The sequence below is a fragment of the Notolepis coatsorum genome, assembly GCF_963971535.1.
Source record: "Notolepis coatsorum genome assembly, chromosome: 2".
NCBI classification, from domain to species: Eukaryota; Metazoa; Chordata; class Actinopteri; order Aulopiformes; family Paralepididae; genus Notolepis; species Notolepis coatsorum.
The window spans coordinates 204,324,420-204,396,508 of NC_140166.1; the positions used below are offsets into that span (position 1 = coordinate 204,324,420).

Consider the following 72,089-nt stretch of genomic DNA (forward strand, 5'->3'; position numbering starts at 1 on the left):
GACTAACTGAAATATGCCACAAAAAAAAGGAAAATGGACATAGACGTTTTTTAATCAAAGGGCAGCAGAGACAAGTGATACAGGGACACAGGTAAGGTCTTACAATGGCTTAGTGATTATAACAGTGCAGTTCAGCATTCAGTAACCCATACTTTTTGTGAATGTGTTTTTGATACTACATTCTGTTGAACACACACCTCAAAACCGTACCTAAGGAAAATTGGCTCAATTGCAAGAAAAATAATAGACAGTTATGATATTACATTCTGCATAATTCGTATGCAAAATATTGTGGTTCCCTGCTTTAGTCTGTTGACACATTTCTATACAAAAAATGCTTGTGTAGTCCTGTGTCATACCTAAATGTCATATAACTGAATTGTATAGAAACAACTCACCAAAAGTGACTATTGCACAACTGATTTGACAAAAAATATCTCCAAGGGGGGGAAACCCCCCCTACCCCCCCTCCTCGCCATACCTTGGCTTTTACTGAAACGACGCCACGTCTCAAAATAACACACATTCAAACATAAAATCATTGTACAATCAGAATAAAACAATACTTCCATGCACAAGCGACAACACCAAAACAAAGAAAAATAATGACAGTACAGGCAGTTGGTGACACGTATCGTTATGTTTTATCTATATAACTCAGTTTATTCTGTATCCTATGGGACATGTATCATTATGTTTTATCTACAGTATATCACTCAGTTTAATCTGTATCCTATGGAACATATACTGTATCATTATGTTTTATCTATATCACTGTTTAATCTGTATCCTATGGGACATGTATCATTATGTTTTATCTACAGTATATCACTCAGTTTAATTGACTGTATAAATACTACTTGTATTATCTTCCTGTATATTTTTGGACTGTATATTTTAGAATGTATATAGTTCAGAATGTATATCTATGACTGTGTATTCTTATTTTTGACTACCTAAATGTTTATTGTGAGCGATCTGTGGTGCTGAATTTCCCTTGGGATTAATAAAGTACTTCTATTCTATTCTATTGACAGTTATGTCATAGCCTTACTACTGTAATAGTGTCTATATCCTATGAAGTGATTAAAATGGTCATGATTCCAGAGACGTAGTTTGTGTAATACATTTTATACACATCCAAAAAGAAGGCAGGGTTAGGTTAGTGACTGAAAACACATTGTGCACGCAATGAAAATGTGTTATTTTATATGTTCTTCACATAAAATGAGCCAAGGGCCCAAGGCCAATGAGTCTCAGTTAAAAGAAATGTAAACTATTCTCATCATCATCATATCATTTATCTTTTAGTAACCGTTGACAACGGGTCCCACAGACCCGGACACCACACAAGAGTTAAAACAAATTTCAACCATGAACCACGACTTGAAGCCTCTATATCAGACGTGTCAAACTCATGGGCCAAATATGAATTTGCTTATCAATCAATTTTGGCCCACTGCCCTGTGATACAAATTGAATTTACATAAACTCACAACTGCTGCACGGTAATACAAATGTCTCAACTTTTCCAAGCGTCTGTACCGTGTTTTCAGTCACTAACCTAACCCTGCTTTCTTGGGCCATCTGGGGGGGCCTTCAGTTGTACCTCGTGTTTTTTACTTTCGCTTTTAAGTCGTCAGTCATCCGTTTTCACTTGACTTTGGCGCGTATTATTCGGTTGCATCCAATTTTACGTTATCAAGTGAATTATTGCTAATTCAGCAAACCTACTCTGAAATCATAACCGTGGAAATAATTGCTTTTGCGCGAGATAAGTGAAAGTGCCAATAGGGAGAGATGCAGAGGTGAGAGATGTGTGTTGTGGCGTGTTGTGCGTGTTACTGTGAGTGTTGTGTGTGTTATGTGTGTTGTTTGTGTTGTGTATGTTATGTGTGTTGCATGTGATGTGTGAATGTGTGTTGTGTGTGTTGTGAGTGTTGCGTGTGAATGTGTGTTGTGTTTGTTGTGTATGTTATGCATGTTGTGTGTGTGTTATGTGTGTTGTGTGTGAATGTGTGTGAATGTGTGTGTTGTGTGTTATGTGTGTGTTGTGTGTTATGCATGTGTTATGTGTGTTATGTGTGTTATGTGTGTTGTGTGTTACGTGTGAATGTGTGGCTCCACTTACAGGTCCAGGACCGGTTTAACCTAGAATTGATAATCTTACAAACTCATGAGTGAATAATTAATTGAAACCTATATATGTATGATTAGCTTGCAAATTCATCATTATTTTAATTAATTTCACCTACTCTGAAATCAAAGCCGTGGAAATAATTGGTTTTGTGCAAGACCGGTGAGAGCGAAGAGATGTTTGCTGTGCGTGTGTGATCTGTGTGTGATCTACTTTGTTCTCCAATGTCATTTAAATCTGTAAAAAATCTATAATAAAAGGCAATATCCATAAATTACAGCACCTTACCCACCTTTTAAACATAATAGCCTTAATAGCATAATAGCATTCATTGAGGCACCAGAGAATGAATGGAAGTGCCATTACAATGACATAATTTAGCTGACCAATTAAGCTAATGACCTCTGGAATTGCCTCAGGCGTGCAAAATCATCAGTGTCCCTCATTTCAGACCCCCTGGTTATTTAATTTGACACCCATGCTCTATATGAAGAGCTGGCATGGCTAATGAGGACTGTTAGCCACAGGCTAATCCTTGCTAGATGTTTCAGTGTTCTTTGCCATCTGCCCTCCATCTCTACGACGAGAGGACACCAATCCATGGTTAGGACACCAATCCACTGGGACCGGTCCAGCACATTGTCTGATTTTGTTCAATTGTGGTGACTTTCATGAGTTTATGAGGTGTTTAAAGGGGCACTTTAAACTACTTTCAATCTCATCTACTTTCAATAACTGTCAAACTTAATGAACGTGTGCAAAACTGTTTTTGGGTTTTTGTGCGTGCGTGAGACTATGTGCAAAATGTATCAGCATTCAAGTGCCCCTTTTCTTTCCAGATACATTGGAAGCCTCTGGTAGTGGTGAACTGGCAAAAGATAACTACCAAATTTGACAGTGATGGTAAAACATTCATGAAAAACAATTTGTGACTGCATTTTTGTACCAAGACGAGAATGCCTTGTGACTCGCATGTCAAAGAAACTGGTATTGTCCTTTATGTTTCTGTTATCCGTCCAATCCATGTCTCACTTTTTCTCTGCATATTGAGCAGCACTCTGGAACCACATCCTCTGCACCTCGTCCTTACCCAGCTCCCAAAGCTGACAGAGAAGGCGCTTGCCTGTCTTCGCGGTGGTCATCAAGTACTCCTCGTTCTCAGGCTGTTGGGACAAAGTGTGTCGAGCCAGAACCAGGGACTGGCTGAACCGACACGCCACCAGTGTGTAGAGGGCGTCCCTCTCCGCCTCGTTGAGGGGAATGACGCTCTCCCAGCCCGCCAGGACGGGTCCGGCCACCTCGATGGGCCTGGGGTTCTCGATCATCATGTACATGATGACGATAGCTAGTTCATAGATATAATAGCCGCTACTCATGTCCCCGAAATCGAGGATGCCAGAGATTCTGTAGCTAGTTGTCTCATCGGGTTGAACCAGTATATTGAGGTCGTTAAAGTCCCCATGGTTGATGCCTAAGTAAAGAGATACATGTTAAGGTTTACTCACTAGACTTAAGGTTTGCACACTAGACCTAATGTTTGCACACTAGACCTAATGCTTGCACACTAGACTTAATGTTTGCACACTAGACTTAATGTTTGTACACTAGACTTAATGTTTGCACACTAGACTTAAAGGGGAACTATTTTACTATTTCTTTCACTATTTGGGCACTTTTACACAATTCCTGTGAGTCTATGGAACACCTCTGTAATATATATATTTTTTTTATTCATTGTTTTGTATTTCTAATCAAGTCCTCAAAAACAGCATTTTTCTACCTCAAGATCTCGAGCTGTTTTGAGCCTGGGCTGCAGGGCGGCTCCTAAACCACTGCGGAGCGTCGTGTTCGCCTGAACATTAACATGCAGCAGTGACTATATGACATCACATATAGGCACATTTTCAAACGACTCAGTTCAGTGAGGGTGAATATTGTGAGAGGAGAATTGGAAGAATGCGCCAATATGAGAATTTTGAGACATAGATCATTAATATAAGTTCACATAGCTAGGAAACAATGCTAAACACTCAAAAAGGCCATTTATAAGATAGTTCCCCTTTAATGTTTGCACACTAGACTTAATGTTTGTACACTAGACTTAACCTGTTCCACCCCACGGGGACGGTACCGACCCCTTTTGACATTATTATCATATATTAATATTTTTATAAAGATGCAAAATAATTTGTGATTTTAAAATCAACCGTTTTCAAGTATTATCATCACTACTATGTCACAAATACATGTAGAATGTAAAACGTTAGGTTGGCAATAGTTTAGCAATAGGTTAAAAGTGTATTTATATCATTTTAAGTTTTTATTTTCCAATCGTTTTTTGACCCGGAACCGGATATGGAAATGTTGAACCATGGGAATTGGAATCTTTTTGCGGCCATTTTGAAGAGGACATCGCTAGCTATCGTTCAGTGGCGTCTCTACAATTCGTAGCCGCATTTCTGCAGACCCCTCTCTGATTGGTTGAGGCCATTTCTGCAGACCCCTCTCTGATTGGCCGAGCGAGCGCATGAGCCGCGACAAGCTCCTCTAGCCAGGAGTCGAAACTCCGTTAAGCTCCAGAGAGAGAGGCTGAAAACCCACAGTTGTTGCCCGACGGATGGGAGCCGAATCCCGGATCCGAGTTTTCTGATGAATAGCCCCAAAACATGGAGGTCGCGAACGCAATTTATACGCATGGAAGTATTGATTACGCCATAACGAATCATTAAACAAATATACCGTTAACTGGAATATGTTGTGTGTGCCTTTACACATATGTTGGATAGGATTAATTGGTTTGTCATTAACCAATAATAAACTTTCTGAATATGATTTGGGAGGGTTATAATAGAAGAAAGACAGTGTAAACAATATAAAGTTATGTGAATAAACCGCGAAATAATAAATAATTCCTTAGTCAATAGAAGTCTCTCTGATACTTTCTGAATATGATTTGGGAGGGTTATAATAGAAGAAAGACAGTGTAAACAATATAACGTTATGTGAATAAACCGCGAAATAATAAATAATTCCTTAGTCAATAGAAGTCTCTCTGATACTTTCTGAATATGATTTGGGAGGGTTATAATAGAAGAAAGACAGTGTAAACAATATAACGTTATGTGAATAAACCGCGAAATAACTGCGAAATAACAACGTTATGTTATATAATGTTACAATGTACAGTTTCTAACAGCTGGCTGTGTTGTGAAATGTGCATAACGTTATGAATAAACCGCGAAGTCACGCGAAATAAATAACGTTATACGCGAATCTGGTAGTACATTTCTGCTTATCTTCTTGATATGATAACATTACATCCGCCTTTTACGGCGTGACGAGCTAAACCAATCAGAGAGGGGCTTCGCTCAACCAATCAGAGAGGGGTCTGCAGAAATGGAGCTCAACCAATCAGAGAGGGGTCTGCAGAAATGCGGCTACGAATTGTAGAGACGCCGTTCAGTGTTGGAATTTCTCCGTTCTACACTTCCTGTGGTCCACTATGGTGCTTCAAAGTTCAGCGTTCTGAATGAATCATATCAATAATTGTTATGATTCGCGATAATAAGCTACAAAAGGTAACGTTTTTGACAAATATTGAAACGCAGTCAGTTTCTCCACACTATTGTAATCATGTAGGAAGAATTAGATCTGAAATTAGTTACAAAATGGTTATACTGTGGGGGAAATAAAATAGTACAGTCGTTTACAGTAAATATCAGTATCTGTTATTATGCAAGCCTGGTGATACTATATCCAAATTGAACTTGGCCATTTGAAAGATACTATATGTATATATATATATAAATGTGCGAATTGGCTATAATAAGGTAATGTATAAGCATATATTCTATATTCTATAATAATATTTCAAATTGCATTGGTCCGGATGGGAGAATTCAGTACTGTATATACAAAACCTTCAATTTGATCATCTTCCCTTTATTAATTTCCTTAGATCTTTTGTACACATGATCTCAAGAGGGTACTGAATGAGCTCAGTGGCAGTTTTTTAAGTTTGGTCATTATTATCATGGTTTTATTCACTGTCAAAGATGAAAAGAAAAATCATAATTCATATTTTCTTTTGTTTCATCACAATTTAAGCAAGCCTAGTAATAGACACAATATTTCTGACACTGAGAATACATTCATTGAGGTCCATAGATGTTCCTAGATACCAAGAATATGCAAATAGCCCTTGTAGAAGTGGAGCAATATTCCATTTACCTAGGTATACATTTTATGCAGATTTTCACCTGGGGTGGAACAGGTTTGCACACTAGACTTAATATTTGCACACTAGACCTAATGTTTGCACACATGTTTGCTCCTCCTTGCAGGCACCTAATAACAGGCATTCCATAGTCAACTCAAATAATAAGGCCAGTGTCATTTTATTTATTCTTTGTTATTGTCAACATACTGTAGCTTAGGAAAAGAAAAAAGCCTACAAAAATGAGAATTTCTCCTACAAACACATATGGTCCATCTAGCCAAAACCAGATTATAGCTCATATCCAGAAGTCATAGAACTCCATTGTTGTCAAAAAAAAGTCACAGAGCCATGTTTTTGCTTTGGTCAGCATCATTCATCGCTGCATGGGCATTGTACTTTTTCCTTGCTCTGGGGCTATGCTATTCTCTTTAGCCTTTTTGAAGTACACTTTGTAATAACTACAATGCCCCTGTTTTTCACAATAATATATTATTATTGAAAGCTGGAACTATGTGTTTACATGAGGAAATGCATTGTAGGTTTGGTCATTTCACAGGCTATGTTGACAATGAGAAGAAAAAAACACCGGCCTTATCCTTAAAGGTATCTATGAAGGAGAGAAGCATCTCACGAGGAAACAGTATACTTACACTGGCGAAAGTCAGAGTGTTTAGGGATCACATAGGTCTTGTACTGTTCCATGACCCCCTTCACCACCTCCTGGATAGGTTCTCCATCCATTAGGTGGAGGTAGGGCTCCAGGAGAGGAACGCTGGACAGGTTCCAGATAAAGTTCTCTCTCTCCAGTTCAGCAAGATTCGGATGGTCCATCTGGTCAAAGCAATGAGTGAATATTAGTTGAGGGATGGTCACCATCCTTTACGTATTGTCATTGGAATTCCAGCACCCATGATTTGGCACCCTGTTCAATTAAAATGTTCAAAAGCTCTGATTGTCACTTCACTTGTGTCTACAATAATGAACATTCCTTGATTGAAGAAAGAACATAGGCCTAAACAAGGAATGAGCCCCAGTAGGTAGGTTTGGTGTCTTTTTTTAGCACTGGACAGCAGCGTGGCTACATGGGTAGAGCTCTGGACTCATGATCACCGGTTCGAGCCCCGGTCAAGGCCATTGTCACAAAGTGGTATTGTTGTCCAGTAGGGAGCACTCTCTCCTCTGGACTTGGCAGTAACAATGCCCCTGTTACGGTGATAGGGACACCGTACATCTGCGAGTATTGTCCTTCAGATTAGACGTTAAACCAGGGTGAATTTGGTCATTAAAGAATCCAGGGCGCCTATCGCAAAGAGTAGGGGGTTCCCCGACTTTCCTGGCCAAATTCCCAATCATCAACTTAATTGGCTGATATCAATCCCTGTCTCCTGAGCCTTTCAGCCATTGTGTAGTAGTGTGATGTGTGCCTGGTGCCAGTGTATGGTAGCCATTGAGCCTGCGTAGCCCAAGGTTGGATGCTACACAGTGGTGGTGAAGGAGGCAATTTCCACCCTACATTGTAAAAAAGCACTTTGAGTCTGTCTAGAAAAAACCGATATGTCTGAGAATATATTACATCATTTGCTTTTCTCATACAGTTATACCTTATTATTGCCGTTCTTCACTGTTTTCGTCTGCCATGTTTCTTTGCTCTTGCCTCTCACATACTGTGATCGACAACCACAGCAGCCAGTGACATGCGAGCCTTTCTCCGAGAGCTTCCCTGATTGGTTGGAAGCCTGAGCCACGCAATAGATTTCATAGCATGGTATCGGGGCTATGGTGCTTACTGAATCTGTCTCACATCATCCTATTTATCAGTCACCACGTGCATTGCCTACGCTCGATTCAGGTTGGGACGAGGCCCAGCGTGAAGACTCTGCAACTAATTCTGAAGCCGAGCCAATGCTTGAGGCATGCAGGTTTTCTCTTATAGATGGTTAAAACGTTTGCCTGCATGTTGTGGTGTGGATTAACACTGTAGATTAACACTTTCTGTCTGAAGCTTCTCGTGTGGAGTAACACTTTGTCTGAAGTTTCTCATGTAGATTAACACTTTCTGTCTGACGCTTCTTGTGTGGATTAAAACTTTTTTTCTTGGTTCACTCGGAAACCGGGCCTGAACTCTGGCCACGGGACTCAGTGAGTAAGCTAATGGCACTACATAAATTATTTTGCAGCAAGTATTTCATACCACTTAATGTCCAAAAAGATCCAAATGATCCCATTAAGTAATCCTTTCATGACTTGACACTTTAAGTAACAGGCTGGGCTTATATAGCAGAAAATTGTGACTGTAATCACCAAGACATTGAAATGATCTCAGAAACGCTTGGGAATAAACTATTCACCCACAGCCAGCGGCCGCCAGGCTGATGTGAGACGCCTACTGTAGATGATTGACAAGAGACCAAACCCTGCTGCTTCTGGCGTGCGTAATGATGTGCATAAAGACATCCTTGGCGCTAGCAGTGACTGATTGATTTGGTCAGTGGACAGCATTTCTACAGTGACTTTAACCAACTTCTTCTTATGCTCAACCTCTCGTGACCTTACATCACCAAAACAACCGAGACTGGAGAGCAGGACTCGGCGAGCGATCTGGATCACAGCACCATTTGGTGTCGTTCATAGCAAGGAAAGATTATAGTTTTCTCTCACCATGAGGCCCCCGGTCTCACACAGCACTGCCAATCGAGCCAAATCACAAGAGCACTCTTGATTTGGTCGAAGGGCGGTATTTCTACAGGAGCGAGTTAAACCACGTCTCCAACTTTGTTACACTTTGCATTGTCGACAAGTCAACAGCATGGCACCCAGGAAACATTGACGTGTACGGTAGTTATATATGATTAGCTACGCACAACAAAAATAAGGAGATGGCACACAGATACAAATATAATCATAATGGTTGATTAATATACCGTATGCTCATCTCTAAAAAGCACCAGGTGCTTTTTGAAGTTAAGGTGAGACACCCCAGGTGAATAGGCAAAAGAAATATTTGAATAGATATCACTATGAAACTTTCCCAGTTTGTTATGTACCTAATAACTTAGAAAAAATGTATTGCAAGTTTTCTGAGATCTTATGTTTATATATGCAAAATAGGCATTACCTCATTAAATATGCACTAATTTGCATATGACGTTTGGGTATAAATACCAACATTGGATGATGCCAGATTTTTTTAAATAGTTTCATTATGTTGACACATAACAGTGAACTTTTTACAGAAGGGATTGTGGATATGTCTTTTTATCATCCCATGAATCAGGAAATGCTGACTACAGTCATAAAAAAATCTATTTTCGCCATGTTTTTTGGTCTAAATGTACTATAAATCAGGCTATGAATGATAGATCAACAAACCCCTCTGTAAAAAGATGCAGGGTATATATAGGAAGAAATGTGGAAAGTATGGTGTGTGTAGGTGCTATGGAATGGTACATGTCTACCAGTGGAGGTTTCTCTATGACAACACGTGAAATACAAATTCACTCATAATTCATAATTATTATTAATTTACATATACCTATATATATATATTTTTTTTTTATTATTATTATTTTTTTTTATTATAAATGTTTTCCTCTGTAAAAAAAATGCCAGTGAATTTTTTTTTCTCCAAAAATTGCCAAAATTGACCGCTCTGAGCAGGCCTGCACTGCAGTAATTATTCATGCAGAATATCTGCACAGGTTGACCAGGGTTAAATAAATAATAAATAATAGCCAATCAAAATAGGCTATTAATGTCATCTAAGCACGGTCTGTGCAGTTAAACTCTTGCCATTGAATGGATAACAAGGCTGTCAATCATTCAATCCACCAATCAGCTAATGGTTTCTCTTTTGCTGCTCTGCGGCTCTGCAGCTAGCATGATTGACAGCCTTGTGGCCCAATCAGATAATGGTTTCTCTTGTGCTGTACTGCGGCTCTGCAGCGAGCTTGTTTTCAAAATAATTTGTATCTCAGTTTAAGAAGATAACTTGTTGGAGCTAACATAGCTAAATGGCTACCACTGCAGCTATCAGGCCCAGGGTGGAGTGTTTTGTTATTGTTCATGAACTTATTGTGCATCGTTTGATGATATATATATACACCTGCGATAAAAGCTAAACGTGACAACAACAACGTCATCGCCTCGCGGGCACTTTGAATTCTCTAGTACTGTAGATAGCGTTGCAATGGAGGAAGGAGATATCGTCGACTAGCTTGCTTGCTAGCTAACGTTACGCAAGTCTTGTGAATGTCTAAACAGGGCTGATGGCATTTATGAAGATGATATCAATAACAACAATGCCTCTCCATGGCCCTATCTGGAATGAATGAATGGAAAAGATGACGTTGTGGGATGCATGCAGCAGGCACGGCGCATACTAAGGTAGGGACAATAATAATGTTGTTGTCTAAACTGCCGCCGTGCAGTTGTAACGTTATGCAAGTCTTGTGAATGTCTAAACAAACGGCATTGTTTGATTGATTGATTGAAAACTTTATTAATGACGCAATGAAGCATATAGCACTAGTTAGAGGGGAAATTCGGATTCCTCTCGGATTCATTCATTGAGCAGAACTGCAATTCGCTCAGCTGCAGAAACGTTGAGGAGACAATACCCACAGGACTTGGAGGAGAACTTTGTTTTCACTGTCTGTCTATTGTCTACACATTCTGCCGTGAATTGAATTGAATTGAATTGTAAAACTTTATTAACAGATTGCAGAATGGGTACAGTACAGTACGGCTCAATACATACAATTTGTTAAGGGGATGCAGACCAGAGAAAGACTTTCGTCTTGTTTACATCAGGGTCCCCCATTTTCAATTCATCATGACATATATGACATACAGATAGACAGTACTGCTACATCTATACATTTATGACATGTACCAGACTTGCAAATACAGTACTGTTTGTGATATAAAAATAGTCCAGAAAAGGGAGTATATACATTTGACGTAGAAACTGTACATTGGAGGAGGTTGGGTAGGGGGGGGGGACTGTACATTGGAGGAGGTTGGGTAGGGGGGGGACTGTACATTGGAGGTGGGGGTGGGGGACATACACTGTACAAACAAAACTGTACATTGGAATATTGACAACCATACTTGGTCATTTACTGTACATTGAGGGGTTTGTGTTAGGACATTTACAGGGGCCAGTCATAGCATACTGTGTTATTTTTTGATGGGCCCGAGCCATACTGTACATGGTCTGCTTGGTTTGATCAGGGGCCGCCGAGCCACTGTATACTGTACATGGTCTGCTTGGTTTGATCGGGCCGCCGAGCCACTGTATACTGTACATGGTCTGCTTGGTTTGATTTAGGGGAGTGGTCTGCCCTGCGGGGGGGCCCCGACATATTGCGCAACGCCACTGCATACCATTGACTCAGAATGGTCTGTTTTATTGAAATCGTCACAGCAGTATAGTTTGTTTATACTTCAGAAGGATGATATTTAAACATGGTCCCCAAAATGAATGGAAGCGAATGAGGAGCCTGACACCTGGGAGGAATGGGGGTGTTGCAGCGTTGGGGATGTTTAAAAAATATTATTTAATATATAATATAATAATTTGTGCTTCACCTAAAAATTTGGTTAGCAGCCTCTACTGATGTCTACCCTTGCGTGTAAGAAAAACGCATAAAACACATTTTTGGGAAAACACCTTCAAAGTTCTGTATTGTAAAATGCCATACTTTTTTTTTGAAACAGCTATTTACAAACACAATACCTAATCAAACCATTAGTAATTGAAAAACCTAAACACATGCCTGATAACTGAATAATAATAATAATGATGTTATTGAACTGAACTGAACAGAACTACACTAAGGGCTTGTGTCCATAGCGGACGTTTTTTTCAAGGCGGACCGCTTTGAAAAGCAAAAAAAAATTATGCTCAGAGCGTTTTCCTGAGTCTCGCGACTGCCGCGGCTCCACCACTTGCTCGATGTTGATTGGTCGGTCGAAAAAAGTTACCTTGATGAGCCCGCTCCTCTCCAAAAGTTGAACTAGTTTCAACTGTATGCGCTGGGAGCGCTCCGCCCAAAAATGCTGCGCCGAGAGCGCTAAAACGCGAGGCGCGGCGCTGGGAAAAGGAGCGCGCCTAAGACAAAATATATTGCAAGTTTTCAGAATTGTATGTTTATATATGCAAATGAGGCACTTCCCCATTAACACATTGGGGACGAACAACGGATATATACGTGTTTCGATTCCACCCGTTGTGGACAGAAGCACGGATATATCCGTGGCAAGTTGTTTGGCTTTTATTCCATTTTAATAACCTATTCAAGGTCGCCGAGCTGCACTGCAGATGTACCCTACTCTTTGAATTCGCCAAAGTGCAATACCGGCCAGATCCTGAACGACCACATCAAACAAGAGGTGGACGCGGGCAAATACTGCGGCATGGTCATGCTGGACCTACAAAAGGCCTTCGACACGTCAATCACTCCATTCTGATTGACAAGCTAAAAGCAATTGGTTTTGATAGTCTATCAGTGAGCTGGATGCAATCATACCTTGAGGGGAGGGAACCAGATTTTTACCAAACGGTACCCTATCCCCCCCCCTCACAGTGAGCTGTGGTGTTCCACAAGGAAGCATACTAGGACCGCTACTAGGCCTGCCGCGATAAGCAATAAATCGATTAATTGCCGCGATAATTAAAATGAATGCAATGATTTTGACGGGCGCGATTAATTGCTATTTGCGCGTTTGTTTTAATGAGGCGGACCCAGTGCCCCTTGTCAGTCACTGTCCGTGTTGGGAGGCGGGCCGCTGGCTTTACTACAGAGCACAGCACAGGAGCTCCGTGGGGCTAACGTTACCCCTCATTGTGTCTATTCTACTAGCATTAACGTTACTCATACAAACAGAGTAAACACAGTTTTCAATCAATCAATCAATAACAACATTAACGAGACCCTCGTTGTGTCTATTCTGCTAACGCTAACGTTACCTCTCATTGTGTCTATTCTACAAGTGTTAACGTTAGCTAGGCTGTCTATGCTAACGTTAACGTTAGCATTAGGCTAACAAGCTGTAACGTTACCAGTCGCGTCTATTTGCTAACGTTAGCATTAGGTAATAACCGGTTTAAAATGGATGGTGATTACCTCACGTTGTGTCTATTCTACTAGCATTAACGTTACTCATACAAACAATCAATAGCGAGTTATATTGATCACGCTATGTACGATAGCCATGCTAAAACGCTAGCACAACATTAGCACCTAACCTAACAACAAGCCTTAACAAGTCAGCAATCTTTTTGCGAGACTAAACTCTCCGCTCGGTGGCAAATTGTGTTGATGTCGGTTTTGTTTAATCAATAAATGAGGCAGAATACACAGTGACTGTATCCTTTGTTTATTGCACTTGTGCCTGCTGCAAACATAATGATTATGAAATCCTAGAGACGCGTCTCTATTCTGACCAATCAGTGGTCTGCAGTGTTTCACGTGACTTTTCTGGTACCCAAAGTACCTGATAATCACAACAATACTTCCGGTCCGGTCGGTGGGCTTCAAAATAAAAGTCTAAAACACAGGAAAAGACGGAGCGGTGGGCTTCAAAATAAAAGTTTTGGGAAATAAATTTCCCCTTAACGCTTATCGCGATATTTTCGGGGGCAATTAATCGCCCAGCAAAATGTGTTATCGTGGCAGGCCTAACCGCTACTGTTCCTAATTTATGCAAATGACATGTCATCATCTTGTGACTGCAACTTGTTCCTGTTTGCGGACGACTCAGCCCTGCTGGTCTCCGACAAGAACAAGTTACAGGTTGAAAAAACCCTCAGCTCGGAACTAGGCAGAATCTGCATATGGCCCGCTGATAACAAACTATCATTACACATGGGCAAAACAGAGTCCATTCTCTTCGGTTCAAATAACAAACTCAGCAAGACCGACGGCTTCTCAGTTACAGTGGGTGACAATATTGTCACAAGGAAAGATGAAATTACCTACCTGGGTTCCATCCTAGAGGCTAATCTCTCCTGTGACAAAATGGCATCCAATGTAATAAAAAAAATCAATCAACAAACTCGATTCTTGTACCGGATCTCCTCTCTGGTAAACAGGAATACCCTGAAGACTCTGGCAGGAGCACTCATTCAAGGGTACTACAACTATGCTTGCACCTCATGGTACCAAAGCACCTCAAAGGCGCTAAAAACTAAATTACAAACATCTCAAAACAAACTGGTCAGACTACTGCTTGACCTTACTCCTAAAACCCACCTCACCCCTGCCCACTTTGACAACCTAGGACGGCTTAGAGTAGACGACAGAGTACAGCAACTTGCAATGGGCCTGGTCTACAAGATACACTACACCAGGGTTAGAAATTAACATTTTTTTTCAAGGGCTTTTTTTGCCCCCCTTAATTGCTTTTCGGGGGCTTTTTTTGTATTTCGGGGGCACAACATTTTTATAATGAAAATTAACATAAAGATTATAAAACATTCTTGACACTTTTTTTTACAGTCTTCGTCCCTATGTTTGATAACGTAATGTTAATGTCTCCATATATAGGGCTCTACGCTAACCTTTTTCCCAAGGAGCACATGTGCTCCTAAATAAAATGTTAATAAATAAAATCTAAATACAAATTTAGGAGCACACAGAAATTTAGGAGCACAGTGACAATTGTTCAAGTAACACACACACGCACACGATGTGTGACATCATGGCTTGGTTTCATGTTTTGAGGTACCTTCAATTATCTGTAAATAATACATACATACTCTATCTAAATAGATTAAATATTATTGTCCCTGAGTGAGGGCAAGTTGTGTTGTTGTCTTGATATAATAACCGGTTGCCTCTGGATCAATGAATGTCTAATATTGAATAATATTATTAGATATTTTATTTTTAACATCCCTAATTCCAACAGTCAAGAGGCTTGTTTCAAATTGATGAAAAACCCCACACACGCAACGTTTGTGAGTATAGGCTCTGGCCAGATCGATCAATGAAATACGTTGCGCGCTCAGCGCTGTGGAATGAAGGAAATGCGCATCGGGATCGGATTTGGATGTTATTCTTTTGGAGTTGTGTTACAAATGGAACGGTCTTTCCCCGCCGAACACAAGTTACTTAACGTTACACAGGTCGCGCTATGCAGATGCTTAGCTTGCTAACGTTAAGATAGCAGTGTAATGCTTGATGAGAGCAGAGCGCTCTCTCTGTGTTGCATCCTCTCAAGTGCCTGTAACACGCAGCGGGCCCCGCCTCCCTCCTCCTTGGAACAAACATTCCACCCAAAAACTGAATTTCAGTCCAGTTTCAATCTGAACTATTAACAGCGGAGCTGTTTTGTAATCTTCACAATCACTCGTCTGTCTCGCACACTGCAAGTAAATGATTTTTCCGGTTTGCACACACACATATTATTAGGGGCAATACGAGGGAAATGCTCGCACTGTAGAGCATATATATAATTATATATATAATTAGTAAACTGTCAGGGGCTTTTTTTGCCCCCCTTAACTGAGTTTCGAGGGCATTTGGTCAATTTTCGAGGGCATTTTGCCCCAAGCCCCCGTTAATTTCGAACCCTGCACTACACGACCAAGGTACCCATGTACATGTCAAAATACTTCCCAAAGGTCAGTGAATACCACGATCACAACACCAGAGGGAGCTCCACAAATCATGTTAAACCCAGATTCGGCTCAAACAAGGCACTAAACACGTTTCGCAATTATGCCACATCAATGTGGAACGCCCTACCCAAAGCTGTAAAGGAATGTGAATGAATCACTACCCACTTTCAAAACCACTCTCGAAACACCTACGGGAGACTGCAATTCGAAACTGGCCCCTGTAAATGTCCTAACCCAACCCCCTCCAATGTACAGTAATTTACCTAGTATGGTTGTCAATATTCCAATGTACAGTTTTGCTTGTTTGTACAGTGTTCCCCCCCCCCCCCCCCCCCCCAACCCCCTCAAATGTAAATTACCTAGTATGGTTGTCAATATCCCAATGTACAGTTTTGCTTGTACAGTTGTACAGTGTTTCCCCCCCCCCCAACCCCTCCCTACCAAACCCCCCCCACACAACCCCACCCAACCTCCTCCAATGTACAGTTTTCACGTCAAATGTATATACTCCCTTTTCTGGACTCTTTTTGTATCACAAACAGTACTGTATTTGCAAATCTGGGATGTCATAAATGTATAGCAGTACTGTCTATCTGTATGTCATATATGTCCTGATGAATTGAAAATGGGGGACCCTTTCGAATCCAGCTCACAGCTCCGGCGTTGTCACCAGCTTGGCTGGCCGTTCACACTAATACAATTGGCTGTATTAGAGGGTGGGAAAGCTGGCGGGGTGGGTCCGGGTCGTTGTAAACAGCGACTCCTACAGTTCGGTCGGGGCGCCTGCTCAGGGCGGATAGGATCTAAGGGGGGTAGTGTGATCCTTCCACACGTTACACCCTCTCAGTGAGAGTCCGCGCTGCCAGGTGAAAAGAAGCGGTTGATTGGCTAGACGTGTGTCGGAGGAAGCACGTGATAGCCTCCACTCTCCCAGACCGACTGTGGGGGGTAAGTGCGCAGCGACTAGGAAGGGGATTGGGAATTGGCATAACGACTAACATTGGGATGGGAGAAAATCGGAGGAAAAAGGAGGGGGGAAAAGATAAAAAAATAAATAAAATGGGGGACCCTGATGTAAACAAGACGAAAGTCTTTCTCTGGTCTGCATCCCCTTAACAATTGTGTGTATTGAGCTGTACTGTATCCATTCTGCAATCTGTTAATAAAGTTTTCAATCAATCAATCAATCAATTCAATCAATCAATCCTCTTAGGGGCGCTGTCGCGATAATGCAGTGTGCCCTGTAGCTGAACGGAGCATTCTTTTTTTCTTTTCTTTTTTAAACTTAAATTTTTATTAACATTTATAGACAAACAACACTTACACAAAAATGGAACCCACAATACAACATTGTTAAACAGACATAAATAATAAAGTACAAAAAATATAATACAATTGTAATACCCAAAAAAATAAAAAATAAAATCAGAAAATGCTAACTAAGTCAAAAGTGTGTGACATGGGTTCAGAGACCCTCCTTGAACCTCTTTCCTCCTTTACCCTTCGCCCTCTTGTGATGCATTTGGTTCTTCCTCTGTGATGTCGTTTTCGTTCCCCTTGTAATCCTCCCACTTTCCCCATCTTTCTCCAAATTTCTCTTCCTGTAACCTCAGCATGTGTGTTATCCTCTCCATATCCTGTATCTCCTCCACTATTCCTACCCATTGTGCTATTGTCGGTGGGTCTTCTTTGTACCACAGTCTTGTTATTGCTTTTCTGGCCGCTATCAACATTATCTTTATTAAATATTTGTCCCCCCCTTGTATTCCCTCGTGTGTCAGGTCTCCTAAGTAAAGCACCAGTCCTGTTTGTGGTAACCCGTATCCTAATATTCTGATCATTGCCTCCCCTATCTCCTCCCAATACCCCTTCAGCTTCTGACATCCCCAGAATATGTGTTTGTGATTTGCCCCCTCCTTCCCACACATCCTCCAGCATGCTCTTTGTGTTGGTGCATATTTTCCCTTCAGCTCTGGGGTTATAAAGAATCTGATTATGTTTTTCCATCCAAACTCTTTCCATATCCTCGATCCTGTTGTTGAATGTTGCACCTCTCATATGTTCCCCCATTCCTTCCCTGTTATTCCTATCTCTAGTTCTCTCTCCCATTTCTCCCTTATATAATCGGTCGTGTGTCCCTTGCTGGTCATTATAGCCCGGTACAGTGCTAATATTACCCTTCCTTTCCCTCCTTCGTATGCCCTTACTATCATCCTAATTATTCCATTCTGTTCTTCTTCCTTGTCCCCTCTTATTTCTTTATTATAGTAATCTCTAATCTGTAGATATCTGAAGTGGTCCCTGTTTTCTAGTCCAAAGTTCTCCTTTAATTTTTGTAGTGTTTGCATTTCCCCCTTCTCTATCATTTTGCATATCGCTGTTGCCCCCCCCCCCCCTCTCCCACCTCCTGAATCCATGGTCCAGCCTCCCTGGTTTGAATCTCTTGTCATGTGCTATCCATCTCAGAACCCCTGACTGCTTCTCTAATTTGTGTGTTTTTACTACTCTGTTCCATATGGTCAAGGTGCATTTGGTGATAGGATCTAACAGTCCCTCTTTTTCTTTGAACAGTTCCCTATCTCCCACCAGAGCTTGTACCTTGTATCCCTCCCCTTCTTTTTCAATGTCTTTCCATCTTGCCTCATATTTGTCGTTACACCAGCACGTCACTGCTCTCAGTTGCGCTGCATAATAATAATCTTGTAGGCTGGGTACTGCCATCCCTCCCTCTTCCTTTGGTAGTTGTAGTGTTTTATATCTGACCCGTGGTCTTCTCCCCGCCCATATGAACCTCGATATCAGTCTGTCCCACTCCCTGAATTGATTCTGTGGTATTTGTATCGGTAGTGATTGGAACAGGTACAGTAACCTTGCTAGTATGTTCATTTTAATGACCTCTATTCTTGAATTGAAGTCCAAGGGCATTACTGTCCATCTCTCCAAGTCTCTCTTGATGTTCTGATTTATCTGTGTATAGTTCGCCTCAAACAGTTTCCCCACCCCTCTCGTGATGTTCACCCCTAAGTATTTAATCTTGTCCATGTCCCATCTTATCCCGTACTGTTCCCTAATTTCCGTCGTTGGGGTATAGTTCCATGCTAAGGTCTGTGTCTTTGTCACGTTTAGTTTGTATCCTGAGTAGTGGCCATATTCCTTCAGTAGATCCATCAGTTCCGGGAAGCTCTTGTCTGGTTGCCTCATGTATACTATCACGTCGTCCGCAAATAGGCCTAGTTTATATTCCGTTCCCTTTATCCTTACTCCCTTAATGTCCTCGGTCTGTCTGATCAGTTGTGCCAGTGGTTCTATGAAAACGGCAAAGAGCGTTGGTGAGAGACAACATCCCTGTCTGGTAGCCCTCTCTAATCTGATTCTATCCGTCAGGCTGCCATTCACCTTAACCCTCGCTGTCGGTTCTTGATATAGCGCCTTGATCATCTTCATCGCCCTCCCGTTCAGTCCGAACCTCATCAATGTTTTATATAAAAATGTCCAGCTCACACTGTCGAATGCTTTTTCTGCATCTAGGCTAATCAGTACCGCGCTACCACCTTGTTTTTGTATCTCCTCTACTATGTGTAATGTCTTTCTCACGTTGTCCTGTGTCTGTCTCCCTTTAATAAATCCAGTTTGATCTTCATCTATAATGTCTGGCATAAACGTCTCAAATCTCTTTGATATTATCGATGTATACATCTTGTAATCCACGTTGAGTATGGACACAGGTCTGAAACTACTACATAATTCTCCATCCTTCCCTTCCTTCGGTATCGTGGTGATTATGGCTTCCTTCCACGAGGGGGGCATTTTGCCCTCTTCCATCGTGTGTCTGAACGCCGCCCCTAACATGGGTGCTAATTCCGTTCTAAATGTCTTGTAGAATTCCGATGGGAGATTTGTTGTTTTTAGCTCTACTAATTGCCTCTTCCAGTTCTCGTTCCGTAATTATTTTATTTAATTCTTCATTCTGTTCTTTCCCTATCGATGGTAACTCTAGCTTCTCCAGATATGGTTCTATTTCCTCTTCTCCCGCTGCTTTTGGCTGTGTGTATAGTTTCTCATAGTATTCTCTAAATGTCCTCTCTATTTCAGCTGGGTCTCTCAATATTTCATTAGTCTTTGTATCCCTTATTGTGTGTATCGTGTTCAACTTCTGTTGCGTCCTAATTCTCCTAGCCAACAGTCTGGTCGCTTTTGGTCCCCCTTCATAGTACGTTTGTTTCATGAACCTCGCTTTCTTTTCTATTTCCGTCAATAATTCCCTATTTATCCTGGCCTTTACTTCTTTGATTTCTCCGAGCGTTTCCTGTTCTTTTGATATTTGGTGTCTCCCCTCTAGCTTCTTCAGCTTCCCTATCAGATTGTGATATGTCTCCGTTCTGGCCTTCTTCAGCATTGCTGTCTTCTCCATCAATTTCCCCCTTATCACCACCTTCAGTGTGTCCCATAGAATGTTCGGATCTACCGCCCGTTGTCATTTTCTTCCTTATACCTGGCTATCTCCTCCTTGATCTGACTCACCACCCCCTTGTTATTTAATATTCCTACATTTAGTCTCCAGATCGTGTTCCTCCGTCTCCCTTCTAGATCTACTGTCAGATATATGGCACTGTGATCCGATATGTCCGCTACTCCTATTCTGCTCTCCCGTACCCTGTAACTGTCCCCCGTCGTCATCAAAAAGTAGTCTATTCTCGCATATGTCACGTGCGGGTGTGAGTAATGTGTGTATTCCCTGTCCATGGTGTGCATCCCCCTCCAAACATCTGTAATTCCCATTTCCGTCATCTGAATATTCATATATCTACTGATTGGTGCCCGTCCTTTTCTAGTACTCGTGGTGTCTAGGTCGTGATTCAGTACTACATTAAAATCTCCCGCGCATATCAATATCCCTTCTAGTTCCATCACTATCATATCAAAAATGGTCTCATATAAATCCCTCTCACTCTCTGGGGGTGCATAAACATTCACTAACGTAATCATTTGACCCTCCATTTTTCCCTTCACCAGAACAAACCTTCCCTCCTTGTCTCTTACTTCCTTGATCAATTCAAATTTGACTGTGTTTTTGATTAACGTGATTACTCCTCTCCTCAGGTTCCGTTTAAAGGAACTATAGTATGCATTTTCATATCCAAATCTCTTCAGTTTCTCATGATCCTGTGCTACCAAATGTGTCTCCTGCAGAAAAATCACTTCCATCTCACTTTTTTTACATTTCAACATCACTTTGCCCCTCTTTATCGTATTATTCATTCCATTAACGTTTAACGACATCATTTTTATACCTTTAACCATTGTCATCTTTCTTCTTCTTTCGTCTGTCAGTCCCCCCCATGTCACATTCATTCCCCCCTCCGGTTGTAGCCTCCGCTCTCTTCACCGAATAGATATATTGATTAACATAAATAAAAAACATAAACTTTACATAAAGTGCTCCCAAGGCGTTCGGGGGGTCCCTGTGTCCCCCCCTGTCCCCTGCTGGTGGGTGAGGAGTAATTGTCAAGACTTTTGGTTTATTTAATATAAGGATCAGATGTGTAAAGGGGTCTAAATAAGTTAACAGGTGTTTGTGATTGGGACTGAGCATGCGCAGTTCGCGCAGCTGCCTTTCAAATGGTGGCGGGCTGTCACTTCTCACTATAGCACTGACAGGATCACATCGCCCATTGGTAAGTGGACTTTATTAAGGGATTGCAATGTTAACTTGGTTGTGTCACATATGTACAATGTAATGTATCACGTTGGCTGCTGGCTGCTAATGCAGCCTGCGGATAATATTTGCATAGTGCACGGTGTTAGTGATGCTGGCTGAATGAATGAACGTTGTGTCTGAATGTTTGCCGCTGGCTTGTGGCTAGGCTAACGCTCCTCGCCGAGGGTGCGGGGCTGGGCTGGTGTCTTGGTGGCTTTCCCGGTTTGTCACGGTGAGATTCATGTGGGGAACTTTGGTGTGTATGTGTGTGCTTTGATGAAGGAGAACTGCTATCTTGTCCGTTGTGTGTGTGGGTCGCGCTGTGTCTGAGGAGCTCAGTGGCTCACGTTGTGGAGGAGGAAGTAAACATTGCCATGCATTCTGGGAAATGGAGTCATTCTAGTTCTCCCTCCTTTCACCCACAATTAAAGGGGACATGACATGCTGGTTTGATAAAGTGTAATGTATATTTATAAATAATATAAATATAATTATATATATAATATAATATATAAAATGAATAGTGTATGTATATTTGATAGTGGTATTGATATATTAATATGTATATTGATATTAATATTAATTGGTTGATTGATTGATTGGTATTGATATTAATATATATTGTATATTAATATTATGATTAATGTGTGTGCACTGCATTTGTTCTGTTTCACAGGTTTTTGACCTATGGTAAGCCTGTGGTCAACTGTGGGAATTATAAAGGTTGTATTGTGGAGAAAACATCTCAACTAGTTTGTTTAAATAAACAAACTCTAATGACTAACCATTGAGTCATCCATTGTGTGGTGCCTGTCAGCCCTTTCGGAGGGATTAAAATAGAACATTCTTGAAAGATCCGAACAGTCAAAAACCAAGTGACGCAGCCAAAAACCAATTGACGCAGTCAAAAACCATGGTTCAGTTATAAACCAGGAAAGGTTTTAAGTCATAAACCAATGTGACAACCAAACCACTGGTCCAACCAAGAAACCATTGGTTCATCATAAACCAAGGCCGGATGACCTTGAAGCAAGGACCAAAATAATTAATTAAAGAGGCTGCTTAACTCATCTGACTGTTAGCTAACAGCCCGTCCATACTGCCCCCTGTACATCTGCTAAACCTGCTAGCCGAAGACAAAGAGCTAAAGCCAATAAAAGGGAACAGTCGGAAAACGAGACTATTAAGCCCAGTTGGGAGAAAAGCTCAGAAGTCAACAACGGTCAAAGAAGGAAAAGTTAGCAAGATGGCAGCGACAGAGGAGGAGCTGGAGAAGCTGAAGCAGAGGCGTTCAGCAGCCCAGACCGCTTTTTCCAAAAAAGCCAACCATCTCACCAGGAGGGCTCACGCACTAAATGAAAGTGAACTGAGAGGTGCATGGTCGAACTTCAAAATGGAGCATGCCAGAGTCGCAGATGCTGGTTCTGATTATGGCACGGCCCTGAGAGAAGCGGACGATGAAGAGACCACAAAGAAGGCGGTGCAAGTCGACGAAAAAATGGCAGAATGCGACCGTACGTTTGATGGAATTAATGACATCGTCGTAAAGAGCTTCTGGACCAGGTTTGCTGAAAGGGACATTGCTACCCTCTCTAAATGGGCTGAAGCAGCATTGGACGAGGCCGAGGCAACTGACCTTAAGAAGATGACTAGGAGGGAGCGCGAACGGAAGATTGAACTGGTGAATAAAATGCTGAATCGGGAGATTGGTGAGCTCTACAAAGCTGTGAGTGAGTGGACAGACCTGATTCCAGTAACTAATTTAATGGAGTCAAGGGACCGTAGCAAGGAGCTAAAGCTACGACATGAGACACTGTGGGAGGAATGGTCGCGGCGAGACTGGGACCAGCCCGACAACGACGACGGCCTGCGAGAACAGGTAAAGCCTGAAGGCAAAGAGCACAGCGATAAACAAGCAGCAACGATCGGTGCTCACCCAGACCCTGACCAGTTCTCCCCTGTAGTCACTCAAACCCCTGTAGTCACTCAAACCCCTGTAGGCGGCGTCCAGCCTAGCTTGCCCAGCATGGCCCCCAGTCTCAACTATGGTGCACTTCTGAATGCCATGAGTACACCCTATGACATCTTCCACGCACCGCAAGGTGGTTCCGGCACATACCCCGGTGCTTACAACTCCAGGCCCCTGACCACTCTAAACTTCTCCCTCAAACCGTGGGTCTTGACAGGCCAAAGTGGGAGGTCTGGAACTGTGGACAGCTCCAGTAACCCAAAGACAACTGTGTCTGCACCCAAGACTCTGGTGTTATCCAACCAGATGCGGGATGAAGAAAGCAAAGCACTGGGAGTTGGCTACGAACCAGAGACTGACAAGCTTCGCATAATGACGTCCATCAATTTCTCGAGAAAGCGAGGCAAGATGAGTACTGGACTCGATCTGCGCCAAGAGGAAGTGAGAAGTAACACTCCAAACCCCTTGACCCGTCGAGTAATGCTAAGCCAGGCCGCTGGATTCTACGACCCCATGGGTCTTGCCACACCCGTAAAATGGAAAGAAGTGATGATCGTGAGACTCCTACCAAGAAGCGAGCAGAGGAAATCCCTACAAATCTGACATCGTCACAAGGGGAGCAACTCCAGAGGAGCATTATGAGTCAGAGTGGCAACAAGGCTCAAAGTTCTTGGGATGGCCTGAAGCTGAGTGGCCTGTCAAGATGGCCAGCAAAATTGTGACTAACGTCGCTGATGACATCCAAAGACTGCAGAGAAAGGAATCCTCAGCTGTAGTCACCAGGGCTCAATCACAAAAGCTCTCAGGCCCCAGCAACACTGACGTTGGTGCAGACTTGAGAGACTCTGCGCTGCAACCTCCGCTGAATGACCAAGGTCCAACTTCAGCAGCAGACAGGCCGAAGAGGAAACCACCCTGGGGTGTTGTTCTCGTGAGCCTCGTCGAGCCCAAATGGTTCGACAAGCCTGTCGCCCAGGTTCGACGAGCTGCGTAATCCTGGCTGAAGGCAAAAGACCAAGCAAACAGGCCAAAGAGGAAACCACCCTGGGGTGTTGCTCTCGTGAGCCTTGCCAAGCGCAAACGGTTCAGTAGCTTGACAAAGCTAGGTGGAACTGTCGCCTGGGTCCGACGAGCTGCGGAATCCTGGCTGAACGCTAAATACCAAGCCTCAGATTCAGCAAAGTGGGAGGCAAGGGGACCAGAGCTCTCTGCAAGAGAGAGAATGGTGGCCTTCCAAGACTTGGCCCTTGCAGCCCAAGACGGCGTAAACTTTCAGGACACAACCCTGAACCGCCTTGTTGTGACCAGAGATGACAACACAGGACTCTTGCTTTGCGGCGGTAGAGTCCAATCGTGGAGTGAAGACGGAACAGCTGTACCGTTAATCCCTTACAAATCATGGCTGGGGACCTTGCTGGCTAGAGAAGCTCATGAGGCCAATCATGAAGGCATTGCAGCCACACTGCTGCGCACAAGAAGAAAGTCTTGGGTAGTACAAGGTCGGAGAACTGTCAAGAGGGTGGTCAACGAGTGCGTCCCTTGCAAGAAGCAGAGAGCCAAGCTATGCCGGCAAGTGATGGGAAACCTCCCTCCGGAGCGTACCAGCAGGGCAAACCCATTTGAGAATACCACACTGGACCTTTTCGGCCCCTTTGAGGTGAGGGACGCCGTCAGTCTTCGGAGAGCTTTCTTCAGGCCTACTCCCGATTCACTGCTCTAAGGGGGCATCCCAGGAGGTTATGGTCGGACAGAGGCTCAAACTTTGTAGGCGCCAAGCCTGCCTTGAGAGAGTTGCACAGGCACCTAGCATGTGTGCAGAAGGCATCGGTCGAGAACGCAGCCGCCAAGAATGGCACTGAGTGGCAGTGGGACTTCCATCCTGCGGATTCGCCCCACAGGAACGGAGCAGCAGAGGCAGCTGTTAAGCTCATAAAAAGAGCTCTCAACAGCCTCGACGGAACCACCGGTTGCTACACCTGGGGGGAGTTCCAGACCCTCCTCTACTCGGCAGCCAACTTAACCAACGAACGACCCATCGACGCCAAGGCACAGGAACAAGAGGACACAGTCGAGTACCTAACTCCTAACTCCCTTATCCTCGGGCGCACCGGACAAGGAGGAGACATGCAAGGGATTGATGTGGAAACTCATCCGTGGCGCAGGCTGAGGGCTGTCCAGGCTGGGGTGGACAAGTTTTGGTCGAAATGGAGCGAACTGGCAGGTCCAAACCTGTTCATCCGGCATAAGTGGCACAGAGCAGAGAGGAGTGTCAAGGTTGGAGATGTGGTCTGGATCGCAGACCAGAATGCCTTAAGAGGACAGTTCCGGCTCGGCCGGATCGTCTTCACGTATCCAGACAAGAAGGGGGTAGTCCGTGACGCGGACGTCACAACCTGCAGAGGGTTTCCTGCCCCCCATGTATCCAGGCCCCGGGGAAAGGACTTTACCCTGCCCACAACCATCGTCCTTCGCAGGGATGTGCGGAGGCTGGTGGTCCTGATTCCGGTTGAAGACCAGCAGAAGAAGTCCTCACCATCGGGTACCCAAAAGACTTTGTGACCCTTTTGTTTAGTTAGCGGGTAACCCTGTGAGGCAACTGAGTGGTTCAAGGGCAAACCTACACTCAGTAGGAGGAAAGGTGGTGGGGCCCACCTCCTTAGTTAGTTTGTGTTCATGATGCGGGTTGTGTTCACAATGTCCCACTTACCTTTGAAGGACACTTTAGTTAAAAGCACTTTAATGTAGATACTTACAACAGTTTGATTTAAGGCTGAGATGCCCATTAACACTCTAGTGACTTGTATTTATAGTGGCCTGTATTTTAGTGGCCTCCTTGGATTGTATCAGTCGGCCAAGTGGGAGGCGTCATGACTTTTGGTTTATTTAATATAAGGATCAGATGTGTAAAGGGGTCTAAATAAGTTAACAGGTGTTTGTGATTGGGACTGAGCATGCGCAGTTCGCGCAGCTGCCTTTCAAATGGTGGCGGGCTGTCACTTCTCACTATAGCACTGACAGGATCACATCGCCCATTGGTAAGTGGACTTTATTAAGGGATTGCAATGTTAACTTGGTTGTGTCACATATGTACAATGTAATGTATCACGTTGGCTGCTGGCTGCTAATGCAGCCTGCGGATAATATTTGCATAGTGCACGGTGTTAGTGATGCTGGCTGAATGAATGAACGTTGTGTCTGAATGTTTGCCGCTGGCTTGTGGCTAGGCTAACGCTCCTCGCCGAGGGTGCGGGGCTGGGCTGGTGTCTTGGTGGCTTTCCCGGTTTGTCACGGTGAGATTCATGTGGGGAACTTTGGTGTGTGTGTGTGTGCTTTGATGAAGGAGAACTGCTATCTTGTCCGTTGTGTGTGTGGGTCGCGCTGTGTCTGAGGAGCTCAGTGGCTCACGTTGTGGAGGAGGAAGTAAACATTGCCATGCATTCTGGGAAATGGAGTCATTCTAGTTCTTCCTCCTTTCACCCACAATTAAAGGGGACATGACATGCTGGTTTGATAAAGTGTAATGTATATTTATAAATAATATAAATATAATTATATATATAATATAATATATAAAATGAATAGTGTATGTATATTTGATAGTGGTATTGATATATTAATATGTATATTGATATTAATATTAATTGGTTGATTGATTGATTGATTGATTGGTATTGATATTAATATATATTGTATATTAATATTATGATTAATGTGTGTGCACTGCATTTGTTCTGTTTCACAGGTTTTTGACCTATGGTAAGCCTGTGGTCAACTGTGGGAATTATAAAGGTTGTATTGTGGAGAAAACATCTCAACTAGTTTGTTTAAATAAACAAACTCTAATGACTAACCATTGAGTCATCCATTGTGTGGTGCCTGTCAGCCCTTTCGGAGGGATTCAAATAGAACATTCTTGAAAGATCCGAACAGTAATTGCTCTCCTAGTGAGAGGCCTCCTCCTGACGGCTTGAGGGTTTGAAACCTTTACCCCCAACCGCTCGTCATATTTGTCCAGCCTTCTTACTGTTTTTATTGCTGTCGAGCTCCTGGTCAAAAGCGCTCTGTCCTTCATTCTGATCAAAGACCCCCATTTCCTAGGTCCCTCTCAATGTGGCTCATATGTTCCAATGTCCCTCCTTCCTCCCAAACCTGTGTGTGGTGTCTTCTGTGTACCCCTTTTTACTTTCTTTTCCTCCCCTCTATTTTCTATGTGATGTCCATTTATCCCCTTAATCCCTTCCAACTGTGTTACTCGCAGCGTGTGTCTATGTATTTGTTTCAATATGTTCTGTGTTCCGTCTATCATACCTAATTATATTTCCATTTATTTCCTCCATCAGCATGTGTATTATGTGTCCATGTATACGTTATGTTCGTTCCTATATAGCATTATTTTTTTTTCTTTCAATGGAGTTTTCAGTTAGCTGGATTCTGGATGTGCAGCCTGTAGCTTGGATTACATTTTGGATCGTGGATTTCACTATGCAATAAGGGGATTTATCATCAGCCAATGGACATACCGATCTACCAGATGGCGATCGATAACGGGGAAATGCTCGGGGGGATCCAACCGGCTCATGGCAAGATCTTTTTCATGTAAATTACAGCCCGATCTAGCCTTGTTATGATACGATACGATCAGCGTATGTGGCTACTTAGACAAACACGGTTATTGGTAATCAATAATAAGAAACTACGTCCCCCCCCCCCCCCCCTTTCATGCATACATGCTTGAGGATCGTGCCGATCATATGCAGTTTGAGTTTTAACTGTAGCTTATGTATAACGGAAATGCCATTGGATATAACGTTAGTAGCTATTAGCCCTTTATCTAGCCTTCCAGGAAATATACTAGACCAAATGCCGTATAACGCTTATATTCACTGCGCTATAAAATGAGAACGTATTGATGATTTTTTTTTCTTTAAGCCATTTTGAAGGGACGGTTTATGGACTCAATTGACAATGAGAATGGACAGATAGCAATACTATAAAGTATAGATTTAGCTCTACAAACAGCCCCAAGTCTGTTTACATTTGCTGGTCCTCTATAGATTTATTAGACGCATCCCAATGGCCCCGAATGTGTTAAATATGTGCACATTTATAGATGCTGTGGTATAATATATTGATTCCCCAACTCTCTCATGTAAAGATATTCCCCGCCCCTGTGTCCCCTTACCTGTGCCCCCCCCCCCCTCTCTGTGGAATAAGACATTCCCCTCCCCTTTCTCCCCAATCCTGTGCCCCCCCCTTTCTCGCCAATCCTGTGCCCCTCTCCCCAAACCTGTATCCCCCCCCCCATTTGACCTATCAAATGGGACCACATCCCCCCCTTGTTAACTATATAAGTCTCCTCCCGAGATCAATCCAGGTCTTTTACCTGGGTCATTTCAGCTGATCACCTGGGGCGAAGCCCTCAGCCATTCTCTCTATGTACTCATGTATATTTATATCTGTCTGGATAATAAACCTTATTATCTTGACCTCGGTTGACTGAGAACATTCTTCTTCAGGATATCCACAAATATCCCACAATTGGCGTCTACGAACTTGTGACAGACCTTTTTGCGTCCTCCCGGCGTGCTGTATTGTTTCAGCTATACAGAGAAAAGTGAGTATAATAGACTGGTCGACCAAAAATGTATGGCAAGGAATTAAAACCTTCCCGCTTTTCTCTGTGCCAGGTGAATGTTACAGAATGTTGTAAAATATTGAGATCATGGCTGAGTAAGAATAGCGTGTATTAATATATCTGATCTGTATTGAGATTTGTTACCGGGGAACGCGTGTACCCGGGTCCTATCAGGAGGTTCTGATAGGATTTGCTAGGTTGAAGTGCTATTCCTGGTCGAGTTGGAGCCGACCAAAAGCTAAGGCACACAGTAAAGGTTGTTGGATTGCTAACCCAAGTCTAGCTGATGCAGACTAAAATATAGGCAACAAGGCAAGAAACGTGGGCTTATTAGAAGTGATATCCTTGGAAAACGCTACTCTGTTAGAAACTATTCTGTGATTCTTTTGGCAAAGAGGCGGGAAGTTAGGACCGAGAAGCTGATGGAATCATAATTAGAATTACCAGAGTAATGTCATAATATTCATTGTTTCAACCTCAAACTAAGCCCACAATCTCTTCCATTCCTGAAAACGATGTATTCGGATTAAATTAACCAATTGATCATACAGATAGTGGGAAGGTGACCGGCGATGTCCCGGTAGTACGTGTATGTACATTAAACGGGACATTAGTCGCGGGTTGAACAGACCGAGAGTGTGATTAAACGGTATATTCAAATCTAATATATCGCTGTTAAATTTCGAAGTCAGGTTCGGTCGTTATGCTTTAATAACGATGTATAGTATATATCAAGGGTATAAATGCCTTATCGCAGCAGGGTGCTGGGCGATTAAACGAACAGCGATCCAATACAATCAGGTATACAAACAACGTTAACTTATATGTATTATTGTTTGTTTGTCTGTTTAAAGTCTCGTTTGTATGTGCACAGTATGCCGACTGATATCGCGCCGAGCATTGGAAGACGAGTTACCGTTATACAGATAATAACATTGGGGTGCAACTCACGCGACAAACTAGGATAGTAATTTCCAGAACCAACAAAACCGGCCCACGGGAACGACCATTTGGGGAAGTATAGTTTTATCGTTTCAGTTTGTTTACGTTTCACATATGCACAGGCGCGTTCATTCGGTAACAAAACACTGGTTTAGGTGAATTCCAGGCTATTGAAAGCTCGTAAAAAAAATATTGCATGGATTGCAAAGCGTTATTTCCGAGGTGAATGGGAACGCGTGAACGTCGCTTGGACTGATGACGTCATACAAAAGTGCGATATGAAACTATCATTAGGCGAACGTAAAGTTTAATATGCCCGAGGGCGAGGGTATATGAAATCCACGTATAGTATATGTTAATTGTATGTGTAAATACACGCTGCAAGGGGGTAATATAATATGGTTATTCAATAACTGAACTGAACTATGAGGATCCAACGTGAACACAACAGCTTTTCCCGGTGAGTATGAAAATCATAAATATAAACATGACACAACTATCATCTCAGTTACAGTAAATTACAACTATCTCAGATCACTTGAGTGTTTATGTTGCTTTAATTTACACGTTATAAGTCACATAAAGCTAGTTTTAAATAGGATTCTAATCAATTGGATAGATTTGATCTAAAAGCTAAAAGAAAGAATCAACCTTTCTTTAGAGATAATGAATAAATGCAGATAATGTTTAAATGAGGCCAAAATCATGCCTCCTCTTTTTCCACAGTAACATTGATGAGTGAGATGATGAAATAGAGAAGGACTAGCTAATGGTTGTTAAGCACACAGACAGTCAAAGAGGATTCACCCAGAATAAAAGAAAAGAGTGGAAAATTAACATGTGTTTGTGTTTACAGGAAGCAAACAGACAATCAAGAGGCAGACTGAGTTAATCTACATTTGAACACAAAGCAGTTTGGAGCTAAAGGGAAATCAATTGTGAGACGATAGCAGACACTATTCAGGATGGGCACTTGAAAACGCAGGGCAGGAGACAGACAAAGCTATGCAACAGCATGCACTCTGACCACACCTACACCTACCCACCAAAAAGAAAAGAGTGGGAAATTAACATGTTTTTGTGTTTACAGACAACCAAGAGATCGGGCTCCGGGTCAAGATGCATTGAAACTCCAGTGATTTGCATGTCAACACAAGATTCAACCGAAGATGGTGTGGAGCTAAATGACAATGCAAATAGCCAGAGAGGACTCTGACCACATCTAGGGACTCAATTTAGTATCTCCACTATACTTAGTATAGTAGGAAGTATCGCTTTAGATGCAGATTTTCTCTTTGTTACCACTGAGACTCACCTGACAATGGATAACAGGGAACCACTTATTTAACATGAATCAGACACAAGTGATGAATTTGCAGTCATGAAAGGCACCATATTTCCCATACTAACAAAATAACATAACTTGCATGCTATCCCCTCCTTCTATTCTCTGCTTAACCAATAACTCCTTACAAATTTCAATTACTTTCCATGACTGCAATTATCAAAACCAACAAATTGGAGCACAAATTATCTAAATGTACAAGGTATACACTTACATTGGTCATTTAGCTGACACTTTTATCCAAAGCGACTCACAGGTTCTGTACGACAGGACATCAGGAAGGGCACAACTCTATCAGCTGAGTAACAATGTTCATCAAAGTGTTGAGTGCTACAGTGTAGGTTAGTTTATTAGGACAAGTGCATGACAGTAAGGTTAGTTAGGGTTAGATTTATTTGTATCAGTTGGAAGCAGGATAATCATTTACACAATGATTATCAAAATGCACAAGGTGTATTAGAGGTAATTAAATTAATGCTACTTAAGAGTAGACGAGAAAATGAATGATTGTATTTCATGCTAAATTAACTGGCTGCCTAGATTTTTATGTTTTTTCCCCATGCTAAATTATGATGAGCCACACTTAGATGTGAAGAAAACCAGAGAAGTCACAACCCAAACACTGTTAAGGACAGGTTAGTACGAAGATGCATCGACTCAATGGTAAGTAAAATAAAGAAAATGCATAATGGTATTACACAATAAATTAAACTATGAATTGAATTAACCCTAAATGATTTTCCTCTGTAGCAGAAAGGTGTTGAATCATTTATGTGAAGAGTTTTCTAAGGCAGTTTTCATCATCCTCAGATCATAAATTGGTGAGAGGACAGGACGAGTGAGACGACGCGTGACCTGAACCACGAACGACGGCGAGACCAGGCAAGGAGGAACACAACCCAGAGACCAGGGCAACCCACACAACACAGACGTCCCCAAAGGAAGGGGAGCAGAGACAGAAAGGACGACATGTCCCACCCCAGCAGCCTACGACAGACCAAGGCCATGTGTATCTCCACCATCCGTGTGAGAGAGAGCGTCCTACAGACAGGCCACTACACCGGCAAACCCTCGCCCTCCATCAAGTGGTACCGCAATGACGAGGAGAGGACAACGAAACCAGCACAACACATTCAAGAATGCCCTGACCACCATGTCTCTAGGCCTGATAAAGGTCAAGCGTGAGCACAGTGGCAGACATATGATGGCGGTGAAGAACAACATAGACTCTGGGAAAAGAGTCTGCAAGGCCACTACCGGTGACCCTGTGACCCTTGACAAGGTACACAGGGAAAGGACGGCGACCTCCTGTAGGCCCCCTCTGAATGATGGAGGAGTGAATATTCCCGACTGCATCGTCAAGAAGAGACACATCATCAGAGACCTGTGGACCAAGAGGCATCTGAACACACATTGTCCACATTATTACGTATTTATTTAATTTTTACTGTGTTACTGTTTGGCCCTGCCACACGACAGACAGAGAACAGATGGTCAACAGCGAAGCAACATCTGTCGGATTCATGCCTTCACAAGCAGGAAATGTTTCACAGAGTTCATATGTATCTGGAAAATTATTGACTAGGAATATGATGAAATACAATCAGTAAGATTGCATTAACCAATTTTATAATGGCAATGAGGAATGATCACAGAGCCACATTGCACATTGGCCGAAAATTGTATTATTAACAGGGCAGAACCAGTTGGTTTATTCCAAGACACCAAGTTTGTTTTGACCATTGATAGTATACACCACAGCAAAATACTAGAACAATGCATAATGATCATCATAATCACTTTTTATATCAGTTTTTTATACAAACCACTAGATTAACGGTTTTTAAATGTTTTTGGACACATTAGCCACTAAGGTAATGTCTATTGTAAAAATTACTATGTTTGTATGTGTACAACCATGATCTTAGCTCCCATAGATATTATCATGAAGACACATAATTACCACTTAAATGTCTGAGTCACGACATAAACGACTGGAGGTATGCCAGATATGTGCACAACCAGAGCTTCTAATGATTATGTTATTTGTTGTTTGATATCAGAGTTGAGGACCAATCATCGATATAGGTATTTGAGCGGTTAAATCAGACCATTATTAATAAAAGAAAAAAGGGTGATATCTATTCCCACATCTCTGATATCAAAATAACACAGACCGCAGTCCAGTCGATCATGTCATGAATCATGTATATAAATAATTCTATTTTAAACTGTTATGCCAACCAACAGATCACATTGGCCAACATTTTTTTTTTTTTTTTTTTTTTTGGTCTTTTTCCCCCTCCATTTTTCCTCCGATTTTCTCCCATCCCAATGTTAGTCGTATGCCAATTCCCAGTCCCTTCCTGGTCGCTGCGCACTTACCCCCCACAGTCAGATCATCTGGGAGAGTGGAGGCTACCACGTGCTTCCTCCGACACACGTCCAGCCAATCACCGCTTCTTTTCACCTGGTAGCGCGGATTCTCATTGAGAGGGCGTAGCGTGTGGGAGGACCACACTATCCCCCTCAAGTCCTATCCGCGCTTAGCAGGCGCCCCGACCGAACTGTAGGAGTCGCTGTTTACAACGACCCGGACCCACCCCGCCAGCTTCTCCCACCCTCTAATACAGCCAATTGTATTAGTGCAGACGGCCAGCCAAGCTGGTGACAACCCCGGAGCTGTGAGCTGGATTCGAACAGGCGAATCCAGCTACATTTTCATTTATTTTAATTGTTTTTCGATTTCATTCATTATCCGATAACCGATGGATTACATCGGTCCCAGTCTATTACCATATCTATTCACTCTTACCTGTTCCAAACAATCCTAGTATATTATACATTAATCTCACCCACATTATAATAGAGAAAAGTGAGTATTGTGGTATAATATATTGATTCCCCAACTCTCTCATGTAAAGATATTCCCCTCCCCTGTGTCCCCTTACCTGTGCCCCCCCCCCTCTCTGTGGAATAAGACATTCCCCTCCCCTTTCTCCCCAATCCTGTGCCCCCCCCCCTTTCTCCCCAATCCTGTGCCCCTCTCCCCAAACCTGTATCCCCCCCCCCCCCATTTGACCTATCAAATGGGACCACATCCCCCCCTTGTTAACTATATAAGTCTCCTCCCGAGATCAATCCAGGTCTTTTACCTGGGTCATTTCAGCTGATCACCTGGGGCGAAGCCCTCAGCCATTCTCTCTATGTACTCATGTATATTTCTATCTGTCTGGATAATAAACCTTATTATCTTGACCTCGGTTGACTGAGAACATTCTTCTTCAGGATATCCACAAATATCCCACAATGCAATAAGGCAAAATGAAGTAAAATAAACAACTAAATGTGTGTTATTGATGTTTTATTGTCACTAGTTTCATAGAAGACATGTTTAGGAAGCTAAATATAACAAAATCAACAAAAAAAAGTATATTTGCCTATTCACCTGGGGTGTCTCGCCTTAAAGCAAATAACAAGGTCATTAGTGGCCCATTATGTTACATATTAATGTCATTATTTTAAATATCTTCTACTTTTCCATCTCCCCTTTAAACAATAGCATTGCTGTTCATGACACAACTCAAGGTTTTCTCTCGTTATTTAAAACACACAACTACAATTTGATAACAATGCGCTGGTGCTATTATGAAACACTTGTCAACTAGAATCACACATATTTTACCTCCTGTAGGATTTTGTCCATCTTGGCTGCCATCCTGCCAACTTCATAAAGTAAGAGGGGAGAGCCGGGGACGTTGGCGATAGTGGTCCCTGGCAAATATGTCAGCAGGCGCACAAGATACTTCTGACAGCCAAGGCCACAGTCTGCCAAAGGAAGACAGAATATGGTTCTTATAGCGGTTTCCTATAGCCTGTTGGCTGAATGGGAATTAAATTGGATCTTGAAAACAAACAGGCTCCGTGGGCATGGAGGAGGAGAGCGGAAATAAATTAACCCTTTCACTACCACTCTACCAAAATGTTAACCCTTTCACTGCGACACTACAGAAGGATAACCCTTTCACTGCTACATGACAAAGGGTTAACCCTTTCACAACCACAACTACAGAAGGTTAACCCTTTCACTACCACACTACAGACAGTTAACCTTTCACTACCACACTACAGAAGGTTAACCCTTTAGGGCGGCTAAGTGGCGCAGTGGGCAAGGCGCTCGCCACTAACGCAGGATATGCTGGGTTCGAGCCCAGCTCTCTGCGTTGCTTCCGGCTTGGCTGGTCGTTCATACTAATACAATTGGCAGTATTAGGGGGTGGGAAAGCCGGTGGGTGGGGATCGGACGTTGTGGACAGCGACTCCTACATGTCGGTTGGTGCGCCTGTACAGCAGAATCAGGAAGTATCGGGGGCAGCGTGAGCCTCCCACACGTTACTCCTCGCCACTGAGAGATTGCGCTGTGCAGGTGAAAAGATGCGACGGCTGCCTCCTCGTGTACCAGAGGGGACACGTGATGCAAGACTTCGTCCACATTGCAGCCGACCAGTGGGAGGCATGGTCTAACAACGTTCGAGACAGGGGAGGGTAGAATTGGACAATATGAAATTGGGATGGGAGAAAAAGTAGATAAAAAAAGGTTAACCCTTTCTGTTCTGAAGGATCAGATTAAACCGAATATATATATTTATTTATATATATATATTTAATTGTATTTGTATATCCCCTGATATCCCTTGTATATTCCTTGTACAATATGCATTGAATATCCCTTCTAGTCTACTGAACATCCCATAATAGTCTCCATTCTACCATTGGACGAGACCTTGGTGCCAGGTCGCCATACCCCTCAGACCAAGTTCAATCGTACCGCTCAACATGTATGGACAAGTCCTAGTTCCGCGTAGGAATATGTCTACCGCACCACTAATGGTACTATTTGTTCATAGTGCGTATATATACTGCGCTATTAAAGTAGAGCTTTCTTTTAGTCCAGTTCCTTACCCTCCAACAGAGTGACAGACGCAAAAGCCTCCCCGCGAACCACGTGTGGGCAGTAAGGCCAATTCGGCCCAGTATCGGCATTGAGACATCGTGTATATTAATATTTGAAGTCATATTTGGCACTATATCGTCGAGTTGGACGTATTCTATTAAGCTAATAATAGTCTATTCATATATAGTGCCTCGTGCGGTAAGAGTTCTATAGTAATCAGCACCCCCATCGTTTCGGGCATCAGCTGGACGCTTATCCAGGGTGGTTGACCCCACGTGAAGCTGCACCCGAGGAGCTCCAGGCCAAAGAGCGAGTGGACCTGTATATTGGATTATTCTACCGACGACGGCTAGCCTTCCCCGGCTTGGATTATGCTTTGAGTACTTTGATTATTCTATGGATAAAGGCCAACACTGCGGTGTGTTGGAAATACCCCCCCCGGAGAGGACGACAGGTGAGACGGCGCTCTGCACATTGAGGTCGCCTCACGTCTCTCCGTCGTGGACCGGAGGACGCCGGCCACAGAGGGTCCAACTGCATTCATCTGTGGATCGAGGATCGTTGGGCACCGTGTCGCACATCTGTGGACTCTCCCAAGATACCCTCGGCCAGACGGGATCCAGCCAGTGACTCTCTAACCCCCCCCCTCCAGCTGTCCTACAAGCAGTCGGAACCTTCCCCTAGTGTATCCAGCTATATAATCATTCAAGTATCATTGCTATTGTTCCCTAAATATTCCAGGTTGTATATTTGCTTCCTGCGCAATCAGAGATTGGACATTCGATATTGATCTACCTACGAATACTCATTTGCCATAAAAGTGCATACTATTTCAAATCATAAATGTAATTAAGTGATCGTTGTACATACCTTTTGCTATGTATTAAAACTCAAACTTTCGATTTGGTACATTTGTGTTGGATCCGTTTATCAGGTGGGAGTGTTCAACATATTCATACCTAGTACTGGGTGGCCAGAGTCTAAAGTACAAGAGGTAGTGGTAGTAAGTATCATATCTAACCATACAGTCAGGGAATTGTACCCCTCAGTTACAATTGGTCCTTCGAGCCGGATGGTAATCAGTGTAATATTAATATAGTGTTATTAATATTAAAATGGCCTATGATGAACACTCCACGAAACGATCCTCCTAACCAACAACGCCCGCGGCGCAAACGACAGCTCCCTCAGTACCTAGAGGCTTACGCTGTCAGTCAACAACCTAGTCTTCTACCAACAGTAAACGCGGTAAAACTAGAAAGTAAAATTATGTCTAACCCTAACGACCAGGCTACCCCGACCATAGAGGCCCCTATGGGTTCTAATGTAACTGACCCAGCTCACGGTGGGGACCAGGGGGAACCAGACATGACTTTACACCCCGCCAATACCGAAGAAGTAGTCCCCGACGAGTCCCGGGAGGAAGACAACACTACCGAGAGAGAACTCGGCACGGAAGAAGATGAGGAGAGCACCGTGGAGATAGAGCTCCAAGACTCCGCACGGAGTACCCCAAGGGACGGCTCCCCTATACAACCGTCTTCTCCCAGCGAGGCAGAGAGGACACTACAGCAGGCATTCCTCGTCAGCCTGAAAGCCTCTACTGAACGCGATAGACTCCAGGGTGAACGCGATCGATTGCAGATACAGCAACGGAGCGAAGAAGAGCACATACGCCTGGAAATAAGACGCATTCAGATGGAAGAGAATATGGCAAGAGACCGGGCCGACGCCCAGCGCGCCGCCACCGGTGCCCAGAGAGAATCGGATCTCACCAAGCGCGAAGCCGAGCGCGACAGAGCACAAGCGCAACTAATAGAACAGCTGATCAGAAGGACAACACCCCCTCCCTCCACCAGAGGCTCCAGGAACTCGTCTAGACATCACTCCAGGGCGGCATCCCCTAGCCGAGTAAGCGACCCTGAACTTGACCAACAGACGAGGTCTATACCCCCCGCAGACCCCCTTCCCCAACCGGTCCAAGCGAGACCCAGCCACCGGGAAGGAGCAGCATACACTGCGGAGAGGCTAAATCAGAGACTACAAGCCCTGGATGACCTAACGGAAGACGAAGAGGAAGAGGAGGAGAACCACGCCCGACGACAGCACAGTACTCTACCGGACCAGGAGGTCCAGTACAGCCCAGGCTATACCCCCGCGGAGCTGCGCTACAGACCCCCGACGCTATTCACGGGTGAGCACGACGCACGACCCGCACCTGGACCAGCGGGCCATGGTACACAGCCAGTACCAGCCCACGCCAAGGAGCAGGAGGAGACTCGCCTAGGAGGCCTCTCCCCCAACGCTCGCCGATGTATCAACAATCCGCGTCATACATTGGCACACCTATGGTACCAGACTTCACCCAGGAGAACCGGGCCCAGTATACGGAGCTCCGCATGTGTCTGGAGACAATGTTGGTGGATGTCATTGATGAACGCCATAAATACGCGATACTACTGAAGCATTTAAAGGTACCCCGCGCGCACAACATAGTGCTCGCCTACGCCGCTTCCACGACCCCATACACCGCAGCGCTGGTAGCGTTGGACCAGAGATATGGACGTATATGGGATTACGTGATCCAGGAGATCAGGCACATCGACCGCCTACCCCCAGCAACAGACAATCGAGCACTGGACGACCTGTCCATCAGAGTGCAGTCCCTGGTAGGGATGCTGGGAGCGCAGAGGGAAAAGGGTAGGCATGAACTATACGCCAACTCAAATGTAGAGAAGATCTTGGAGAAGCTACCGCCCGCCCGACAGGAGCGCTTTAGGCGGCAGAGAGACCACCGAGACCCTAATGGCCCCGAACCGAACCTCCTCGATCTAGCCGACTTCCTGGCGAGAGAAGTCAGCAGCTTACGGCTAGATACATTCGGACGGAGCACCCCTGGCTCCAGAGAAGGAACCAGGAGACTAAATGATGGAAGAAGATCGGTGACTGTCATGCACCAATCGGAGTCAGTGCCAAGCAGTAGGAGCCACAGTACCCCCTCAAGAAAGGAGAAGTGGAAGATAGTGTGCCCCTACTGTGAGAAAGAACACTGGCTGTCACAATGTGACTCATTCCCCAAGATGAATGCGGAGGAAGCGAGTCAATGGATAAAGTCCAACAGACGCTGTTTTCGCTGTGCGCGATCACACATGGCAGCCGAATGCCGCTTAAAGAAAAAGTGCAGTCGGTGCGATGGAGCCCATCTGGACATACTCCACAACAGTAATAGACGGCGGCCTCCACCCGCACCATCAAGCAGCAAAGCAAGCGTCATGTACATCGACCCCGCCAGCAGCAGCGGAGCCAGAGTGCTCTTAAAGGTAGTCCGTGTGACATTGAGCTACCAGAATAAAGTCATGGACACTTACGCCGTCCTTGATGACGGGTCAGAGAAGACCCTTCTGCTCGCATCCGCTGTGGCCCAGCTAGGGCTGCGGGGGAGCGAAAACCAAATGACAATTCGGACAATAAGAAGAGATTTGAAAACGATAAAGGGCGAGAATGTCTCATTCTCTATCGCAGCAAGCGGCCAGCCCGAGCGACGGTACAGGATTACAGACGCTTTCACCAGCCAAGAAATAGGACTGTCGCGGTACACATACCCCGTAGCCAAGCTGATGGAGAAATATGTACATCTACGCAAGCTACCGATCCCACTCATAGACGGTGCTACCCCGACACTGTTGATAGGCTCCGACCATGCAGACCTCATTGTCCCGATAGACCGGGTTCATACCGGACCCAGAGGCTGTCCTGCAGCAGTCGAGACCCGCCTAGGATGGACTCTCCAAGGCCCACTCGCCAAATCTCTCAACCGAACCACAGCCACTAGCTGTCTCCACTCCCGAGTCACAGAGGGAGACACCGCACTCCTGCAGCATGTAGAGAGGCTATGGACCTTAGAACAAATGCCCTTTAAGAACGAAAAGAAAGACATTCGCTCTAAAGATGACATCTACGCCATTAACCTCCTCGAGACGGGAACAAAGAGAGTCCCAGTCAGCGGCGTGTTGAGATACGCCACGCCACTCCTGCGGCGGGAAGGGATGCCTACCTTTCACGCAAAGAAAGACGCCACAGAGCGGTACCTACTAAACACAGAGCGGCGCTTAGCCAAGGACCCCGCCCAAGAAAGTGTATACCGCGCTGAGATTGAGAAGCTCATCCCAGCGGGACACGTCACAAAGATTGACATTAAAGAGGCCGACCAGACGACTGAATCATGGTACGTGCCCCACCACAAGGTTCATCACAACGGCAAAGACCGCATCGTGTTTAACTGCAGCTACCAGATCGGATCCCAAAATCTGAATAAAGAGCTATTGCCCGGTCCTACACTCGGCCCCTCCCTACTAGGCGTACTACTCCGCTTCCGCCAGGACAAGGTGGCTATCAGCGGGGATATCAAAGGGATGTTCCTGCAGGTGAGATTAGTAGAGGAGGACAAGCCCCTGTTGCGGTTCCTATGGAGAGAGAGGCCAGGAGATGAGCACCCAGCCATCTACCAATGGGAAGTCCTCCCTTTCGGAACTACATGCAGCCCATGCTGTGCTACATTTGCACTACAGAGACATGTCGCAGAGGACCCAGCAGCGGACGAAGAGGTCCGACACAGTGTGAAGAACAGCTTCTACGTAGATAACTGTCTACAAAGCGTTTCGACCCAGGAAGAAGCCGAGGCTCTCCTACTTAAACTCCGCGCCTCTCTGATCAAAGGCGGCTTTGATCTCAGGCAGTGGGCCAGCAGCGATCCGCACGTACTGCGCAGCCTCTCCTCCGAGGACAAGGCAGCGAGCAGCGAGACCTGGATGGCCACAATCCCAGGAGAAGCCCAAGAGATGACACTAGGACTAGTGTGGCGCTTCAAAACAGATTCGCTCCACTATAGACACAAACCCCTGACCACGGAGCAGGGAAGGTCGACGGCAATACCGACCACCAGACGGAGTGTGTACAGAACACTCGCCCGACAATATGACCCGTTAGGATGTATACTACCGTACACCACCAGGGCAAAGATGATTGTACGAGCATTGTGGGACAAGGACCAGGGCTGGGACGACCCCATTCCCGCACACCTTGCATCCACCTGGAGAGAGTGGGAGATGGAACTCCACTCACTCCCAGGCGTTAATATACGCCGAAGCTACTTCCCACCCACGGTGAGGCCAGAGACATGTAAAATGGATTTACACGTCTTCAGTGACGCCTCCGAGGTCGCCTAAGGATCAGTAGCCTACTTGCGGGCCCAAGAAGAGGGGGGAGAGATCTACACAGCATTCATCCTCGCCCGCTCGAGAATAGCCCCACGCAAGCAACAGTCTATCCCACGTCTAGAGCTCTGCGCAGCCCTCGCAGGAGCGCATCTAGCCACGCTCATCCAACGTGAGCTCACCATTCCGGTGCATAGAACAATCCTGTGGTCAGATTCCACGACAGTACTCGCCTGGATCAAATCGGATTCATGCAAATACAAAGTCTTCGTGGGAGTCAGAGTCACTGAGATTCAAGAGTTAACCGGAGAGTTAACCGGAGAAGCAAACTGGCGCTATGTTGATACAAAACACAACCCAGCTGACGTCATCACTCGGGGAATGTCCCTAGATGACTTAACCCGTCATAACATCTACAGTGACGGACCAGCATTCCTCAAGCTCCCGGAAGGAGATTGGCCCACGCCCACCCCGAGGGAAGCAAGTGACGAGGAGGCTGAGAATAAGAAACCTATGTTCTGTGGATTGAGCACTGTTGTCTCCGCAGACCCCAACATAGACGATTGCATTACCATAGAGAGTGCGCAGCAACGGACATTCCTGCGGCACCACCCAGAGATTCAGTCCCCCGCTGATATGTCAGCAGCTGACTACGAGGAAGCAGAACTGCTTCTACTGCAACGAGCCCAGAGAGACTCGTTCCCCGATGAACTAGACTGTCTACAGGGAGGAAAGCCCGTCCCATCAGACAGCAGATTGATTCATCTGGCCCCCGAGAGTGACACACATACCCTCATCAGAGTGGGTGGTCGCCTGCGGAGAGCCCCCAATTTACCGGATGACATTAAGTACCCGATCGTATTGAACAGCCGACACAAGGTCACAGAGCTGATTATAAAGAAATACGACGAGGATGTACACCACGCAGGAGCAGAGAGAGTCTTCGCGGAGATCAGACGTCGTTACTGGATACTTCAAGGAAGAGAGGCGGTGCGACGCTTCCAGCGAACCTGTCTAGACTGCCGAAAGTGGCGCGCGCAGCCCAGCATACCACGGATGGCTGACCTACCTCCATGTCGCCTCCGACTCGGCGACAAGCCATTCCACTCAACAGGCATGGACTGTTTTGGCCCGCTGCACATAAAGAAAGGAAGAGGCACCGAGAAGCGGTGGGGTATTGTATTCAAATGCATGACCACCAGAGCGATACATATCGAGCTCCTTCCGACCATGAGCGCAGACTCATTCCTTATGACCTTCCGAAGATTCACATCACGGAAAGGAAAACCGTCTACATTATTGTCCGATCACGGGACAAACTTCAAAGGCGGAGAAAGAGAGCTGAGGGAGAGCTTCCAAGCTATGGGCCCAGAACTTAAGACCCACCTCGCTCCAGCCCAGATTGACTTCCAATTCAACCCCCCAAACGCACCCCACTTCGGTGGAACTTGGGAACGAGAAGTACGTTCTATATCCCGCGTTACCCCAGACAATGTACCGGCCTGAAGAAGCGAACGGCCGACGAATGTGGAGGTACAGCCAAGTATTAGCCGACAAGTTTTGGAGCAGTTTCCTACTGCACTACCTACCGTCTCTACAGACCCGCCATAAGTGGGAAAAAGAGAGAGACAATTTGACGGAAGGAACAGTCGTCATGATTATTGACCAGTCACTACCCAGAGCTATGTGGCCGGCTGGCCGCGTAAGCAAAGTGATCACCGGTGCCGATGGCAAGGTCCGAGCAGCTGAAGTACTCGTCCAGGGGCGCATTTACACCCGTCCTGTGGCGAGGCTCATAGAACTGCCCCGACTCCCAGACACAATCGATGATGACCATGACCCTATGACTTTGTGAGTTGACTGACCCTTACAGCGAACCCTTGAGTGGTAGACAGTGCGGTTAATCTGTCTCTGCTTAACTAATTAGGTTGGGACCAATTAGGGGGCGGCTGTTCTGAAGGATCAGATTAAACCGAATATATATATTTATTTATATATATATATTTAATTGTATTTGTATATCCCCTGATATCCCTTGTATATTCCTTGTACAATATGCATTGAATATCCCTTCTAGTCTACTGAACATCCCATAATAGTCTCCATTCTACCATTGGACGAGACCTTGGTGCCAGGTCGCCATACCCCTCAGACCAAGTTCAATCGTACCGCTCAACATGTATGGACAAGTCCTAGTTCCGCGTAGGAATATGTCTACCGCACCACTAATGGTACTATTTGTTCATAGTGCGTATATATACTGCGCTATTAAAGTAGAGCTTTCTTTTAGTCCAGTTCCTTACCCTCCAACAGAGTGACAGACGCAAAAGCCTCCCCGCGAACCACGTGTGGGCAGTAAGGCCAATTCGGCCCAGTATCGGCATTGAGACATCGTGTATATTAATATTTGAAGTCATATTTGGCACTATATCGTCGAGTTGGACGTATTCTATTAAGCTAATAATAGTCTATTCATATATAGTGCCTCGTGCGGTAAGAGTTCTATAGTAATCAGCACCCCCATCGTTTCGGGCATCAGCTGGACGCTTATCCAGGGTGGTTGACCCCACGTGAAGCTGCACCCGAGGAGCTCCAGGCCAAAGAGCGAGTGGACCTGTATATTGGATTATTCTACCGACGACGGCTAGCCTTCCCCGGCTTGGATTATGCTTTGAGTACTTTGATTATTCTATGGATAAAGGCCAACACTGCGGTGTGTTGGAAATACCCCCCCCGGAGAGGACGACAGGTGAGACGGCGCTCTGCACATTGAGGTCGCCTCACGTCTCTCCGTCGTGGACCGGAGGACGCCGGCCACAGAGGGTCCAACTGCATTCATCTGTGGATCGAGGATCGTTGGGCACCGTGTCGCACATCTGTGGACTCTCCCAAGATACCCTCGGCCAGACGGGATCCAGCCAGTGACTCTCTAACCCCCCCCCCTCCAGCTGTCCTACAAGCAGTCGGAACCTTCCCCTAGTGTATCCAGCTATATAATCATTCAAGTATCATTGCTATTGTTCCCTAAATATTCCAGGTTGTATATTTGCTTCCTGCGCAATCAGAGATTGGACATTCGATATTGATCTACCTACAAATACTCATTTGCCATAAAAGTGCATACTATTTCAAATCATAAATGTAATTAAGTGATCGTTGTACATACCTTTTGCTATGTATTAAAACTCAAACTTTCGATTTGGTACATTTGTGTTGGATCCGTTTATCAGGTGGGAGTGTTCAACATATTCATACCTAGTACTGGGTGGCCAGAGTCTAAAGTACAAGAGGTAGTGGTAGTAAGTATCATATCTAACCATACAGTCAGGGAATTGTACCCCTCAGTTACACTTTCACTACCACACTACAGACGGTAAACCGTCTGTTGTGTGGTAGTGAAAGGGTTCATCTGTGAGTGAACGTGTCGACCGTCCACATTATCAGCTATACTCTCCAGCATGAACAACCAGTTACAGTCAAGCCATATTTTATGATCAATAATATTTGATTAAAACAAGTGTTGGGGGATCCTGGCGGGCAAGGCTCATACCGTGTAGGCGTACTCATAATGTAGCAGGTTTGGGGCAGCGGTGGCCTAATGGTTAGAGAAGCGGTTTTGTGACCGGAAGGTCGCCGGTTCGATCCCCAGGACCGGCAGGAAAAATCTGCCGCTGAAGTGCCCTTGAGCAAGGCACTTAACCCCCAACTGCTCCAGTGGAGTTGCTCAGTGGCCAATGGTGTCAGACTGTGGTTGTACTGGGCAGCTCCCAGGTATAAATGGAACTGTGTGAATGTGAAGCAGGGCGTAGCTGAAAAAGAGCATCTGTGCTCATCGAACCTACCCTGGGTAAATAAAGGTTAAACAAAAAACAAACTGTTTGTTGACCTGTTTAATGGCAGTTCTGCTGATCTGACCTGCTTTATGTATATGGATACATTTATAAAAATGTACTGTGCACCTCACTTGTCAGACATGCATATTCTTTTTAAAGTTCTCACCGATCTCTTCCAGGCTCATGAGCTGTCCCGTGACGGTGGGCAGGGCGGTCTGAGCTGGAAGCCCCTGCTGGTGCAGGAAGGTCATGCTGTACGTCTGCACCTCCAGCAGAGTGGGGTTCTGACTGTCGGCTGAGTTCATGACCTTCAGGACATACTCGTCGCCCTCCTCGACCGCCACGTAGAAGTTCTGGTCATCGTAGCTGGGCAGTGGGCGGACCAGGGACGATGTCAACCCAAAGAGCCTCTTTACTATCTCAGACGCCTGAGAATCGCTGAGGTTGGGTTTGGAGTTCTTCACAGACATTTATGCTAGGGTGAAAGAACATTCCATCAAAAAAAATAAAAGTATTCTAAAAAAGATGTCATAGTGTCATATGGTGGCATTTTATTATGGTTGTTTAATGTATGTATAGGAGGGTAACTCACAGTAATTAGGGGTGGGGGGGAGAATCCATACAAAATTATATCCAGATATTTTGCATGCCAATATTAAATCGATACAGTGATCCATATTTAAAATATCTAATATTATTATTATAATTATTTTATTAAAATAAAATTATTGGAATGAGGTGAAGAGACTATATAACTTGTATTTTGAGACTCATATCACTGGACTCATATCACTGGACTATCTTGTATTTTGTACTTTTCTATATTATATTGTATTTGTATTTATATTTTAAAGTGAAGCTATGTATCCCCCCCCCCCCCCCATGCTGCTTTGACACCCGAATTTCACCAAGGGGATTAATAAAGGATCATTTGATTTTATTTTATAAAACAGATTATGCATATTGTTATTACAGATGTTAAAAACAGTATTGGTCCGAATATAAGTCGGCCCTGATTATGATAAATACTTTTTTGAAGACCAAATCTTGTTTTTATAAACAGAAGGAATTAAGTGACCTGGTATGTAATCGATTAGGGAAAGCCAGATATAAACCCCTAATTCCAGCATGGCAGCATTGGCAGGTCACCTGCAAATGCAATAACGTGACAGATTGGGGACCCTGATGGTCTGCATCCCCTTAACAAATGTGTGTATTGAGCTGTACTGTATTGTACCCATTCTGCAATCTGTTAATAAAGTTTTCAATCAATCAATCAATCAATCAATCAATTGCGTAGCTCATTTTGAGGAAAAGGCGAAAAGCATATTATGCAAACAGTGCTGGGATTATAATTACATTGGCTGCCCTTTATAAATTATCGATATGTCAAGGGCGAGCAATGTTTGTGAACATTTCAATGTAATTTCTCCCAACCTCATACTATAGGTAGTATATATATAATATCATTAGCATTTTCGCATTTCAATTTATTTTCATGTTGTACTTCATTGTTTGAAGCACAATCTCAGGAGGCTCAGAGTCATACAGAACCAAGCATTTCACTACACCAGCACCAGTCAACGTGCGATTTCCTGCTGTCAAACAAATCAAATGGTTGCAATCTTACCGTACTGTGCGACGTTAGGTGCTGTGAACTTCACACGTTACAGTAAAGTACTGGACTAGAAACACGTCACTCTACCAAAGAACGTTAAAGTTAGATTCCTGCTACAACGTTGTGAATTGATACATCTCGCTCGCTGGCCACAGCGTGGCTGTACCGTAGTGACGTCACCGGCGTAGAATGGGATTAATTATACTGTACATTCCATAGATATCTATAGAACACTAGATAGCTTAAGGCGGAGTCACCAGCGTCACTGAACCGCCGCCATCTTGTGAGGGTCAGCCTTGAGTGAGAGTGAGTGAGCTGCACAGACAAAAATACTCATAACTCGCTGAAATATTGACGGATTTACAAACGGGTTGGTTTGCTATAAACATCAAAGATGTAGTTATGATCCTGCATACTTATAAAAAAAAATGTTTTAAAGATGTTTTTTTTACAAACCGCTTGAATCATAGCCACGTTAATAATGCTTGTAATAAACCAAACCGTTTGTAAATCCGTCAATATTTCAGCGAGTTTTTTTGTCTGTGCAGCTCACTCACTCTCAGGGGCGGACCTTCCTACAGGCGATATAGGCGGTCGCCTAGAGCGCCATCCAGAGGGGGGCGCCAAAAAAAAAATCTTTTTTATTTTTATTTTTTTATTTTGTGCAGTTTTGGCGCCCCCCTCTATATCGGCAACCATTATTTTTACATAAAAAAAATTCTAACATAAGGGAAAATGAGCCAAAAATCTAAAACGGTCGGTCGGTCTGAGCCTCAGCTTTAGGTGTTCACAGTCAGAACATGCTAGAGCGCTGTGCATTGATGGGTATCGGTCAAGTGTTTATAGAATTGAGCGTTGAGGAAAGAAAGACTAACGTTAGAGAACTATGAAGAGGCAAAAGCCATAAAAAAAAATATATATATATATATTAAAAAAAAAGTACAAAAAAAAAAAAAAAAAAAAAAATGGGGGGGGGGGGGCGCAGTGGTGAATCTCGCCTAGGGCGCCAAATGTGCTAGGTCCGCCCCTGCTCACTCTCACTCAAGGCTGACCCTCACAAGATGGCGGCGGTTCAGTGACGTCGCTCTCCATTGGCCGGCAGCGCGGGCAAGCTATCTAGTGTTCTATATATCTATGGTACATTCTATTCAAAGTCCGAAATCGGAAACTCCCAGTTGGAAAATCGGAATTACAACTGAATAAAGAGATGCATAATAACAAGGTACATAGTCGAATTTACTTATTTTACAAGAAACATATTAGTAGTGTTTTTAAATCCACATCGCCTCTCCAGGCTTTACGACCTCTTCTATCTGCAATGCGTTCCAGCTCAGATTCAGATCAGATAGTTTTATTTGCCATATGCAACAAATACAATGGGATTCTTACTTGATTGATTGATTGATTGATTGAAAACTTTATTAACAGATTGCAGAATGCACAATACAGTACAGCTCAATACACACAATTGTTAAGGGGATGCAGACCAGAGAATACTTTCGTCTTGTTTACATCAGGGTCCCCCATTTTCAATTCATCAGGACATTGACATACATGACATACAGATAGACAGTACTGCTACATCTATACATTTATGACATACCAGATTTGCAAATACAGTACTGTTTGTGATACAAAAAGAGTCCAGAAAAGGGAGTATATACATTTGACGTAAAAACTGTACATTGGAGCAGCAGACGCACAGCGGTCTGGATCTCCCTGGAGGTGATAGTGCGGCGCTGTTGTAGAGAGCCAGGCGTGAGGCTTCTCCAGCGATGCGCTCGAAGATGTCGTTAACGAAGGAGATCCCCATGGCCTTGGAGGAAACGCTGGTGTCGGGATGAACCTGCTTGAACCTGGGATGAACCTGCTTCAGGACTCAAACTCATACTCTCAGTCTGTTTGCTCCACAGCATAAAGGAATAAATAAAAAAGCAACAATTAACAGAATAAAAAAGCAGGTATTTATATACAATAAAGTGTCTGCGGTATGTGCACTGTGCAGACAGAAACCATACATTATGCAAAATATGTAATTTGTCTATGGGAGAAACCATGTAAGACCCCTCCTACCCACCCTATCCCCTCCCCCCCCAACCACCTCCAATGTACAGTCCCCCCACCCAACCCCACCCCACCTACCCAACCTCCTCCAATGTACAGTTTCTACGTCAAATGTATATACTCTCGGGGGCGGCTAGGTGGTGTAGTGGGCAAGGCGCTCGCCACCAATGCAGGAGACGCTGGGTTTGAGCCCAGCTCTCTGCATTGCTATCAGCTTGGCTGGTCGTTCATACTAACACAATTGGCAGTGTTAGGGGTGGGAAAGCTGATGGGTGGGGATCGGACGCTGTGGACAGCGACTCCTACAGGTTGGTTGGTGCGCCTGCGCAGCAGAATCAGGAAGTGACGGGGGCGGCGTGTCCCTCCCACGCAGACCCCCGCCACTGAGAGATCGCGCTGTGCAGGTGAAAAGATGCAACGGCTGCTTCCTCGAGTACCGGAGGGGACACGTGATGTAAGGCTTCGTCGACATTGCAGCCGGCTTGTGGGAGGCATGGCCTAACAGCGTTCGAGACAGGGGAGGGTAGAATTGGACGATACGAAATTGGGATGGGAGAAAAATAGAAAATGGGAGAAAAAAGTAGATAAAAAAAAAGAAAGAAGAATGTAAGTGGGTGAACATGTGATTTTTCTATGATACAGCGTAATTTGTAAGAGTAGGTAAGGGATATGTACAGGTATACATATGGGCAGGGTAATAGTAAAAAGACATGAATATAGATCTTATAAGTACTGCTACCTTATAATTTAATTGAGCTGTAATTAACACAACACAATGATTCAATGTCCTCGATGACATCACTGGTGGCCATATTCAAACTCATTTACTCTTAAAATCTGTGTGCAAAACTGTTTTGAGTTTTTGGATGTATGTGAGATTGTGTGCAAAGTAAATTAGGTCAAATGTTTAGGTGAAGTTCCCCTTTAACTTAGTTTCCATATGTCACTAGTGCTCATGCTACAACAGGTTGGTTAGAATGTGGTTTGAGGCGGGTGTATAATTATCTTTTTTACGTCCCTGCATTGTAAATGCAAAGCGTTGACTGAGGTTTTAAACACTTCATCGCACACCATTCCACTGTCAACTTGCCCTGCAATGAAAACTTAGAATGCACACATGCGGTACAGTGAGTGTACTGTGTACATTTAGAACACTGTATTAAGAGAATTAATAATACCAAATGAGACATACGTAGGACTGGGTATTAAAAAAAATATAATAATAATTAAAGGTGCCATCAAGCTGATCAACTGATCATCAATCATCAATGATCATCAATGATCATCAACTGATTAATGTAGGTACTACCTGGTATTGAAAATAAATAAATGTCAATACAAATAAAGAGAGAGAGAGAGAGAGAGAGAGAGAGAGAGAGAGAGAGAGAGAGAGAGAGAGAGAGAGAGAGAGAGAGAGAGAGAAAGGCTGTTTTCACAGCCAATCACTGCCAGACATATTTTATCCAATGTGACTTGATTGACAAATCAACACAAAGCTCTATGCTACACTTCACTGTATTCACTATTGCCTTGGAGCCAGAAAAAGCCAAAGTAATAAATACCTTTGATTCAAAGATGCATAGCCCCCCCCCCCCTCCTCATCAACCGACCTGAATGACTCCTACTCTACTGTTGATTTGAAAGACAAAGGAAGGACCTGGACCCCCCGGCACCCCCCTCTAACCACCACCCCCATGATCCAGTTACCCCCATCCCCCTGCCTAGTCAAACACCCCCCCCCCCCCCCCAATTTACCCCCCTCCCCCAAACACCACACATACCAGAACAGCCACCTCAATACCCCCAGCCTGCACCCTCTCCCCCACCAAATCCATGGAATGTCACCAGACTGTCCCCTGAAGATCTGAAAACCAGACTAACTGTCAGGAATGGAGGTAGGTGAGTTCCAATGGGTGAAGGCAATCACAGAGACGGAGAGTGTTTACTCTTGAACAGGTTCGACTTTAATAGTAAGAACACAAGAGTAATTTCTAAGAGAGATAAATGCTAAATAGCACAGGCAGGAAATAAGGTAAATAGGAGCTTATTGGAGGTCCAGAGTTGAACCGTCCGCGTTTTCCCCGAACGCAATTAGTGAAGACCTGACAATGAACAAGCAGAAGACAGGTAGGTTACATAGACACCAAATACCAACATTCCACACACACCCCCGTGACAGCCAATCAGGAACCACCCCTAAGTGACAGCACTAATTGACAGGGAAAGGACAGGTGACAAGCCCAGTGACATATGCCAGGAATGTGGGTGGTCACCGACCTCAGTCGGTGTCCAGGACGTAACAGTACCCTCCCCCGACGAACGGCACCAGACGTTCACCTAGGGGCCTCGGGATTCAGCCGCCGGAAATCAACGATCAGGCTGGGATCTAAAATATCCATTTGAGGCACCCAAGAACGCTCTTCTATCCCGTACCCCTCCCAATCCACCAAGAACTGAAACCCCCTACCCCTCCGCCTACAACCCAGTATCCTCCGCACCGTGTAAATGGGTTGACCGCCAATAAACCGGGGCGGAGGAACCACAGGCAGTGGCGGGGCCAAGGGCGATGAGAGGAATGGCTTCAACAGGGACACATGAAACGTCGGATGAACCCTCATAGAGCTCGGAAGTCGTAGCTTGTAAGCCACTGGATTAACCCGATGAATCACTTTAAATGGTCCTATAAAGCGAGGAGCCAGCTTCTTGGATTCCACCCGGAGAGGGAGATCCCGGGTGGAAAGCCAAACCCGCTGCCCTGGACGGTAAACTGGAGCTGGACGACGCTTACGGTTAGCTTGCCGTTGGGTACTAACCGAAACCTTCTGTAGCGCCTTCCGAACCTGTTTCCACGTCCTGCGACAGCGAGCCACATGTGCCTGGGCCGAGGGCACCTCCGCCTCCTGCTCCTGCTCGGGAAACAGAGGAGGTTGAAAACCATACTGGCACTGAAAGGGAGACATACCGGTAGAAGAGGAGAGAAGGGTATTATGCGCGTACTCAGCCCAAGCCAACCTCCTACTCCACGTTGCCGGACTACCGGCAACGTAACATCTCAAGACCCCCTCCAAATCCTGGTTGACCCGCTCCGTCTGCCCGTTCGACTGCGGATGGAACCCAGACGACAGACTGACAGAGGCGCCGAGGCCGGCGGCAAACGCCTTCCAGAACCTGGAGGCTAACTGAGGACCCCGGTCCGACACGATATCCACTGGCAGCCCGTGGACCCGAAAGACATGCTGTATAACTAAATCAGCAGTCTCCCGGGACGATGGAAGCTTGGGGAGAGGGACAAAGTGAGCCGCCTTAGAGAACCGATCCACCACCACCAAAATGGTGGTGAACCCGTCCGAAAGGGGAAGACCAGAAATAAAGTCCAGAGATATGTGTGACCAGGGTCGTTTAGGAATAGGAAGTGGTCGGAGGAGACCCGCCGGTGCCCGTTGAGAGGTCTTACTACGTGCGCACACCGGACAGGCCGCCACAAAGGAACGCGTATCCCCCTCCACTTTCGGCCACCAGAACCTCCTACGGATAAATTCCAGGGTCCTGGTTGCCCCTGGGTGGCTGGTGAGGGATGACGCATGTGCCCACTGTAGCAAGCGTGAGCGCGCCGCCTTGGGAACATACGACCGTCCCGGAGGACCCCCACCCGGATCGGGCTCCCGCGTTAGCGCCGACCTTACCACCCTCTCTATGCCCCAAGACACGGGTGCCAAAATCAAGGCCGGTGGAATAATGGGATGGGGCTGCTCCTCCCGACCAGGAAGATCAAACTGGTGCGACAAAGCGTCAGGTTTGATATTCTTGGAGCCGGGTCTATAGGAGATGGTAAATCGAAATCGTGTGAAGAACAACGTCCACCTGGCCTGGCGAGCGTTAAGGCGTTTAGCCCCTTGGATGTAAGCCAAGTTCTTATGATCAGTCCAAACAATGAAAGGATGTGTCGCCCCCTCTAACCAATGTCTCCACTCCTCCAGTGCCAATTTGATCGCCAATAACTCCCGATTACCCACGTCGTAATTACGCTCGGCTGGTGACAGACGGCGAGAGAAAAAAGCACACGGGTGCACTTTCCCATCCTTTAAGCATCTCTGAGAGAGCACCCCCCCCACCGCGATGTCAGAGGCATCCACCTCCACAATGAACGGAACCTCTGCGTCATGGCGGATCAATACAGGAGCGGATGTAAATCGACGTTTAAGATCGCAGAAGGCCGACTCTGCCCTAGGCGACCATTCAAAGCCAGGGAGAGAGGACTTAGTGAGAGCTGTTAATGGATTGGCTAAGGCGCTAAAGTTGCGAATAAAGCGCCTGTAAAAATTTGCAAAGCCCAAAAACCGTTGTAACCCCTTGAGCGACGAATGCCGTGGCCAGTCCAAAACTGCACTCACCTTGGCTGGATCCATGCGCAGATCGCCCTTTGTCAACACAAAGCCCAGGAAGGACACGGTGTCAGTGTGAAACACACACTTCTCAGCCTTAACGAATAGTTGATGCTTGAGGAGACGGTCTAGCACCTCCCGAACGTGCAGTTGGTGTTGCACCATATCGCGAGAAAAAATCAGAATATCATCTAAGTAAACAAACACTGACACCCCAATCAAGTCTCGCAGCACGTCGTTAACTAGGGCTTGGAAGACTGCCGGAGCATTAGCCAAACCAAAGGGCATGACCAAATACTCATAGTGCCCATTGGGTGTGTTAAATGCAGTCTTCCACTCGTCTCCTTCTCTAATCCTGACCAGATTGTATGCATTACGTAAGTCAAGTTTAGAAAATACCTGTGCCCCCTGTAAGCACTCAAAGGCCGTGTCCATGAGAGGTAAAGGATATCGGTTCTTGATGGAAACGTCATTCAATCCCCTATAATTAATGCACGGGCGCTGATCCCCATCTTTCTTATCAACAAAGAAGAACCCAGCGCCGGCAGGGGAAGTGGACGGGCGTATGTGCCCCGCAAGCAATGCCTCCTCTATGTAGGTGTTCATGGCCAAGGTTTCGGGGCGTGAGAGAGAGAACATTCGCCCGCGAGGCGGGGAGGTACCGGGTAGAAGATTAATGGGACAGTCGTATGATCTATGAGGCGGAAGTGCTTTAGCACGCGTTTTGCTAAAAACGTCCGCCAGGTCCCAATAGATCTCAGGCACCCCTATCAAATCGGGATTAGAGGGTAGATCAGAATCTGCCACGCTCCCCACTATCCTGGAGAAAGAGGGAGGAGACAAAAGGGAAGAGGGGGGGGAAGACAAGGGTTTGGGCAAACTCCCGCTGACGATCGACTTGACGTCGGCCGCCGTTGAGAGTTCGCCCGTGCTCCAATTAATAATATGAACACGTGACGACAACCAGGGATGACCCAACACCATGACAGAATAGGGGGAAAAGATGACAAAAAATGTAACCCATTCCCACTCCCCACCCGCCACCCGGATGTGTAATGGAACCGTGCGCTGGGTGACGCTCCCACTGCCCAGGGGCCGACCGTCCAGGGCGTAAACCGGTAAGGGAACCCCTAAATCCTCCACTGGGGTTCCCCACTCCTTCACCAATCCCACGTGAATAAAATTGCCCGCCGCCCCTGAGTCAATGAGAGCCTTAGTTCCCCTAATGTCACCCCCACAGTTGATCGCCACCTCAAAAAATTTACGTGAATCAGTGGGCTTGGCAGGAATGAGCCCACCTGCTGGCGCTTTCTCGAAGCCTGACGGCGCACCTTCTATTCCCGACTGGTGCCGAGCTGATACAGCCTGGACCCGACAGCTGCCGAAGCGGTGACCGGTGCGACCGCACCGGAAACAGCGTCGCTCTTTGATGAAGCGCTGCCTCTCGTCGTCCGAGAACGACAGCGCTCCAAGCTGCATGGATTCATCACCCACTGGCCCACTCGTATAATGCATGGATGTATCAACACCAGGAGAAGAAGGAAAACATACCTGGGTGTTGTTGACACGCTCCTTCTCCCTCTCCTGGTGCCGATTGCCCATCTTGATGGCGGTATTGATCAGCACTTCCAGCTGCTCGGGGATCTCACGCGCGGAGAGCGCATCTCGCATCCGCGCTGAGAGTCCCCTGACGAACAGAACCACGCAGACGTTCTCCGACCAAGCTGTCTCCCGAGCCAAGATCCGAAAATTGATAGCGTAAGCTGCGACCGTGCGGAGGCCCTGCCGGCAGTCGAGAAGATGACCGCCAGCCTCGAAGATCGAGAGTACCCGGGAAGTATCGAATACTCTTCTCAACTCCCGGGTAAAGGTGTCCAGACTGTCGCAGATTATCGCTCCCGCCTCTAATTCCGCCGTAGCCCAGGAGAGAGCTTGACCGGTGAGTAGCGTGATAATATACGCTACCTGTGCTATCTCCGATGGAAATGATCGTGGTTGCAGCCGGAAAACGAGTAGACACTGGGTGATGAATTCCCGACATCCATCCGGTGATCCATCATAGCGAGCGGGCGCCTGCAGTCGTGGCTCGTGGGACCGTTCCTGGACCCTGAACACCCCCCGACTCTCCTCTGCGTGGACCGCTGCTTCTCCCGTCGCCGACTGAACTCCAGCCACTCCTTCTTGGGCTTGTCGGGCTGTGGCCAACACCGACTGCGCCACCGCTTGGGATGAGCCGACGATCCCGTTGAGTCGGACTAACTCGGCGCTGACCAGCTGTTGATGTTCTTCCATCCGCTCCTGGGCCGCCCTCTGCGCCTGGAGCATCTCCATGATTGCCTCCATGGAACTCTTGTTACAAAGAATGAAATCAGGAATGTCCAATCGTTGCTTTTCTTTTGAATCAAATCTTAAGGTCCTTTATTTTCTATTAGTTACAAATTCTAATTCAGTTCAGTTCGTTTTCTTCCAGTTCAGTTCAGTTCAATTCAAAGTCTCTTTACATTTTCTTCCAGTTCAGTTCAGTTCAGTTCAGTTCAAAGTCCTATTACATTTCATTCTGTCCTGTGTGCTCGAAGAGCACGCCACATATATTACAGCTGGTTCCAATGACAATCAAAAACAATTCAGCACAGCTGCAGTGTTTAGGAACACGCTGGCAGGAGCTGTCCACTCTTGCGTGGTGCTGAAAGACAAACTGTGTTAGTTTTGTTGGCGAACAAGCATTGCACTTTCATTGTCATTAAAGAAAATAAAACAAATAAGACAAAACGTTATCACCAATTAACTATGTGTGTGTATTATATTTTACTTTATGAGTCTGAAAGAAAATGTATATTATTTATAATAATAGTTGCAACAACTCTGATGGTCAGGTCTTCTGTCAGGAATGGAGGTAGGTGAGTTCCAATGGGTGAAGGCAATCACAGAGACGGAGAGTGTTTACTCTTGAACAGGTTCGACTTTAATAGTAAGAACACAAGAGTAATTTCTAAGAGAGATAAATGCTAAATAGCACAGGCAGGAAATAAGGTAAATAGGAGCTTATTGGAGGTCCAGAGTTGAACCGTCCGCGTTTTCCCAGAACGCAATTAGTGAAGACCTGACAATGAACAAGCAGAAGACAGGTAGGTTACATAGACACCAAATACCAACATTCCACACACACCCCTGTGACAGCCAATCAGGAACCACCCCTAAGTGACAGCACTAATTGACAGGGAAAGGACAGGTGACAAGCCCAGTGACATATGCCAGGAATGTGGGTGGTCACCGACCTCAGTCGGTGTCCAGAACGTAACAACTAACCACCAGTGCAAACCAACTAGCACAAATCTTTTATGACATTTTCAACAATTACTGGACCTTTGCACCTCTGCCTGCTTCAAATGCCCTACAATTGTACCAGTCCCCAAAAAGCCAAAAGTCACAGGTCTACATCTACAGACCTGTTACTCTGACCTCTGTGGTTGTGAAGACCTGTGAGCAACTGATTGATTGATTGATTGACAATTTTATTAACAGATTGCAGAATGGGTACAATACAGTACAGCTCAATACACACAATTGTTAAGGGGATGCAGACCAGAGAAAGACTTTCGTCTTGTTTACATCAGGGTCCCCCATTTTCAATTCATCATAAATGTACAGTTCCCTCCCCCTTGTATATATTTACTGTATGTCACAAATGTAACAGTACTGCATTGAGGTCTTTCTCTGGTCTGCATCCCCTTAACAATTGTGTGTATTGAGCTGTACTGTACTGTACCCATTCTGCAATCTGTTAATAAAGTTTTCAATCAATCAATCAATCAATCAATCAATCAATCAATCAATCCCGCACAGTGCAATACTCCAATTCAGCCATTGGCAATTCAGCCATTGGGTGGGTGGCGCTGCTGAGCGGGCCTGTGACGGTCTCGTGACCCAAATTCCTGAGGGGCCTGAAAGCGTGGGTCTGTAAGCGTGGGGACTGAGAGTGTGGCTCTGCCGTTCTGCAGCTGCATACTATTGCCGCTGTCCGCAAGTCAGACAGTGTTGCCAGTATTGTGAGAGAAATCAGCCAACCGACCTACTGTACAAAAACAAGCCAAAAACAAGCAAAATTGTGTCCAAAAGTTGCGGGAAATAAACAGACTTGGCAACTCTGCTATGATGGGCGTGCGCTCAGCAGCTCACGACCAATGAGAATTAGCGCTTTCACGTTGCTCCAGAAGTACAGACCTGAGTGGGAAGAGGCAAACCCCTGGCTTGATAGTGTCAGGAGATGTTTATAAAGCAAACTGCAAAGTATGTAGTAGGTGTGTGTTTTCTGTGGCGCATGGTGGACTGACTGACATCAGACAGCATGCCTCAGGAGAACAAAAATATTCCCGAAATATAAGAACGCAAAGAAAGGACCCAAGCACAGGTTTCACAGTTCTTCATGACTGAAACATCTCCTGAGATTGATTCGGTATGGAATATTACATCTTATTTATCTGGTTGTGTTTTTAACTAGATGTCAGTATTTCTATTTACCTACCCTGGCAGCCAGGAGCCTACATATTGGCTGCTGATGTGGGCATAGTCTAGGGCGGCTATTTCAGTTTACTAATATAGTTGATTGTTCATTAATGTTGAGTTTTTAAAGTCTAATAAATAAACATGTATTTATATTAATCAATATAATTAAATAGTGTGCCCATTTAAACTCTTATGTTGTTATGCTCACCTGGAAAACGGAATTCTTCATAATGGATTAACAGTTAATAAATACATAAATAATATAATTCATAAATACATAAATGCAAAAATACTTAAATAAATACTTAAACATAAATAAATAGTGTTCAGACAACAATATAAAAGTCATACTGTTCAATTTCATTTAATTTAAATGTGATCATCCCACTCCTCCCCTCTAGGTTACTGCAGCTGAGGTGACACAGGTATACCACACGGTTAAACACAACCTCAGCTACAACAGTGCTGACTGTTTGTTTTCTATGCATTTCAGGAGTTTGGGGGGCTGCGCGCACGCTCGATGACAGGTGTCCCTTATTTCTATTACTGAAAGGTGGCAACCCTACATTTAGCCATTGTGATATGCGTCAAAGCAGTTCCTGTCTGGAATGAGACAGAGGGCCACACCACATGCATTGCACTTCCAGGGGGGCTTCATCTTCTTACAGTGGACACAAAACAGGCGGCCAGCCGTGGCCTTCTGTGATTTATCGGCCTGTTCTGTGATTGCCCCACAGCTACATGGTCCGCTGGTGCCGTGGGCTGAAAGACTGCATCTGTGACGCCACATAGCTCAGCTATCAGCTCCTCCTGGAAGACCCTGTGGAAGACCCTTGTGAAGGAGGTAGGAGTTAATTTGTACTGTATTTGCAAATCTGGTATGTCATGTATGTCATATATGTCCTGATGAATTGAAAATGGGGGACCCTGATGTAAACAAGACGAAAGTCTTTCTCTGGTCTGGAAATGGAAATGGTAACTACAGATGAGGTACTCAAAAAACTGAGCGCCCTCCAACCGAACAAGGCCACTGGCCATGACAACATCCCCTCCAAATTCCTCAGAGACTCAGCAGCAGCCATCACCCCAGTCATCACACACATAATAAACCTCTCCATAAAACAGGGACACGTCCCCAAGGACTTCAAAATTGCGAGAGTAACACCCCTGCACAAAAAGGGCAGCAAATTAGACCCGAGCAACTACCGCCCTGTTTCTATCCTTACATCCATCTCGAAAGTCATGGAAAAAATAGTATACGAACAGATCGAAAAGTACCTTGCGGAAAAAAATCTAATCTACGAATTCCAATCTGGCTTCAGAACATCCCACTCCACTGACACATACCTTCTCTATTTGAACGACCACATCAAACAAGAGGTGGACGCGGGCAAATACTGCGGCATGGTCATGCTGGACCTACAAAAGGCCTTCGACACTGTCAATCACACCATTCTGATTGACAAGCTAAAAGCAATTGGTTTTGATAGTCTATCAGTGAGCTGGATACAATCCTACCTGGAGGGGAGAGAACAGATGGTGGAGGTAAACGGTACCCTACCCCCCCCCCCCCCCCCCCCTCACAGTGAGCTGTGGTGTTCCACAAGGAAGCATACTAGGACCGCTACTATTCCTAATTTAAAATGACACGTCGTCAGCTTGTGACTGCAACTTGTTCCTGTTTGCGGACGACTCGGCCCTGCTGGTCGCTGACAAGTTACAGGTTGAAAAAGCCCTCAGCTCGGAACTAGGCAAAATCTGCATATGGCTCGCCGACAACAAACTATCATTACACATGGGCAAAACAGAGTCCATTCTCTTCGGTTCAAATAACAAACTCAGCAAGACCGACGGCTTCTCGGTTACAGTGGGTGACAATATTGTCACAAGGAAAGATGAAATTACCTACCTGGGTTCCATCCTAGAGGCTAATCTTTCCTGTGACAAAATGGCATCCAATGTAATAAAAAAAAGTCAACCAACGAACTCGATTCTTGTACCGGATCTCCTCTCTGGTAAACAAGAATACCCTGAAGACTCTAGCAGGAGCACTCATTCAAGGGTACTACGACTATGCTTGCACCTCATGGTACCAAAGCACCTCAAAGGCACTAAAAAACAAATTACAAACATCTCAAAACAAGCTAGTCAGACTACTGCTTGACCTGACTTCTAGAACCCACCTCACCCCTGCCCACTTTGACAACCTAGGATGGCTTAGAGTAGACGACAGAGTACAGCAACTTGCAATGGGCCTGGTCTAAAAGATACACTATGCGACCAAGGTACCCATGTACATGTCAAAATACTTCCCAAAGGTCAGTGAATACCACGATCACAACACCAGAGGGAGCTCCACAAATCATGTTAAACCAAGATTCGGCTCAAACAAGGGACTAAACACGTTTCGCAATTATGCCACATCAATGTGGAACGCCCTACCCAAAGCTGTAAAGGAATGTGAATCACTACCCACTTTCAAAAACACTCTCAAAAAACACCTACGGGAGACTGCAATTCGAAACTGGCCCCTACAAATGTCCTAACCCAGTTGTACAGTAAATGACCAAGTATGGCTTTGTCAGTATTCCAATGTACAGTGTACAGTGTCGTCCCCCCCTACCCAACCCCCCCCCCCCCCCCCCCCCACCTCCAATGTACAGCCCCCACCCACCCACCCACCCAACCCCACCCCACCCACCCAACCTCCTCCAATGTACAGTTTCTACGTCAAATGTATATACACTATTTTTCTGGACACTTTTGTATCACAAACAGTACTGTATTTGCAAATCTGATATGTCATAAATGTATAGATGTAGCAGTACTGTCTATCTGTATGTCATGTATGTCATATATGTTATGATGAATTGAAAATGGGGGACCCTGATGTAAACAAGACGAAAGTCTTTCTCTGGTCTGCATCCCCTTAACAATTGTATGTATTGAGCTGTACTGTACTGTACCCATTCTGCAATCTGACGGCGATGGTCTACTGAGAGCAGAAAAAGTGAGTGTATCAGCCGCTGTGTTATGATATTATGATAAAAAAAATTAACAGTAGTGCTATTTCTCCCATGCACGGTAGCTCCGACCTCAGGGCTCCTAAAGTTTTCAGGCCGCGACCCCCGAAATAACGGTGTCAGAGAGCCGCGACCCCCACTATTATAAAAGGTGGTTGAAACATGCAGAGAGTCAGTGCAGAGAATGTCTTTTTGCATAGGTCATAGGTAGGTAGATCCAAATGGCACCAATGCATCCATATTGGATAGCTGTGCGTATTCCCCCTCAACTGATATCCAGAACTAAGCCAGCGGCTTGGACTGAAACACTGTCTTTAAGGTTCGGTTGCTTGATAGTTCAACAAGCACGTCCGGGGAAATACTTTTTAAACCGTTCAAGAAGGGCTTGGAGGTGAGTTGTTATATACATCTTCACTGTGTTCACACTCCATGTTAATTTTCCTCCATAAATTCATCAAGCGCTGGAAACATATCAATCCGGCCCGTTTCTACTCGTGCAATCCAGCACTCGAGTTTCCTCGTGAATGCTTGTATTTTATCATTGAGCGACAGGATGCTTGTGTTTTCACCTTGTAGTGACAGATTAAGTCCATTAGTTTTAGGAAATATGCAAGACAAATATGCTAGCCTTGTTATCCAGTCGGGATCGGAGAGGTGGGCAGCGAGCTGGGAGTCTGGGACACATTCTCCATCAGAAACAAACACGCCACGAGGACATTTCCTCGTGAAAGCCACCGCACCTCAGTATGGAACAGCCACACACGGTGTGTGTCGCTCGCGCCGTAGCTATGACATGCATTATGCAAATCCATAGGCTGAATATTATTTATTATCAGCATTTTAGGTCTATTATTTTACATTTCAAAAGCATTTATTTTACCAGTTTAATGTATTTTAAAATATATTTTAATTGTTTTTAATTATAGGCCTATTTCACACATTATATGAAATCAATACATTCTGGAAATCATCTCGCGACCCCCCGCGGCTGCTCGGGACCCCTCTAGCGGTCGCGACCCCCACTTTGGGAACCGCACTGTGCCTGTTAAGCCTTAAGGTCCCCCTAGATTTCTTTATCATAAATCGATCAATAGAGACCGTATTAGATCCACAATTATCATATCATGGGGTATCCTTGGACAGCCACACTCATTGGCTACAACCCTGTGCAAACATTTTAGAGATCGCCAAATGATTGACGGAGCTAGAGCCCCGGGAGTCGGGGGTGGTAATGTGTACTTTTGCGTACTTTGGGGCACGCCTCACATATCGGCATGTAACTCGAGAACCGCTGAACGGATTTTGTCACCTGAAAGGGCAATCGACAGGCAACAAGTAGGGCTTTAATTATATCTATATATTGTATTAAAAGAAATCTACACCCGAGCCACTAGAGGTCGGCAAAGAATCGTCCACATGTGGGCCCTTGGATGTTAACACATTCCCTGCCACGCAATTTGAGCATCTTATACCACTCTCTGCCACCACTCTAAATCTATGGAGATGTTCACCTTCTTTGCAGGGCTATAACTTTTTAAATTGTATTGCTAAATTGACATTACTATGGCTCATTCAACATCGATTATCTATCGTTCAGGATGTGGGAACGTTATACTTTTTCATCCATACATTCATACGAAAATACTGTCTAGAATATAAATATGTTTTTATCGTTTTCTGCAGTAATTCCTAGAACGCTAGTTATAGGCCTAAACGCATAATATAGATTATCAATTGCAGTTTATTCGTGATACACGCTATATTAAAAAATCCAACTGAATACGATCCTAAACGTTATGACTCATCATGCGCGGATAAACGGGGGGGGGGTCGTTTATAAGTCTGTGATCGTCAGTAAATGCTTTATGTAGTATGGGTTGATTTATTGATCAGTTGGTTTGTAAACAAAGAAATGTACAATTACCGTTGGCCGATGAGACTGGAGCAAAAAGATCCCAGTTATTTGATGGGGATCGAGTCGATCCATTTCCGGTTTGTATAATAATAATACACGCCCAAATCATGTCGATTATTGAGTTATGGCAGCGATCCATATCCACGGCGTGTGTCTACAGTCCCGCAACGATATGCGAGTGGCCGGACGTATTTAGGAGACGCACCGATATCCAACCGGCCATTTCCGGTTTGGCAACTCGCCGATCATCCACCAGGTGGCAGTATTGAAGCGTTGCAGAGTTGTGCCGAGTTCCACTGCATCAGACGAGGCTCCGTGAGGGAAATATGAATACCATGGCGAAAATATGAAATATGATCACAATAACGCTGTACGCCGTGATCTGGCAGAATTAGCATGAACTTGAAACACGTCGTACAACGTGAATGGCGCAAGATGTGTTAAGAAGTCAATGTTTAAAAAAAATAATTGTAGCCAAGAGTAAAGACCATAACCCTATCAAAAACAGTAGTCAAAGTGTATATTTTCATTTTTACCGATGTTTTATACGATTGATCGGAAATACAAATTTATCGGAAAATGTTAATTATCGTAAAAACCACAAGAAATGACTAAATCCAGATTCAACCCTGCCATTGGAAAGAGGAGCATTTTCCCTATCCATAGATGTATGATTTGGCCATAATAAGGTCATGGTCAAGTTCAAGGTCAAATATGAATTTATAATTAAAATTGATTGTCATTAATTACTGTATCTACAAATCCTTCTGTTTAATCATCTTCCGCGGTTCATTTGCTTAGATTTTTTGTACACATGATCTCAATAAGGTGGTGAATGAGCTCAGTGAGCATTTTCTCCTACCCGTATACATTTTTGATCAAAGATGCAAAAATCATAAATCACAATTTATATTCTCCTTTGCTTCATTACAATTTACTCAAGCCTAGTAACAGACACAATATTTCTGACACTGGAAATACATACCCCCAGGTCCCTAGATGTTCCTAGATACCAAGAACATGCAAATTGACCTTGCAGAAGTGGAGCAATCTTCCATTTACTTAGGCATGTACCTTTAGGCGAAATACGGCTTACAGCTTATCAGGTTAAGAGCAGTGGTGCAGTCGTAATATGGGAACTGGTAACACGCCACACCACGTGCACGGTACGTGCATGCGCACAGAACAGATTATTTTTTCTTTTTTTGAAATAGAGAAGCTGAAAAAGGTAGCAGGATGTAGCCTTCAATATATAATTATAATTATATTGTCAACAGATATGGTTGAAAAACAAACAATGTTTTAAATGTAATAGTAGTTACACTTTCTTTAATTGAATCAACTTAAACTAGAAAAGTAAATACAAACTAAATGAACAATGTAAGTTACATTGTTAATTTAGTTTGTATTTACTTTTAAGTTAATTCAATTAAAGAAATTGTTTTACACACAAACACAAAAGCAAACTTAAAATAATCAGACAACTTGTGTTTACTTGAAGTTTGTGTGTGCATGACTCCTAGTGCACAGCAAGGGAGGTTTGGTGATGAACCTTGTGGTGCGCTCACACCCACTCGCGCGCGCAGTTATACACGCACACACACACACGCACGCACACACACACACACAAGCGCATATACGCAAGTGCAATCTTTCTATCATACACGCTCTTCTTGCTCTCTATTTGTGTGAATGTGCGCGCGCGAGAGCAATTGGAAAGCTGGCGCGCAGCACGGCAGACGCTTGATTCAATCATAAGCAGGTAGACCCCCATCACGAATTCCGAGCCACATTAGTATTCACCTCCACTGCCGTCACACAGAATGAAGGGGGAGATGCATCTCGAAAGTCATGGAAAAAATAGTCTACGAACAGGTCGAAAAGTACCTAGCGGAAAAAAATCTAATCTACGAATTCCAATCTGGCTTCAGAACATCCCACTCCACTGACACATGCCTTCTCTATTTGAACGACCACATCAAACAAGAGGTGGACGCGGGCAAATACTGCGGCATGGTCATGCTGGACCTACAAAAGGCCTTCGACACTGTCAATCACTCCATTCTGATTGACAAGCTAAAAGCAATTGGTCTATCAGTGAGCTGGATGCAATCCTACCTTGAGGGGAGGGAACAGATGGTGGAGGTAAACGGTACCCTATCCCCCCCCTCACAGTGAGCTGTGGTGTTCCACAAGGAAGCATACTAGGACCGCTACTGTTCCTAATTTATGCAAATGACATGTCGTCAGCTCAGATAGCCAACACCCAGACACCTAGTCTACCTGCGCTTTTTGTTATGTAAAACGGTGGCCGCCGGCCGGGTACTTATTCACAACGAATGGATACAGCGCATTTTTGTGTGCGCGTACACGCGAGTACACATCCGTGCGCGATCGCGCGTACTTAGTTCTGCCTCAGTGATCTAATAACACGGCGTGTAACCGCGTGTGTGCACGACTGCACCCCTGGTTAAGAGACACTTTGAGTTGTGGGAGACAGGAACTAGCCTAGAGTACAGTTAAAACAAACAATCTGTTTATGGTGTTTTCTCAGGTCAGTTAAAAACAGGCCTTAGGTTGGTCTTTTGAGTAATGGGTATGACCTTTTGGAATGTCTTTGAGGTATTTAAAGTTCTGTGTCGTATGGCTCCGCTCGGCGTCACTACTGCACTGTACCTCGCTCGTGCACGCGCACTGAATAAAAAATTCCACAATGTACCTTTACATCCCAACATCCGTCTGACCACACCCCTATCAGCTTACCTTCATAAGCAGGTGTGTGGCCACCTACTCGCCTCCTTCTTCGCTTTCACCACAAGGAAGTGCCTTCGGTAGATCCCCACTTGACGAGGTTGCTAGTTGAAGAAAGTTGAGACGAGTTTACATTGTGCTTATTTTTTTCTTCTCTCATACATATTCAAGAGAAAAATCTAAGTCATAATGTCTACTTCGGAGAGTCGTAGAACCACTCTTCACCAGCGGTTCTCCATTCCCGCCTCCGTCGTGCGTTCTGGTGCGGGGCTGTTGCCGTGTTCGTGGTCGGCAGCCACGCCCGGTAGGCATCCGATGGGTAGTTTGCCTCTCTGAGGAGCCAGTGCACCGGTGCCGTTGCCTCTGCAATGGCCTGGTCCTGGCTCTGGTTCCTCTGTTTCCGGGGAATCGTCCGTTGTTGAACGGCCGGTTCCGTTGGTTCCGGAGGATTTGAGACGCAAACTTTTTGCGTCTGCTCGGTCCCGTCGCAAGATGGTGTCCTGCAGACGCGAACGGCCTGGGTTTGGGGAATTGCTGGAGACCAGCGAGGATGCGTCGGTCTCTAGCTGCCCAATGGAAACAGAGGATTGCATGGTAGAGGCGGACGGGTTCTTGTTTGAAGGCCCAGTAGAGACGAATATCCCACCCGTCCAGGTAACACTGGAGGGGGGGGATATGTCTCCTTGGGGCGCCTTGTTCGAGGATGTCGGGGAAACCCCTCGGCCTCATCGGCAGGATGCCCTACTATCAGCCACATCAGACTGTGGCTCCTTAACCAGTCGAAGCCTGCTGCATGTGAGGGATGCGGGTTCGGTGGAGGAAAGTCTGCAGGGGGAACTGCGGGCTTTGTTCCCCGAGCTTATGGCGGTGGCGGCCGCTGCAAACGGCGTGCCGCTGCCGCAGCCACTGCCTGCTCCTGTCCCTGATGATCTAATAGGTCATCTCTGGCAGCGTCGCCCGGTGAGAGGGGTGGACGTTGTCTACCCATTTTTCCCCTCAATGGGGGCCTATGTTCGTCGGGGCCAGGTGGTGTCCCACATCATGGGCCTCACTCCCGCCTACGTACCAGTTACGCGGGTGGTGGGTTTGGTTGAAGGTATGAGAGAGGGTGTGCCACGGCTTGATAGGCCGCTCTCCTCTGTCCGGATGTGGTGTGGGAGCCGTTATGCAAGCCGGTTCTCCAAGGAAAATCGGCTAGGCGGTTGGCGTATTGGAGTGACCAGTCGTTCATCGCGGGTACACAATCGCTGGCTGCTGCGTCTAATATCGCACAGCTGGCAAGATTTGTATCCGGGATAATGACGGGCGGCACGGAGCGGTCGGAGGTACAACATGATCAGCTCACCCAGGCGGCAGGAGCTGTCCTGCATCTGACTCAGGTGCAGGCCATAGCCTCTGGGAAAGTGCGCGCTCTGGCAACTCTGATCCAGCGCCGTGTCCCGTGTGCCTCAACATGCAGAGAGATGGCAGAGGAGAGATCCGTGCTCCAACCCCATTTTCCACCTCCCGTCATTGCCGGTGGAGTCAGACGGCTTCCACGTCGTCGAGCTTCCTCCGCCGTGGTTGCCACTGCCTCCATCGCCACTGCTGGCCCGTCGACGAAGGCCAGGAGGAGAGACGGTGCTGCTGCTGCAGCCGGCCCATCTACAACCGGAGGAGACGGTAGGGATCGACGAGACCAGCAACCGATTACCTACCGTCCCTCCGGGGCTTCTCGGGGTGGCAAAGCCCGAGCGGCTCGAGGCAGTAGACGCCGCTAGGCAGTGACTTTTTTCCCTATGCGGTCCCCTCTGTTTACCCCTCCCCGGCCCTCTCATATTATTTGTTTGCTTAAATAAAAAGTCCCCTCTAAAGGGGGACTGTATTTTTTGGTTAAACAAACTGTGTGTTTCTTCACCAAAACATATGATGAGGTTGCAAAGTGTGAATCTGCATTGGTATACATTGATGGATGAGTTACGTTCGTGTTATGAGATTAAAGCAAGCAGTGGCGGCTCTGCCACTAGGGGCGCAAGGGCGCCGACCCACCTGCTGACTGCTGTTAAATCAGAGAAGAAGAAGAAAATAAAACTTTTTCGTTTTTTGTTTTATAGCCCTATAAATAATATAAACATGTTTAAAATTAATAATATTTACTCATTTTAAGTATGTTTGTATTTCCAATGCACAATATAACGTTATTATCTAAAATAAAAAAACACTTGTTTTCCTGAGCAGGAAGTGACGTTTTTTTTTCTTTTATTTTTTTTCGTATTTCTCGGCCCGGGCTAAACGCGATAGCGCTCTGAGTGCGCGTCACAGTTTGATCGCTGTATCAGTCACAGCCAATCAGTGCATAACGCGTTGTGCGTTGAAATATGACTATTATGTTGGAATCCGGGCGCGATTTGAAGCGGTCTAGCCAGTAGCGTCAAGAACTTCTGTAGCCGCATTTCGCGGAGACGCTCTCTGATTGGCCGACGCCAGTATTTTTTTCCGTAGCAGAATTTCACAGAGACGATCTCTGATTGGCCGAATCCAATTTCTAATGTTCCAATTCTAGCTTATTCCGGTCCGTTGGTGAGAGATAGTTGTGTTGTTGTGTTGTTGTGAAATGCAGGCAGCAGAGCGTGCCGTGACTGCAAGTTCTTTAGATGGTTAAGGTTAAGGTTAGAGTTTGTCTTAGAGCATGGCGATAGAACGGCAGGTAGTTTGCAGTCTGTTCGACGCGGAAAAATGGACAAAGAAATGTACTTGTGTTGTGCTAACAAGCTAACACTTGGCTAACAAGCTATATGGCGGATGCAGTCTGGAGACAGTGGACAGTGGTCTGGAATACATCAACAGTGGATTATACACGTTTATCAAGCTCTCCTGCCCTGGACGTTTCAACTAAACAGTGAGTCTCTCTCTCTCTCTCTCTCTCGCTCTCTCTCTCTCGCTATACACAGCTGTCTCCACGAAATGCGGCTACGGAAAAAAGTATTGACTGTGCTTGCTGAGACGATAATTAATAGGCTAGCGATTCAAAACGCGCTGCTGTGTTGTGAACTATAACATTAATTTAGCTGCTGCTGATGCATAATGAATGAATGGTGAGTTGTTTAAAATGACAACATACATGTGTTAATTATTTGATTTGATTGATCCGAGAGACTGCTCCAGAGCATCTCAGAGCATTACATTTTCAACTCGACCTATTAACGTGAACTGCGACCTACAAGGCACCAGCGCCAGCGGCCGCCACTGAAAGCAAGGTCTGCAGCATACACTCGGTTATAGAAGGGTTTCTATCTCGGCCTGACGCTCCACATGCAGGTAGAAGCTGGTTGTATGGTCTGTTGCTTACACACAAAGTAATGTTGAACTACAACACTGTTGTGTTAGTTGCAGTAATGCTCGTATACACACGTTCCACGGCCTAGCCGTTATACTCTCTATCAGTGTTTTTTCTATGTACAACATGGAATGCGGGTGTAGGATTCACACACACACACACGACTTGGTTTTGTTGTAAACCCTGTTCACAGTCTGTGGGTAGCATGCATTGTATTAGCTTGCGCTATTCATTGGCATTCTACCAAAGGTTTCATATACTACAATTGTTATTGTGTGTAGGGGGAAGGGTTTTGTGAGGGGGTGCTGAATAAACCCCTCCTTCCCACTTGATTGGTCAAATGGGTTTTCTCATCTCCTGTTGGGCCAGTCAGGGCCAAGCTGTTACACGCCTTGGTTGGGGGGGGGGGGGGGGAAGGGTTGTCCTGACTCTGCTCCTATTACAAACAGGAGTTGTGTGTGGGGTTTCCCCCCCGTCATAGCATATGATACGTTGCTATGACGATGGCTTCCGTGAGTTAGATCTTTACGTAAGATCTGTTGTGTCAAAGTGTCGGGTTAGAGCGTAGGACTTACGGGTCCGCTACGCTCGATTTTATGTGTAACTTGAGTCAGTTGGCTTTTTCATTCTACGACTCACGTGGGAAGGCTTTCTGGGGAATTTCGGTCTAAATCCTCTGTGGAAGGGGTGACTGGATGTAAAAATATAAACAGTTTTTACCCTCGGCTGTGTAGACTGGGATTCATGCTGTTGGTGCTTCCTTCTTTTTTATTAAAAAGAGTTGGAGTTTAGGAAGCACCACACCCCTCTTGTCGTTCCCCTGGGCGCCTTGGGGATTCACTGAAAGGTCTAAATAGCCTGTTCATTGATGTGGTTGTGTCCCGACGCACGCTTAAGTGCTAGCTCGGGGTGTTCTGTTGAAGATCAGGCGGGTGACTAGCACGCCTTGGTTGCTTGTGGTTAAAACAGCGTTTTTATAAAGCAACTGGGATGGAGATTTTTTCCTCTTCCAACGACCTGTATTGGTTATCGACGGATTCTCGTTCATATCTGGGGGATGATGACGGAATGGATCTGAACATATGTAGAGGGGTCTCACGCCCTTGGGGTGGGCCACTGGGCGCGGTTCGCACCGACCGTCTGGGTGGCGCCTTCTTTTCATGTTTTAAGATCAACACGCATATCTGCCCCTTCTCCTGGAGTAGGCATGTCGGCGTGGTTAGGGCACGGGACTGGTTCTGGTCACGCTGATCCAGATCAGTTAAACCCGTTGTCCGCCGGGGATGCAGATCTGCTGTTCTGGTACCCTGAGGGACTTGTGCTTTTTTCGGGGGGAAAAATGCCAGGTCGGTCCGGGTGTCGCAGGGTTAGGCGCTATGGAGACCCTTGTTGGGTACATATTGTACTCTGCACTGTCGTAATGGCTTACGGCCATGCCAACCTGTACACGCCCGATCTCGTTCGATCTCTGCCGCTACGCAGGTTTGGTCCTGGTTAGTACTTGGTTGGGAGACCGCCTGGGAATACCAAGTGCGGTGTGCTTGGGGCTGGTTCTCCATTCTTTTCGCTCCTCTCTCACGCGTGGTGAAGAGGGGGCTGTTGGGGTGGTATTGGACCTCCTCTGGTAACTCTGTGCTTCCCGTGCCGCCAGGCCCGGTCCGAAGTAATGTTTTGTCGACCCGTAGGCCTGGAATAACCCTTTTTTGAAAACTGAAACACTTGTACTGCGGTATAATGCCCGCAGGTGTGTTTTGGAGTTTCCTGAGGGGTTATAGGAACAACCACCGCATAGGGTAACGACAGGGTGGTTGGTTCCCTGATGTGTTGGGGCAGAGTCACCTCCCGGGTTACCCGGTTGAGTGTGCCCCTGCACGTTCATGACGTCTGCCAATCATGTCAGCCTTCTCTGCCTCATACCCTCTGGTTTTTTTTTTTTAAAGGAGGCTTTGTCATGGTGATCAACAACGCCAGCATACGCCCCTTTCGCCGGTGCGGCTGTTTTCAGCTGACTCCTTTGGTGCCTGTCTCGTCCGCAGTGCTCCAGGCTCAGGTTACAGCCTGTTGCCTGGTTTCCCCGGTACGCTGCCTGCTTCCGTTGGTTAACCTCTTGAGTGCTTACGGCCATGCTGACTGCCTGTTCTGCAGGGTCAGTATGCCAGGCGGTGTGCTATTGGGGGGAAAGGGCCTGCTCTTGGAGGGGCTTTATCCGAATACGCTGGCGATGTGGGGGGCGGTGTCACTAAGTGACCGCCTGGTGGGGTCTTGATGCCTGGCGTCATTGACCTCTCCGGGCCCCCGTTTTCCAGGGGATCCAGTCCCTTCGGTGGGTCTGGGTCTTCCTTCGCTCTCCGCTGCTACGGCCTTGCCACGGGGTTGGGTTTGCTCTTGACCCCGTGATTCTGGGGGCAGTAACGAGGTTGTTCCTTCCGTTCGTTCCCGGGTGGCATGCGGGTTGTGCGTGTGTGTAGTCGTGGGGTCAAGCCATGGTCTGCTCACCCTGTGCGTTGAGTTGCTTGAGTGCCTCTTCGCACGGTCGGGTCCGTCGCCCTCCCAGGAACCTCCAATAGGGGGGGTGCCCTCCATTAGGGGGGGTCGGGGGGGCTCGGTCCTCCCCGATCTGATGGTTGTGGGGGGCCTCAGCGGGGTACATTTGTCGGGCGATGGCTCTCGCTCGGCCTCCCTTGTGCAGTAGTGACGCCGAGCGGAGCCATACGACACAGAACGATAGGTTATGGCTATAACCAAGTTCTGTGAGTAATGGTGACGCTCGGCGTCAGACGCCGCTGCAGCCCTTGATCTCACCTTGTGGTGAAAGCTTGGGAAGGAGGCGAGTAGGTGGCCACACACCTGCTTATGAAGGTAAGCTGATAGGGGTGTGGTCAGACGGATGTTGGGATGTAAAGGTACATTGTGGAATTTTTTATTCAGTGCGCGTGCACGAGCGAGG

General features: G+C 45.4%; 1 protein-coding gene across 1 annotated transcript; it reads right to left on the reverse strand.

Moving 5' to 3' along the window:
- Window positions 1-3,165: 3,165 nt before the first annotated feature.
- On the reverse strand, window positions 3,166-47,290 carry hykk.2 (hydroxylysine kinase, tandem duplicate 2; the record flags this gene model as incomplete). Its single annotated transcript, XM_084308474.1, has 5 exons — window positions 47,201-47,290; window positions 45,737-46,045; window positions 35,256-35,398; window positions 7,007-7,187; window positions 3,166-3,608 (listed from the first exon to the last, which is right to left on the reverse strand). Exons 2-5 carry the CDS (start codon window positions 46,038-46,040, stop codon window positions 3,166-3,168), a joined length of 1,071 nt encoding a protein of 356 aa, XP_084164600.1. The 5' UTR covers window positions 46,041-46,045; window positions 47,201-47,290.
- Window positions 47,291-72,089: the final 24,799 nt, after the last annotated feature.